Genomic DNA, 56,706 nt, shown 5'->3' on the forward strand with positions numbered 1-56,706 from the left:
ATTCTCTGCATCAGCCCCAACACCATGTCAATCTTCAGGGGAGCGTGCCGCTCTCACCCAATGCACAGCCCAGCTCATACTGGCGCAAAGAGTTTAAAATTTCTGGTCAGATAGGTGAACCGGGCCAGAAAGAAAAACTGATTTTTTTCCAGCCTTGCCCATCAGATTGAAAATGGACTTAACAGAGGCTATCCTGAGGTAGAAATACTAGACACAGTAGTCAGGGCTATTTCTCCAGACTCACAGCTACGCAGCTACTTGGAAGGTAAACCCCAGCTAACTCTTCCCACACTTAGATGTATCCTGCGTTCCCACTTCCAAGAGAAGAGTGCAACAGAGCTTTACAAACAGCTAGCTTCAGAAGCAGCAAGGAGACCCCTCAAAGCCTCCTGATACGCGTTTTAGATTTGAGGCAGAAAGTACTGTTTGCATCCCAGGAGTCAGAATCAGGGCTTAAGTATGACCCTGCTCTAGTCCAGAGCATGTGTTTTCACACAGTCCTTACGGGTCTCCAGAGTGACAGTATCAGGATAGACATGCAGCCTCTCCTACTAGAGAGCAAAACATCAGATGAGGTTTTGCTAGAGAAGCTTAACATTGCTTGTGCTAATGAGATAGAAAGACGAAACAAAAAGCGGTTTAATGCCCCACAGCTACAACTGTAAGTGTAGTCCAGTTAGAAGAGGCGCCATCTGCAAAGTGTCCTGTGAAGGAAGCCAAAGCTAAGATACCTGCAGGACTGTTAACAGAGTTAGCTGAACTTAAGACAGGTGTAGCTTCTCTAAAAGGTCTCAGTGCAGAGATTGCTCAGATTAAGGAGACATTACAGCAGCCTATGTTTCAGTCACCGCCTTGTGCCTATGCCCCACCCCCAGTTAGGAGGCCAGATAGGGACCCCCAGCCACCTGTTTCCCAGCAGCAGTATTACAGCAACTACAGTCGGTCCCAAGCACCTGACCCTGTGCAGCATCAATATGCATCTAACCGGTATACCAACCACCCTGCTCAAGCTCCAAGGAGGTGTTTTGTCTGCCAGCAGGCCAGAACAGATGCACGCTGCACACACTGCTTCCGATGTGGGAGTGGAGAACATTTTCAAGCTGGATGTAAAATCCGGGGAGCCAGACCATCAAGGGAGGCCCCTTTAAACGGAAACGGGTTACCGCTGAGGGACGAGTGTTAACCGTAGCTACCAAAAAGTCCCAGAAATGTGCAAATTGTGCCAGAGAAGAGTCATGTGAGAACCTGAAACAATGTTCATCATGTAAAGAGACACTGTACTGTTCCAAAGTATGTCAACACCAACATTGGACTAAACATAAAGAAAAATGCACTCACCTGAAAATTGACTCTAATAGTGAAAGGTTTTCCTGCACAGAGGAAAATGCCCACTCCTTACCATCCCTAGCTCCATGTTGCCACCCCCGTAAGGTCACCTCGCTAGTCAGCAGACAGTGCCTTATTGAGTGTCACCTGAATCGCCACCACCTCCAAGCTCTATGGGACACAGGCTCTCAGGTATCGGTCATTGATGAACGATGGAAAGAGGAATCTCTCCCAAACGCAAGGCTGAGAGATGTTTCAGAAATCCTGGACTCACCTGATGATCTAAGGTTGACTGCAGCAAATGGGACTGAAATGCCGTACCTGGGATGGATTGAAACAACTTTTCGGCTAGCCTCTGAAACTGACCAAACAAAGGAACTGATCATCCCGGTGCTGGTAATGAAAGGCTGTCACCTATCTCATCCCATCATAGGTTTCAATGTTATCGAGCACATCCTGACAATGACCGAAAAGACTAAACAATACAGTACAGTAAAAACAGCTTTCCCAAGCCTCAAAAGAAACAAGGTGAGAGCTTTTATACAGGCTGTTAGCGCAGAACAGACAGATGAATACGCAGTGAAAACCAAGAAAGAGAAGGTTGCTGTACCAAAACACAGTAGCATTCAGATTGAGTGCCGTGTAGCTTCCCAGCCTTTCAAAGATGACAAGACAATGCTTTTCCAGCCAGATCTGAACCCGCAGCGGCCAGACGACCTTGAGTTCTTTGACACGCTAGTCAGAGTCAGGAAAGGTGTTTTTCCAGTTATCCTGCTTGATGTCTCTAACCCCACTGACCACGACATTGCCCTGCTAGGACGCACAATAATCGGTACAGTACAAACCATTATGACTGTGTTACCTGCCCAAGTCTTTGAAAAAACTGTCACCCCAGCCACAGTGAATCAAACCAGCGTTCGAACCCCATGTACTGCTACTGATCAGTGGGATCCACCAGTAGGTTTAACTCACCTAACCGAAGAGCAGAGAGAGGTTGTTCGGCAAATGCTTAGAGAAGAGTGTCACTCCTTCTCCAGATCAGACAATGACATTGGCTGCATTGAACGATTGAAAATGACTATTTCTCTAAAGGACTCTGAACCAGTCAAGCGCACATACATGTCAGTGCCCAGGCCACTGTATCAGGAGATGAAGGGTTACATTTATGACCTCATAGTCCAGGGCTGGGTTAGGAAGTCAAACTCTTCATATTCTTCACCTGTCGTGTGCGTTCGTAAGAAGGACGGGACCCTCCGGTTGTGTATAGATTACAGAGACCTGAACAGAAAGACACATCCCGACCGCCAGCCCATCCCTCGGGTCCAAGACATCATGGACAGTTTAGGTGGTAATTCCTGGTTCTCCCTCTTAGATCAGGGGAAAGCGTATCACCAGGGGTTCATCTCTGAAGAAAGCAGACCACTGACAGCATTTGTGACACCGTGGGGACTCTATGAGTGGATACGGATGCCATTCGGCCTCATGAACGCCCCTGCAACTTTTCAGCGGTGTATGGAGGAGTGTTTGGAAGGGCTCCGGGATAACATCTGCATTCCTTACCTGGACGACACGCTAGTTTTCAGTAAAACATTCGACAGCCATGTGAATGATGTGCGAAAAGTTTTGCAGCGTCTCAGAGAGTATGGCATTAAACTCAAACCAAGTAAGTGTGATCTCTTTAAACCCCAGGTCCGTTATTTGGGCAGGATAGTGTCTGCAGAGGGCAGCCGAGTTGACCCAGACGATTTTGAAGCAGTAAGAGCATTGAAAGAAATCAGACCAGAGACTGTGGGCCAGCTCAGAAAAATGCTTGGTTTACTCACTACAGACAGTACATCAAAGACTTTTCTAGGAGTGCCAGCTGCCTGTATGACCTCCTGAAAGCAGATTCAGAGAAATTACCTGACCACCCACGGAAAACAAAAACAAAGAAAGTAAGTCATGTGGTGCCCTCAAACAAGCCAATCCTGTGGACTGACCAGCATCAACAGGCACTTGAACATCTGATTGAGTGTTTGCTTCACCCACCAGTTTTAGGTTTCCCTGATTTCACTCAGCCATTTGTTGTACACACTGATGCGTCACACCAAGGCTTGGGAGCAGTTCTTTATCAAAAGCAAGAGGGGAAGCTTAGGGTCATTGCTTATGGCTCTCAAACCTTAACAGCAGCTGAGAAGAACTATCACTACCACTCGAGCAAGCTAGAATTTCTAGCTCTAAAATGGGCAATCACTGATAAGTTCCATGACTATTTGTACTATGCTCCGACCTTCACTGTATACAGCGATAACAACCCGCTCTGCTACATTCTGTCTACTGCAAAACTGAACGCAACCACTTCCAGGTGGGTTGCAGACCTGGCTGATTTCCACTTTACAATAAAGTACAGGCCAGGCAGAGAGAACGGTGATGCAGACGCTTTGTCAAGGATGCCACTGGATGTAGAGTCACTGATGAGAGAATGTTCTGAGGAGCTTCCACCAGACACCATCGCCGCCACGATACAAGCAGTTGAGGTACAGAAAGAGGCTGTTGTACCTTGGTCATTTTCAGCTGAAGGTGAGACAACCACTGCAACAACCAGCTCCATCCCAAAAGATGGGATAAGAGAAGCACAAGAATCTGATCCGGTCATCCGTCCTGTGCTCAATTTCAAACTGTCTGGTTCCAAACCGCCAGTTAAAGAGCAAAAGAAATTCAGTCCAAAGACAAAATGCCTATTCAGAGAATGGGACAAATTGACAATAGACAGTGATGGCATTCTGTACAGAATCACTACAGCCCGCAAGCAGTTAGTTCTACCAGAGCAGTACAAAGGTAAAGTGATGGAAGAGTTGCACAATAACATGGGACACCAAGGTACTGACCGCACTGTATCACTAGTATGTGACCGCTTCTTCTGGCCATATATGCAATCTGACATCGAGCACTATGTGACTAAAACTTGAAGCTGTGTCAAGCAGAAAAAGCCAGCCCATGCAACAAGAGCTCCTCTGACAAACATTGTGACAACACAGCCATTTGAACTGGTATGTATTGACTTCCTTCATCTCGACAGATGCAAAGGGGGATATGAGTACATCCTCGTGATTGTTGATCATTTTACACGTTTCACTCAAGCCTACGCCACCACATCAAAGTCAGGTAAAACTGCAGCAAATCTCATCTTCAATGACTTTGCCCTGAAGTTTGGGTTCCCGTCCCGCATCCACCATGACCAAGGGGGAGAATTTGAAAATCAGTTGTTCCATCAGTTAAAGAAACTCAGTGGCATGGCTGGGTCCAGGACAACACCCTATCACCCGATGGGAAACGGTCAAGCGGAACGCATGAACAGAACATTGTTGCAAATGTTAAAGACACTGAGACACAAAAGTCAAATTGGAAGGAGTCTCTGAACAAACTGGTTTATGCCTATAACTGCACCCATTGCGAAGTGACTGGCTATTCACCATTTTATCTTCTGTTTGGGAGATCACCCAGGCTTCCAGTTGATATGCTCTTTGGATTGTGCAAAGAGGCAGGTTCTAGTAACCACCGAGACTACGTGGAGAACTGGAAACGAGGGATGAAAGAAGCACACGCCATTGCAAATGAAAATGCTCAGAAAGCCACTGAAAGAAGTAAGAAGTACTATGACACTAACGTTAGGAGTTCAGTGCTACAGCCTGGCGAGCGAGTTCTGATTAAAAATCTGACACCAAGAGGAGGACCAGGAAAACTCCGGAACTATTGGGAAGATACAATTCACACAGTGGTGAGACAAATGGGTTCAGACCTGCCGATTTATGAATTGAGACCAGAAAAGGGTAGGGGACGCTCCAGGGTCCTGCACATAAATCTGCTCATGTCCTGTGACCACTTACCTTTTGAGACACAACCAGAAATGACCAAAGTGGACAAAAGTCAGAAAGCGAGGAGACACCAGCCTGCATCACAGACTCTAGATTCTGATGAATATGACCATCATGAGCCGCTACAGGTTCCCACATCTACAGTACCTGAGAGGAATGCTGAACCAGCGAGAGAGTGGGAACACAGGCCCCCAACAGTGAAACAGACAGTTGCAGTGCCAGTCCCTGATACGCTACCAGCACAGCCTCTTGTTGAAAAGCGGCTGGAGGAGAGTTAAAGACTTGCCTGCTGGAAATTTGCCTGATGATCATCCACCAAGTGCCTTTCCTTCATATACTGATGCTGCTGAACCTGAGGAACCAGCCTACCAGCGGCCACAAAGAGAGACACCCTCCAAGATGAGGCTACAGAGTTGACATGGTTGACCATGGACTACTGTCTGATTTCACACTGTCAAAAGAGAATTTGCAGACTATGCATATATATCATTAAAATTGGACTGTTGATCAATAGTATGAGAAAATACTGCTTATGTTATATAGCTGGTCAACAGATATGGACTGTGAATATAACTTGTTAGTTATATTTTAACTGTGACCCTTGACCTCTGCTCAAGTACTACCTTACAGAAGAGGATTTTAGGTCCAGTGCATATGGACTGTTGAAGAAGACAATGTTGGGACATTTATTTTGTCGGGGAGAGTGACAGGTTAAAGGAAATATTCATAGCTTGTTATACCTTAAAGTATTAGTAAATTCATAGTATGTGAGGATCTCAGGTTAAAAAGATGCATTCAGTATTAGTTGATAGATTGATAATTCATATAATTGTGTTAAAGTTCAAATGTCAAAGGGTACGAATTGTGAGAGTAATGTGTAAACGTTATATTACTTTATTTTGTGGTGCCTAAAAGTGTTAATCTGTGATCTAATAAATGCTCTTAATCTATGAGCCGGAGATCGATTGCTCTGGTCTCCACCCATATTCCTGGGGAAAATCGCGGTCTTTTCTCGTTGAATTTAAAGTTGAATTGAGAATACAACACCGTATCACTCGTGATTATTTCTCCCCTGTTTTCAGGGGCGTAACCACCACAGAAAGCACTCAAATAGGCTGAAACATCTGCATCTTGCAGCTGCCTTGCCCAAGAAAGCAATAGGGAGACAATGTTTGTATGTAGCTTTATTAAAACGAAAATATTTTTTATACTCAAAACAGAATTTTTCAGCAAACTGTGGGTAAATGGTTGGGTAAACAAAAAAGGTGGGTAAACTGTTTTCCCTGCACTACTGACAACATCCATCTGATTATTAACTACAAGACTTTAAAAAATGAGCTTTTATTGACTGTTGTATCTCTGATCCAATTGATTAAAAATTAATAATATAAAATAACCACTAATACAAGGGCATGTCTAAAAACGACAATGTACAGACACCACATTAATTTCTCTCCACAGGATGCACATTTACTTCCGGTTAGCGGATGCTGTGCCAATAACACAATCATTCACCTGCAACAGAATAAATGAACAGTAAAAACAAAACATTGTTATTCATATATTTAAACAATATGCACAGCATTAATATGAGCATGTTCCAGAGTGAATTGTATGTTGTTTAAAAAAATAAAATAATGTGCCAGGTCACAGACCTTGCTGGCAAACCGCAGAGAGTTCAGGGTCTCTGGGAAGCTGTCTGCCTCTGGGGAAATGTTGACAAACATCAAGCTAGAAGAGCAGAGACAAAAGGTTACATACTTTGATCTGCTCATAATCACAACCGTACAACCAACAGTCAATTAAAAAGACTAATCCGAGCACAAATCCCATTCAAACTTCGCTCATAACCCAACTTACGTCTTGCTGTTTCCTCCGAGGCAGCTTTGGAGAAGGTACGTCAGCTTTGAGTTTCTGTACGGGATATAGCTCTCCTGGAATACAGACAAAAAGTGGGAGGGTAAGTGAACGCAACCAAGCTATAACTTACAAAGCACCCGTGGCTCCATAAGCAAGCCACCAGCCTCGAGGCATTGGGCTGCAAACATATACCTTATTAGCCAAGGCAGCGATAACAATCCCAAGGTTGGTCAAGGAGCCATTGATGGCCGTCATCTCCTTGAAGCGGTCCCCTTGGGATTGGCTCTTCTGCACCCGCTCGCTGCCAGCCAGGTCCACCAAACACAGAGAGGCTGCAGACAGACACAGGAACACCAGTCAGGATTTTCATACTAGAACGCAATCAGACAACAGGATCATCATTTGTTCTAATTTAACATCTCAGTCTGTGTTGGTTACAGATGTACAAAACGATTACATTTGCACTTGACATCTCTCCCAGAGTTCTCGCCCTCAATGTCAAGCTGGAACACCGAGTGCGAGCGGGAGGAATGGTCGTTCATGTTGGTCCGGGCTGTGGATCGGTTCTGGTTGGCCAGTGCAATCAGGTTACAGACCTGGATGAACAGTTGGTCAAAATGGACACATTAGATTAGTTTATAGGCTAGGGGGATACTTTATTGCAGAGGGATTTGAACCGCCCATACAGGTTTATCAGACAACTGCTCTACCTCCGTGTTTGACATGTAGGACAATTCAATGGGCAACAATTATTATTATTTACTTTTTTAAACAAGAGGCTACTTAACATCATTCCTTTACTGTAGCACTATTGAGGTAATTATTATGCACTTACTGGTATGCATTTGTACATACCTATACCTTAATTCTACACAAGTTGCTGTCTCTATGGATAAGTGCCATCCAAATTACTTAAAAGGTCGACATAGCGAAATGATGTTGCCTCAAGACCAAAACAGCGCTTCGCCCCTCTTAGTTGCAGAAATTTACCCACTGGGCGGTTTACTTTCTGCATAGGTCATAATGCTGAGTCTACCTTTAAATCTAAAACATACAAATAAAATGAAAATCAAACATTAGTTAAATTTAAGATAATATGAGTGTTGCAATGCCCACCTCATCCTCAGAGTTGACCTTCTGGTAGGTCAGATTGGTGACAGTGACCTCGTTGTTGGCGCTTTTGCGAATCTCATGCTCCGGTCTCTTGTTGGCCTTGCCAGTGTAGAGGAGATCACGCAGAGTTTCGTTGTAGATCTCAACGAAACTGGCAGTAAATGTAAACTGGGGGGAAAAAATGAACCGGAATCCAGTCAAAAAAAAAGGTTGACATTGCAAGTACCATGCATTTACACAAGCTTTAACTCATTCCACTTAAATATCAAAATGGGAAATATACAGTATCATCTGATCTGAAAATTAGAAACGCATCAATATAGCAAAAGTCAAATCAACATGTTCAAATTCCCTGTTCACTATAATAGAAATGTCCAGCTGTAGGAACAGCTACCACTCAGATGAAAACCAATGGCATCATCGGTACCTTCCATCCCTGCTCCCGCAGTTTCTTGGAGGCCTGGAAGATCTGCTGCACGGCCCGGGGGATGACCCCACGCATGTCCTCCATCTCACCACCCTCCATGGTGTAGGTTTTGCCACTGCCAGTCTGGCCGTAAGCGAAGCAGCAGACGTTGTAGCCGTCCAGGGCTGACTGCACCAGGAGGGAGATCTCCTCAAACACATCCTTCTGCGGGATGGAGGGCCCAAACACCCGGTCAAAGCTGAAGTTGTAGCTCTTTTGAGTGTCTCCAGAGCGCCCTATGTGAGACTACGTGGGAATGGGGAAGTGATGATTTGTTTGCAATCTTTGACATTTAAGAATGGATAAGATTAGAGGTCCACACCGAAAAACATACAATTACCTAAACAATGATTATAGTGACCCATTTCATGATTGTTACCTCTTCAGTCTTGGCCAGTGTGAGAGCCTTGTTGTCGTGGGCCGGGAGCTGAATATGGTCACTCTGCCCACCGGCCTGCAGGGGGCGCACTCTGCAGAAAACTCTGATGTTTCCCTATAGAAATAAGAGAGCGGTCAGTCTTGTTAGTGAGAGAAGATCAATGCAACTTCATGCTCCTCCATCATGAGCTACAAATGGACAGGGGCCTAGCTAACTAGAGCATACAGTTTGTTTGAAGCAGAAATATAAAAAAAAATAATTCAATAGGCCCCAGAGAATTGAATTTTATGCAATACAATCATATCTCAAGGAATTGAGCATTCCCCATACTGAAACACCCCCTTGCCTTGAGCTCTTGGATTGTGTTGTGAAGCTCCCTGCGCTCCATCTCTCCACAGTGAATCTCATCTGTCTGGCGGGCCACAGTCTCCTCCAAGTTGTGGACAGTGTCCTGGGTCTCCCTCAGGGTGGTCTGGCAACGGGAGAGAGTGGAGGCCTGCACAGAGAGCTGAGTCTGGTAGAAAGAGAGAAGTCAGACACCTATGCACTAAAAAAAAATATAAAAAAATCTTGGGCTGCAACAGGGGCCGGTGACAAGCCGTAATGGCAGTGAGTTTGAATGAGGCTGGGCCAAAAAGGGCTATGCCAGACCTCCTTAGATACTACTGACCAAGGAGCAGAGACATTAGAACACCAGCAATACTCCATGCATCTCATGTCACAGCAGTCAAGGTGATCCGTTGTCACAATGAGTAGGCCTGCCTGCCATTTCACTTCTTGTGTGGGAGAACATGTCCTACCTGCACACTGTGAAGCTCAGCCTCCAGACTCTCCCTCAAGCCCAGAAGAACTTTGTGCTCATCGGTGAGGTTGCATAAGTTCTTCGCCAGGGAGGCCTTCTCACTGGACACAATGGCCAGCTGCTCTTTGACACCAGACAGGGCAGCCATCTCCAGTTCATACTGGCTGCAACACAGTAAAAATGGCTAAGATTGAAAAACACCAGAAGGACAAAAAGAGTAACATGTAGTGATACCATCAAGTTACTATTACAACACTACTGGCTAAATGTACGCATAAAGTTATGACTAGTACTCGACTGAAGGCAAGAGATCATGTCAGCTATAGGCCCACTTGTTTTGCTAAATTAACACTCCTTTGATATTCCTTATGCAAAATAAGTCACTCTTTCCTATGTGGTTACAATGCCCATTCCCATGCCACTACACCCATTTTCACATAATAGTCAACCCTCTGCATGTTCCCTGGTACTCTGTACCTGAGCTGTGTGTGGAGTTCTTGTAGGTCTGAAGTCATCTGTGCTTCCTTCTGCCTGCTTTTAGCTACAGACTCCTTCAGGCTCTCGTTCTCCTGGGCCACCGTTTTGACTTTTCTCTGGTAATTGGAAATCTTGCCCTCCATGTCCGTAACTTTTCCCTTCAGGTCCCATGCAGGCCGCCGTGAACCCCCAACAGCTGCTATTGGTGCTAGGGAAACACATTCAACACCCTCATGTTTTAAGATATGGAAGAGAATGTTTGTGGATGCAATATACAGAAAATGTGATTAAGGAAGGACCATGTGATTGAAAAGGGACTTGGGTACCTACCTGCTTTAGCAACAGAGGCAATGGACGGCTTCTGAAACCCTATTTGGGGTTAAATATATAAATATTTAAAAAAAGACAATGTGAAGAAATATTACCAAACAAGAAACTTACAACGCTAGCTATTAATATCACATGTATACATATTTCTCAATACACAGCATCTCACCTCTAGAGGGACCAGCAGCTATAGTGGCTGCTCCTGTATGCCGAATCAATTTGGCTGCTAAGAGAGAGGGTTATAAAATACAAATAAATACTGCTAATACAGAAAAACAATGCTAAAACTATGAAAAACAAGAATGACATTGGCCAAACCAGTCGTTGATGTTTGAGGACACTCACCAACAGCGCGCTTTGGTGGAAGGGGCCTCTTTGCTCCCGTCGCACTTGCTGTCTGCCTCATCTTTGGGTCTGAATCAACCCTTCTCATCTTTTTCTAAAGGAGGAGAAAGAAAAAAACATTTACTACTGGCAATTAAGTATAATTTGGAAACAAAAGGGCACGTCTAACTCGTGTTTGTGGTTTTATTTCTAAAGGACTTGAACATGTCCGTCATCACTGTCTGTATTAGTTTTGCAAAAGGTTTTTACATACCTGAGCAGGTTGTTGGTCTGAGCAGGAGTTTATACTCTCACTGCTGCTAGCGGAGAGGACCCTTTTACCAGACATGACTGGTAGTCGGGAGTGGTTCTGCAGAGGTTAGTGAAGGAAAAATCACCTAACTTTACAGAGTGACAACAGATTGTAGCAGGCAGTCCATTTAGCTGTATATTATTTCTCTGTACCTGCCAATAGAGAGACTAAACTAACTAGTTCCTGGCTTAAGCGTGTTTATATCCAAAACCACCCTATTCGGATTGGTAGCTTACGTTAGGTTGATAGTTAGCTGGCTAGTTATAGTCCCACTCACCTCTTTATTCATATGGCTTGAATGTGTACCTGAAACAGAGGGAGCAACATGTAACGCTGACCATAAATACATCAATGGCATGACATAGGCTAGCTAAAAAGAAAACAACATTGGCCAGTTAGTTTAATTCCACCCACCATTCCACTTGCTAACTTTGTAAAGGTTGTAGCTAGAAATCCGTGCTTTAGTTGTGTGAATAAACCGATAGCATGTTAGCAGGAGTGTAGCTAAAATTACGTTACCATTGGGGTAACGGAAAAGCCATAGCAGGAAAAACAAAATTCAAACAGCCGTTCATTTGAACCACTCTTCGTAATTATAAACATATAAACAAAACATTTCACACATTTTAGTTTATTTTTATTTACTTACCAATACAGGCATTCACACTTGTTTCGCTGCAAACACAATAGCCGTTTGAATTTCAAATTTAATTGTTTTGGTGGCGCTTTACACCGTCCAACGTAATTGGCTGACCTTAGCCCAATCGCGTTATAGGAAACACAATCCCGCCTTCTCTTTTGCCTTACTACCCAATCAAATTTAAATTCTAGTAATTTAGGGGATGTACAATTTTCCGCAATTCCATTCGTGGAACCCTGATACAGAACATCCATTGATCAGTCGTGTGGGATCATTGATATTAAATATCGAATATAAAATATAAATATAGCTCTGATTCATCAGCGTGGCTCTATAAAATAACTATACTTTGTTAAATATGAGCAGATTTAATATGAATCTTGAGTCAGATACTGTCAAGATGGAATACCTGGAATTGAAAGATAAGAAAAACAAACACATTTAAATATTATGTAAACCAGTTTTTTTATTCTCTGTTTGAATTCATTAAAATCTAGCTTTTCCCCGAAAAATATTTCCACAACACATTGGCAAATTATATATTTTCTATGAATTATGATGATTATCAGATCAAATTATATTTTTCAAATGCGCTGAATACAAGTGTGAAATGCTTACTTACAAGCCCTTAACCAACAATGCTTTAAGAAGTTAAAAAAACGTGTTAAGTAAAAAATAGATAAGTAAAAAAATAAAATAAAAGTAACAAATAATTAAAAAGCAGCAGTAAAATAACAATAGTAATAACAGAGGCTATATGCAGGGGTTACCAGTACAGAGTCAATCTGCAGGGGCACCCGGTTAGTCGAGGGATTATGATGATGATGATGATTACTTTTATTATTATGTTATAGATTAAATACATAAATTCTAAACATTTTCACATTCATCAAAACCTACTGTTCCTAAAATACATTGTTCTCTCATCATATACTGTTACCCCATCAGATACTATGGGTTGAGGTCTTTTGGCGAAGGTGGTTTTGCATTTAGATGGGTTTAGTGGTATTTTGCTGGCTTGGACCCATGTATCCCAGGCTATTCAGGGTTGTCTGGTGCATGGTAACGTCTGAGCAGGAATGAAGTAGGTTTAAGGCCATCATGTCCAGCTGTTGTTCACGTCACTGGTATCAATGTCAATGATGGCCATGATGGGGGAAAAACAGTAGGCCTATGTGATGGGAAAGCCATATCTGATGGGGAACAGTATATTGTTGCGATGGCCATTTAAAGTGGTTTAACCCATAGCACGATGAGTATGGTGTTTTCCTTTCACACCAGAGACCATGGTTTGCTTCCTGATTTTACCGTTAACTACACTGGTGTCAGAAGGAACACACAGCTCGGGATGTAATGGGGCTGAAGTTAGGGAAAGCAAGGGGATGTAGCTTCCCGTTTGGAGAGGGCAGTGTAGCGATCTGTGCTACATTACAATTCCTACCAAATGGAAGACCAGGGTATTCATGCCAGAGACCAGGGTGCACCTCCTGCTCCCTCCGTTCGCTGCAATATAACGAGGGAACAATATGTCAATCAAATGTATTTATAAAGCAATTTTTACATCATCCGATGTCACAAAGTGCTGTACAGAAACCCAGCCTAAAACCCCAAACAGCAAGCAATGCAGATGTAGAATATTTATTATTATTATATTATATAATATAATTATTATATTATTATTATTATTATGTAGAAGCACAGTGGCTAAGAAAAACTCACAAGAAAGGCCAGAACCCAGAAAGAAACCTATAGAAGAACCAGGCTCTGAGGGGTGGTAGTCCTCTTCTGGCTGTGCCGGGCGGAGATTATAACAGAACATGGCCAAGATGTTCAAATGTTCATAGATGACCAGCAGGGTCAGATAATAATAATCACAGTGGTTGTAGAGGGTGCAACAGGTCAGCACCTCAGGAATAAATGTCAGTTGGCTTTCATAGCCGATCATTCAGAGATAGAGACAGCAGGTGCGGTAGAGAGAGAGTCCAAAACATATATGATGGGGGAGCATAATTTATTTAAAAAAAATATTGCACCTTTCTGGAATAAGACCAGGGAAACCAGTTTGGGAACCCCTTTCTTTGCCTAGTCTGTGGTATACCTTTATCAGCCATCATTAATAGTGGAAGGCTACCAGCAATAACAAGTACATTCCATATCATCATAAATTCATATTAATAATCATACAATATATTATCATATTAATTTTAATAGTTATATACGTCCCTAAAGACCGGAAATCAATTTCTAGGCACCGGAAGTGTAGAGCGGAGCAGACCCACAAGAGGGAAAAAGAAAAAAATCGAGGAAAAAAAATTCGGAGAATCTGAGGGTTTGGGCGGATTTGGACTGAGTTTCCGAACTGTCCCAACCCGAGGGAGCCCCAGGGTTGAGAGGGAATCGCCAACACCGGTAATTAACATCGAGTTATTACTCAATCGTTAATTATTTCTGTTTGACAGAGCAACTCATATGAGCTGCTACTCCCCTCTGTCTGGATAGCCGGAAGTCTACATGAAACTGCGTCTCGCACAGGGGCATTGGCGTCGACGTTTTTTTTTCTCGTTTTTTTTTTTTATTCTCACAGTGTGACGAACAGGGAGAGGGATGGAGGCGTAGGGGTTGTGACATTGTTGTTTTCAAGCGGAAGTTTATTTGTTTATTGTCGACTTAACAATAGGCCGCATAGTAGCCAGCTAGCTAACAATACTGAAATTAATGGAGGCAAGTTAGCTACAGTTAGCTAGCTAACCTCAAGGAGCTAGGTAGCTTCTACGTTAGCTAACTAGCTCAGATTTCACTCCTCTGTTGTTGCTAGCGAACATCAATAGTAGTCTATCAAGCTTGCCACCAGCCAGTTAGCTAAAATAAAGGTTAGAGAGTGTTTTATTGTAGGTAGTGTTGGCTATCCCGTTGGCTGGCAAGCTGTCTTATGTGTGGGATGGGATAGGAAATACTATAACTTAACTTAACTCAATATTCCCATTCAGAATTGTTAGCAGACACGTCTCTGTTTCTGGTGCATTGTTACAAAGCTCCAATAAATAACTTCCCCCTTATACACCTAGCGGGATGGTTTTCCATGACAGACTTGCCATTGTTCCTTGCTATTTATAGTGCCATGTAGCTCAGTGAGAGAAGCTAGCCAATAGGTTTCAGGGAGTTGCATGGCATTTAAAAATATTTCAGCTAAATATTCTATTGTGCATTCAATACAATGTATGCATATTTTTTTGTTATGATCTATGTAGACAGCTGGAGGTTATACGTAGCCATTGAGGAAACATGCTTTCTGTACACCCCCACTACTGCGCTCTGCATGCATTTATTTGTATGTAAACAGTAACATGCCATTTACAATCCAACAACTGACACTCTCTGTCCGGGGGCCATGGAGACTTGCAATCAATATGGCTCACACTTTTCTATCTTTAGTTAAATCTATTGGCAGTGGACAAAATGCATGCCAGTGAAGAAAACAGGGTTCGCTCAGCATTTGTATCGTTCAACGTCCCCCATTCCCTTGAGCAAAACTCTTAAATTTCTTTTACTCAACTTCTTGGATATACTTAGCAGTTGCGAGAGACCAAGGACTTTGGCCAGACATCTGTTGAGATGGGCGTGGTCTCGTTTCAACTGACGATGCAGAGCGAGCAAGTGTTTATAAGTTATGTTGCTTTTCAATTACAGACATAATGGAAGAATCCCATTTCAACTCCTCATACTTTTGGTCTCCCGTTCCTACAGTACAAGGACAGGTAGAAACCTTATTACTGGATCTTATCTTGAAATGTACATGGTGGTGTCGCAAATAAAGAAATAATACATGTTAGTTAACGCTTACAAATAATGAGTTTACACCTTAGGTGAGGATGGCAAAACATCAAATCCACTGTAATACATATGTAAGTAACAAAACAACGGGCCTCCCCAAATGATCACTTCTGCCCCTCTCTCCCACTTCCCTTATCAACCTCTACCACCGCTACTCATTTCCTTTTGGCATCTCACCCCATTCTCTCTATTGCCTGTCTTTCTCTTTTCTACCCCTTCTTTACGATCCACGACCCCCTCCACTATAGATTGAAAACGCCATGTTCCTGAACAAGATGAAGGAGCAGTTGGGTCCGGACAATAAGGGTTCTCCGTCGTTCCCTCACTCCTCACACTATCCCGCTGCCGTGCTCACCATGGACACGGGAGGCCGGGTGGTGCCAAAACAGGAAGGTGGAGGCGGTGGTGTCCAATTGAACGCCGTAGGCAGTCACCTGCACCAGCCGCACACCTCACAGAATATCACGGTGGTGCCCGTCCAGTCCACTGGCATCATGACGGCAGGTGAGTAAACGAGACACGCTGCCAGTGTCAGTTTGTCTGGCTATCCTCTGTGGTTGTTCTATGCGTGTCTCCTCCCTGTTTCTGTCTGGTCTAATCATGTTATATATTGAAAGATACAGAAAGAACCAACTTAAACATTCTCAGTATTTCATTGTGTGTGTAATGTGTGCCTCGGCTCTCCCTGGGAGGGGTGTGGTGCAGTCAGGTCACCGTCTCTCTCTCCCTCTCAGCGGGGCTTGTGATAACCACTCCCCAAGGCACCCTGGTCTCTCAACCCACCTCCACACAATCTTTTGTGCCCGGACCCCCTGCCAACACCATGATAGTGTCCGCACTACACCCCACAAACACAGGTAAAACCTCCACCGCGTTCCCCAAAACCCGCACTGTGATAGGTTGTGTGTCCGAGTGGCTTGCAAACCTTTCCTGGCTTATCAACAAGCAAAGCAGACTCACTGGCACACACTCACATACAGACATACATTAATTTGAGCATTTATTTGTATTTTATTTCATCCCGTTGTTGATATAGGCTGACCCAGCAAAGGTGGAACCACCTTCTAGTCTTTTTTTTTTAAATCACAAACTTCAATCCTCAACACTCACAGACATGCATTACACGCACACAAACAAACACACAGTAACACACACATTGCTGCTTGAGCTAACCCCGGCAACACGCTGCCAGCAGCCAGCCACTAACCCTTGACCTGATCCAGCCCCCCTACCCTCTGCGGTGAGAGAGAGAGAGGGAGCGAGCCGGGTAGTGAGCTCCGTATGTTGAGTGTGTTCTCCTCTTCTCTCGGTTTCTGTCAGAGAGCAGCCAGCACTCCTCTCTCTACTTCTACAGCCACAGTGAGTACCCAGCTCCATCTCCCCTCCACCCTGCCTCACCTAGCCTACTACTTCCTCCCCGTATGCCATCATCCATCCCTATTGCTTTGCAGTAAAGCATCTGCAGCCTTAGCCTATGGCCAGTCCTGTGGTTGTGTTTACCTGCACTCTGGACTGTTTGATGCCTGGTTTGGATGTGCAGTTGAGTTGCTTTTTAAATGACTTGTCTGTGCTGAGATAATGTAAGGCAGAGGTTCCCAAACTGTTTTGGCCCGCGACCCCATTTTGATATCTTTTTTTTTGATGTATAATATTTTAATTGGGGCTATGACAGTCTATAACAAATCAGTCTAGTAAGGAAGTATGGTTTGAAGTGACTGACATGTATCAGAAAGGTATTGGGAAGTTCAGAAGACCATCAGGCAATAATTGTATATATATTGTATATATATATATATATGTGTGTGTCTTAACCTTTATTTAACGAGGCAAGTCAGTTAAGAACAAATTCTTATTTTCAATGATGGCCTAGGAACAGTGGGTTAACTGCCTTGTTCAGGGGCAGAACGACAGATTTTTACCTTGTCAGCTCGGGGATCCGATCTTGCAACTTTTCGGTTACTAGTCCAACGCTCTAACCACTAGGCTACCTGCCGCCCACTATGATCTTCTGTGTAGAAAGGATTTAGTGTCTGGTCCCGTCCTCTCTATTCTAATGACAACCCCATTTTCAAATCAGGCGACCCCTAGTTTGGGAAACGCTGCAGTAAGCCCTATCATAAGCTACGAAGAAAATGTATAAAATGTCTTCATATATGCAGGATGCTTGGATGTAGTGTTTTACTGAAGACTGTATTTAAGCTCACACTATAAATTGCACAACATATGAAGATGGTCCAATAGTTATATGAGTTATATTGACTCCAAAATCCCAATCTGAATGTCGAAGAATATGATCTAATGCCCTTCCACTAATGGTCCAAGGAAGTTATCTGGAGGACCAAAGAAGTGTTCTGGAGTATGCCGCTATTCCATCCATGAATGTGATCATCCAAAAGTTGATGAAAATCTTTGTCTTGGAATAACATCCAAAACATACAAACTGCAGTATCTGGCCCATTCAAAAAAGCTAAATAAATTTTGTTTAGTTATGTAGCTGTGCAACACTGTCCAAATAGGCAGTTGGGTGTAACCGATTCTTTTTTTTGCAGCGATGAAGTCTTCCAGTATATGAAGAGATTACAATGCCTCTGTGTTGTGGGGTGATTTACCACTCACGTGTTGTTGCTTTCTCCATTGCATACCAGGAGAGACCACTTTGGATGTTACTCACCAAGCAGAGAGGCCCATGGGATATGTTGTGTGGTTTTTGGTCTCTTTTAATCAGAGCTGTACTCCTCTTCCCCTTTCTCCCCCCTTCCCTCCATCCCTCCTTTCCCCATCCCGTTTTTATGTCCCTGTTTCAGACAAGAAAGAGGATTTGGTCATCCCTCCTGTTGTCATGCCAACTCCCGGGAAGCGGGGCAGGAAGAAGAAGTCGATGATGCAGAGGGCTGGCGCCAACCTCCCCCCAGGAAGTGATGCGTTGATTCTGGCTCACCTGGCTGCTGGGGGGCAGGTGATTTGAGTTTTTAAGTGACGTCACAAAAGAACTTACATGCTGACTACCCGGGCACGTGCCATCGCGTGCATGTTGATAATGTCCATCCACACCAGACGCGGTCAGGACACGCAGGTTGAAATATCAAAACGAACAAAACTAATTTTGAGGACAGGTCAAAACACATAAACATTCATGGACATTTAGCTAGCTAGCTTGCTGTTGCTGCTATTTTGTCCTGGGATATAAACACTGGGTTGTTATTCTACATTAGATGTACGTGGTCCTTTTTTTTCTGCTGGATTTTGTATAATTTTTACCCATTTTGATTCACACAAAATCGTGTGTTCTCTACTCCAACAATTAATCCACAGATAAATGGAGAAACCTAGTTCGTTTTTAGTAATTTCTGTGGGTTTTATATGGCGGTTGGCAACCAACTTTAAGGTGCCTTACTGCAACCAACACTGGAGTGTGGACCTCGTTCATCTTTCAATCACCCATGTGGGTATATGCTCCTAAGAACCAATGAGGAGAGGGGAGAGGCGGGACTTGCTGTCTCTATGGAGGTTATCTTCAGTATTACGTGGGGGTTAGATCACTGCATCTCCCCAGTCAATCCATAGTGATAAAATGTGTTAAGGCTACTTATCGTAGTGTCATTACTTCAGGATTAGTGAAGCAAAGCGTTGTTTATTAAACAAACAACATTGTTTTGTGTTTGTTTATAGCACCACACTGCAGACCATTATGACTTATCAAATGATGAGGATGAGCATGGGAACAAAGACGGGACCAAATCATACAGGTAGATTGCAGGCCTTGTGTTTACATACTTTTTTACTCCTTAACACTCATCATTTGTTACCCAAGTTGACCCTAGATTTTTCTTCCCGATTCAACATATCCTCATCTCTAAACAGTATATCTCTGTTTCGCTCATTTTCCATCCCTTACCGTTCTCTCTTACCCATCCTCCAGGTGCCGGATGTGTGCGGTGACGTTCTTCAGCAAGTCGGACATGCAGATCCACGCCAAGTCTCACACGGAGGCCAAGCCGCACAAGTGCCCCCACTGCTCCAAGTCGTTCGCCAACTCCAGCTACCTGTCCCAGCACATCCGCATCCACAGCGGGGCCAAGCCCTACACCTGCTCCTTCTGCCAGAAAACATTCAGGCAGCTCAGTCACTTACAGCAGCACACACGGTACTGCTGCCTCCCTGGCGTGTATGTGTGTGAGTGTGTGTGTGTGTGTGGTGGTTGATTTCAGGGAATAGGTGACTGCAGAATATTGACTGTCATACAAGATTGAAGGATTGTTAGTAAAGACAATCACTATCACTACAAATTCAGTGCTAGTGATACCAATGTACTTATCTATATTTGGCTTTGAATTTGACCATTACAATATGAATAACCACTCTGCATTAGATACATAGGGTTTTATTGCGACAAATCAAATGAGACAGTATTGCTCCCAATAATACTGATTACAAAACCTCTTATTGTACTACATCTATGACCGCAGGTTTAGAATAAACAAGCCCAATAACTTCATCTATGACCGCATGTTTAGAATAAACACGCCCAACAAAACTACATCTATGACCGCAGGTTTAGAATAAACACGCCCATTAACTATATCTATGACCACAGGTTTAGAATAAACAAACCTAATATTTATATTTCTGGTGATGTTTGACAAAGCAGCACCACCTTTTTTTCTCTGTCGAAATGTCACAGTTAGTGACCCTTTTATAAGTAGAGTGTGTGCTGTTTTTCTGTTGCCAAGTGTTGTATCGGCGTTGTTTGCTGTCTTGGAGGCTATGTTTTTTTTATGTGTGGTTTGCAGATCTCTTTGGGAATTCAAGTCACTAATGTTATTGGCAAACAGAATCTGAGAAAGTTGTTTTGATACATTTGGTAAACTAGAAATAGTACAGGTCCAAGAATCGATCCTTGTGGAACACCACATTTGATCTGAAGGGGGTGAGTTAACTCCCTTTAAAGTGACAGATTGCATTCTAACCTTTTAGATACCCGGACAACCACAGCAAAGACTAATAAGTTACGTCCATCCTTGGGGAAAGGATGCAATTTTGGGTAAACTATACCAGAAACAGCTTCATAATGTAAAACAATTCTGTCAGACACGTGACCTGTACATTTAGCTATCCTACGACCACGTCTTTCCATACTGATTTCTTCATTTTCTTTCGCTGACACTTTCAGTTCTATCTGTTCTGTCATCTCTTCAACCAGTCTTTGGTTTCTTGAACATTTATGAGGAATTAAATGAATGGCTTTTCCCTTCCTCCCCGCCTCTCCATTCTGTTAGAGTGAAGTGCACCCTTTGCTTTCTCTATGAGGCTACATATCCTCCTTCACAAGCCCCTCTCAATGTTTCGCCCTAGGTGTCAAGATAGACACAAGAGCTTGCCTTCACTCAAATTCCTTAGCAGTAGGCCTCTGTAGAATGACCACAGAACATCAGTAGCACACCATAGGTGGAGAGACCCGAGAAAGAGAGAGAAAGGAAAGGGGGACTGTGCCTGCTGTCTGTTTTCCTACAACCAAAAAGTGCACACTGTCAATCAAACTGCGCTAAAACTTGATTTGGGGGGGATTTGATTATGATTTGATCTCTGGATCATTCGTCGCTGATTTGATACATTATCAATCTCTCTCTTTTTCTCTCTCTCCATCTCCCCATCCCCTTGTTAGAAACCACACTGAGGGCAAACCGCACAAGTGTCCCCACTGCTCCAAATCGTTCGCCAACTCCAGCTACCTGGCCCAGCACATCCGCATCCACAGCGGGGCCAAGCCCTACACCTGCTCCTTCTGCCAGAAAACATTCAGGCAGCTCAGTCACTTACAGCAGCACCACAGGTAAACACTACTAAACAGGGGCAGTCACGTCAGGGCACAACCTCTGTAGTTCCATCTACTCCTCTTTTCTTCTAATTGGTTCCCTCTCACTCATTGTCTCTCACATCCTCTTATCTTCTCGTTCAAGTTCAACACTCCCTCCTAATCCCCACAGACCTCTTTAATAAAAGCGCTCAGCCTATATATGTGTAATTGAACGTCTCAATACATGTTCTGTGGCCTCCCTCATGTCAGCATGGGTTTGTACATGAGGCTGTAGACAATGTGCATATCACCTACACTTTGACCTGTAGGCTTTTTATTTATGAAAAATAGATATGAATATTATTCCAATGTTGACCTCATCCATCCAATTCTGATCAGAGTAATTGTTTGATTTTGAGATTTAAAAAAAGAATATATATTTTTTAATACTTTGTTTTTATTGAGGAACACAAAGAGAGTACAAGTAAAGTAAAAGAACAACAACAAAAAATCTGTCAGTTACAGTGCTGTCATCATATTAGTTACATTGACATCTTTGAAGTACGAAACCCATTTTTCCCAGTGTTCCTGACCTCTCTCCTCTTGAGTTCTTAAAGCAAAGGTCATACGCTCCATGTGGTGTATTTCTTCTTCGATGTCTATCCATTGTGTCACTGTGGGAGGGTCTTTTTGTAGACATTTCCTGGTGACAGCCTTTTTACTGGATCTTTTATTTTTTTACACCTTTATTTAACTAGGCAAGTCAGTTAAGAACAAATTCTTATTTTCATTGACGGCCTAGGAACAGTGGGTTAAACTGCCTTGTTCAAAGGCAGAACGACAAATTTGTACCATGTCAGCTCGGGGATTTGATCTTGTAACCTTTCGGTTGCTAGTCCAACACTCTGACCTCTAGGCTACGCTGCCGCCCCCTTCATGAGATATTCAAGAGATATTTTTGTTTGAATTTTCGATTTATTTGTTCCTGTCAGTTCCTTGGAGTGAGTGACGCTGTAACGGAAATAGTCAGGCTACTGGGGTTTGTGGGAGCTGTAGTTCATTACAGACTGTGTTTCACTTCTGTAGGATTCACACTGGGGACCGACCTTACAAGTGCATCCATCCTGGCTGCGAGAAAGCGTTCACTCAGCTGTCCAACTTGCAGGTAGGCCTACTACATCTCAACATCCAATTCACAAGTCCAATAGATCTTACATTTGGACAATAATCACCTCAATTTCCATTTATTTGGTTGTACGTTTCTCATAGCAAAAAGTCGCTTAGCTAAAATCAAAACGTACAGTTAATAACGGAAGCGTAATGATGTGATGACATCATAGTCAAAATAATCCTAATGTATTAACTCTTTCATGGCTTCCCCCAGTCTCACCGCCGGCAGCACAACAAAGACAAGCCGTACAAGTGCCACAACTGCAACCGCGGTTACACAGACGCGGCCAGTCTGGAGGTGCACCTGTCTACTCACACGGTCAAACACGCCAAGCTCTACTCCTGTGGCCTGTGCAACCGCGCCTACACCTCGGTACGCCTGCCAATCACCCTAAAACTCCTCCCTCTACCCTCCTCCTCAAACGACATATAGTCCCGCCCCTTAAAGTGTGACACCCACTTTTTGCTTTCTATGTGCAAGGCCTCCACTTGCGAGAGGGGCCTGTTGCATGGAAGGGATGCTCAGCAATGTCATCATTTAGTGGAGGGGCTAGGGAATTGTGAGGGTGGAGACTAATTCATTGTATGTACTTCTTTCAGTAACTGCAGTATTAGATTACTCAATTGACTACTTCAGGTAACTGTAAGTTGGTTGGTAGTGAAAACAGTTGAACAACAAGTACAAGCAGTAGCCTGGCTTGATTGTAACCCATGGTGTTGTATAGGACAGGTAGGCTTTGGCTATGTAGTTAAAAACAGTTTCCCCCCTCCACTGTAGTTTATATACACTCGGCCCATATTTCCTCCGAGTCATTTGCATAGACTACATATTACTGAGTTTGTTTGTACACTACCGTTCAAAAGTTTGGGGTCACTTAGAAACATCCTTGTTTTTGAAAGAAAAGCCCATTTTTTGTCCATTAAAATAACATCAAATTGATCAGAAATACAGTGTAGACATCGTTAATGTTGTAAATGACTATTGTAGCTGGAAACGGCTGATATTTAATGGAATATCTACATAGGCGTACAGAGGCCCATTATCAGCAACCATCACTCTGGGATGCTGGCCCTTTTCTTTCAAAAACAAGGACATTTCTAAGTGACCCCAAACGTTTGAACAGTAGTGTATGTGCTGCCGAGCCCTTGCATTTTGTTCCCAAGACCCACTGCATGGTAATTGTTCACTACACTGTCTATCTCGCTCACCCTCTTCCTCTCCTCTTCTCCAGGAGACCTACCTGATGAAACACATGCGGAAGCACAACCCGGACCCCCTCACAGTGGCGGCTGCCGTCGCCGCTCAGCAGGCCCAGGGTCACACTCCTGGAGGAGCGGGCAGGGGGAGGGGTCGTGGCAGAGGAAGCGGGGCAAACATAGGAGGCGGTGGTCCCGGAGGGGCAGGTCAGAACCCAGGGCAGAACCAGCCCCAGAACCCCAACAACCCTCAGCAAGGCAGCTACCCGCAGACGGAGGGCGTGCCGTGCCCCTTTGACCTGCACCAGTACAAGACGGTCAGCGTCACCGACCTGTCGGCCCATAAGGACCTCTGCCTGACCGTGTCCACCTCAGCCATTCAGGTGGAGCACATGAACTCATAGAGCGAGAGGATGGACAGAATGAAGAGGGAGGGAGTGGAGCCTGGTGTCACTTTTTAAATGGGAGGATGGGCTCATTGTAATGGCTGGAATGGAACGTGTGTCAAACACATTAAATGTGTTTGAAACCAGCTATTTCAATGAGGCAGTCCACTGATTTCTCCTCCCACCAGCCTCCACTGGGAGGGAGAAAGTACTAAGTAAAAACTACACTGCCTTGGGGTTGGCGAAGGAATGAATGGAAGAATGAGGTTTGGCGATGCAAGAGCCAATCAGAGAATAAGGAACGGAGGGCGTGAAGGGACTACCTGAGACGAAGAGGAAGCATGGGATATGTAGTCCAGTATTGAATGAAGAGATGCTATATGAATGGTTCAAAGAATGCACTTAAAGGAGAAGACATCGAAAAGGGAGAGAGAGAGAACAAAAAGGGGGGGGGGTCTGATATAAAGAAGGCACTTGATCAATCTCGTATTTTTTCGGTTTCTCATTGTTTCATTTAGTTGTTGTATGTATATTATCATATATGTATGTATTTTTCTACCAACAGTGGAATGTGTTAGCGAACGGCGTGGGAAAGCAAAAAGATTGTGCAAGGAATGTGAGTGAGAAGAAACATCTAGAAACAGCAGATTTTGTATTTAAGAAGGATAATTTTCTATATTCCCCAACACATTTTTGCAAAGCAAGGGGTGAGGGGGAGAAAGGAGCATTGTGTTGAAACATTGAAATGGCTGTCAGGTACTGTTAACAAGTTTTTTTAAGTTTCGTTTTTTAAACCTTTCATACTGAATATTACATTATTGTTATTGTGTCAATGTTATCCTCATTATTATCAATTGGAAGATACTGTAATCTATGTAGATATATATAGAAATGATTTTTTTCATTCAAAAAAAGGGAATGATGTACTTCCTAATCTCTGCCTCTGTAAAGTAAACCAGAAAACAAGAACTCCAAAAGTAACGAATCGTTGACATGTATTTCTAACCCATCCAATCACAGAGCTCTATTCTGTTCTCTCTATTTATAGAGCAGGCTCGTGATTGGCCGGTTATCTTATGTATACTCCTTGTACTTTATGTGTCCTTTGAAATAACACAGTTCTCAATATTCTTATTAGTGTCGTTATTATTGCTCCTAATACTGTTATTAACTACCCTTATGCTACACTTGCTGTATATGCATAGTACACATTCATCTGAAGAGACTGTTTCTCTTTGTAAGGACAATAAAGTGAGACAGTCGGAGATGACAAGCTTGCTGTCAGATTCTCCTTTTACTGCATGCAGACATGCTGTGGAAAGTCAGTTTGGAGGTATTGTATCAATGTACAGTACATAGGTCAATTATACATTAAAATAATATAAATATTATGTTGTATGTTGGAATGGTTCGCTAGGTGATTGTGTTTGGGACATTAATTTGCCATAACCTGTGCCATGCCCATTTCATGACCTTCACACACACACACCAAAGAAGACGAGGGTAGTGGTTTTGGGATCAAAGGATTGCTGTATTTGATATAATTTAAGGGTATACGTTTCCTACAAACTATAGGGTTCTTCATGACACCAGTGCACAGCAATTTGAAAACAATAGAGGCACATTTACATTTTGGCAAGTCGTAAAAAACACACTATTCTGATATAACTCTGGATACAATCTACTCACCATGGAATTCATCCCATTCTGTTCATTAAATGTACATTAAGTAACTTTTTCCCAAGCTTTCTTTGGTTTTCACAAATAAGCTCAACATAGAATAAGAAGAATATATAATAAGCAACTATTGGTATTATTTCTTGGTAAAACAAGGGACAACCATGAAAATAGATGATATCCTGATTAAAGTAAGATACAACACAGAAACAAGGTAACACTTAGTAAGGATAAGGATGTTTGATTACTCTGGTCTTCTGATACAACTGAATGGGACACCAGGCCAACACGCTGAGCTCAGAAGGCCCTTCATAAAAGATACATGTGACAACTTGACATAACAAAATCATATGTTTGAAATCAGTTTTTTATTTTTTATCTTTGTGTACAGTATAAAATGTTTCAAACTAAATTGAACAAAAAAAAAATTGGATAATACTTAACTAAAATGGGTACAGTAGTAGCATTTCAACAATAATTACAACATCTAAAATATTCCCATACTGGAACCTATGGTACAGTTCCTGGTTTGGTTGCTGACCTGTAATAGTACCTGTTCGGACACATGCATTCAGGCTCCTGACAAATCATATTGAAAAAAAAACACTTAAATATAACAAATGTCTCGTGTTTCGCATAAATAAATAAAATGAAGGAGAAAAAAAATCTGTTCACAAGAGGGAGTTTATGTGGCGATGGTGAGGCAGAGGGTGACAGTGTGTGGACATAAGGCAAGTTAGTTGTCAACCTCACTTCCTATACCGAGTCAGTCGTCTCATTCGACCCTATAATGCCATGAGACACACAGGTCTAGCAAGCTATGCTATCTGACTTATTTCCCTTGAACATACTGATCTGAGGCATTGATTGAATGGTAAGATAGTACTTTATTCAACACCCAGAGGGGACATTCGATTGAACCAGTCATACATACAGTATACATAAGGAAGGACCGCTTGCCTTTCCTCTGATGAAATGCAATGTCACCACATATGTGCCATGTACTCAATACTTGTATATCATACTATTATGTACTAGTAGTTATGTCTATTAGTAGTACAATACAACACAGCTAACTTCAGTTAAGGCTATGAAAGGTTCTCAAATAGAGACAGCAACCTGATTTCAGAAGTGCTTCTTTTTACATATGACACCTCTCTTTTTACTTCTGATGTCAATCACTTTTTTTTGTAACTGAAAATTCCTCCCTTTATCATTCATTTCCACAGCTACTATTTCTGTTGATCTGAGGACCACCTTAATAACAGCTTAGCTTCCATGCTAACAGTACATCTCAATGAACATCGATAGAATAACATCACATTATGTAGCGTTGGCCAGAAGTGCAATAGTTCCATGATTATAACGTCAAATGACCGATTTGACAGCTATAACAGAGCAGTAAACCAGTCGCCTAGCACTCTGGACAAAATGAATACAAGTCACATCTGTGAGAGCTGCTACATAATCCGCTTGACCTTTCTAAAGACTAGCGATTAAACCACAGTACAACGAAAACATCAAAAACACGTAAATAACGTGTTGTAACAGTGAATGTAGACACATAAATGGGAAAGCACACATTTCGCAGATAGAAATCCATAGAAAATAATAATACATAGAAAAACAACAGCTAAATTGACTGGTTTATTTCACACTGCCTTTGCAGGTATAGATTAGCACGATGAATACTTTGAATGGTTCATATTTTGCACATTCATTGTTACTCAAATGTAGTACGAACAAAGCCATGCCATTTCTCTCTTAACCAATGACATTTCGTCAGAATAAAACAACCACCAGTAACATTAAAAACAGTGAAAGAAAAATACAGATTTGGTCAGGTCACCTTTGCTTCTGATAAGACTGAGCGCTGAGAAAAAAAAGAATACTGGGTGGAGTATTTGACTGTGCGTTTACATTGAACTCGCCAGTTAAGATGCACTTAGGGTTTGGCAGCAAGGCAGTGGACACAGCCAGTTATGAAGGAGGGAATCAAGTGACAAATACACACGCAAAGAGGTGAAAGGTGAGCGAGGCAGAGAAAGGGATATTAAGGCACATGGAAAGAAGAGGGGCTTGATAGAAGGGTAGATACTAGACACAGCACAGTGCCCTCCGTAACTATTGGGACAGTGAAGAATTGTTTCTTATTTTGACTCTATACTTCAAAAGTAGTAAAACGTTTAGTATTGGTTTCCATATTCATAGCACGCAATGACCACATCAAGCTTGTGACCCTACGAATCTGTTGGATGAATTTGTTGTTTGTTTTGGGTTTCAGATTATTTTGTTCCCAATAGAAATGAATGGTAAATAATGTATTGTGTCATTTTGGAGTCACTTTTATTGTAGATAAGAATATAATATGTTTCTAAACACGTCTACATTAATGTGGATGCTACCATGATTAGGGACAATCCTGAATGAGTCGTGAATAACGATGAGTGAGAAAGTAACAGAGGTATAAATATCATACAACCCAGAAATGCTAACCTCCCCTGTTATTGTTATGGTGAGAGGTTAGCATGTCTTTGGGATATGATATTTGTGCATCTGTAACTTTCTCTCTTTCTCAGGATTGTCCCTAAACATGGCAGAATCCACATCAATGTAGAAGTGTTTAGAAACACATTATATTCTGAGCTACAATAAAAGTGACTCCAAAATGCAATTTCTAAACGGTTCACCCGATATGGATGAAAATCTGACCGTCTGCAGTTAACCTCAGTCATTGTTTGATTTCAAATCCAAACTTTTGGAGAATAGAGCCAAAAGAAGATAAAATGCTTCACTGTCCCAATAATTACGTAGGGCACCATATGTTTTTTTGGCATAACATACTTGAGGAGAGAGTTAAAGGCTGTGGTAGTAGGCAGGGTTGTGAAATAGGTTTGCCTGAGCACCGGAGTCCTCAGCCCATATGAGTTGTCACCTAGAGAATGGAAGGACAGGTTGAGCGAGAGGGAGATGGAGAGAAATACAGAGAGCGAGAGGGTGTGTGTGTGTGTGTGTGTGTGTGGGAGGGGGGTGGAGAAAGAGAGAAAATGAAGCCTTAGCATAGAACACCAACAGGAGCAGGGATTCACAAAGTCGGATCAGCGAATTAGCCAACTAGGTTGACTAACATTATGAACAATAGTAACCGGAAATGTGCATGATGTACTATCCTGTACTTGATGCTTACGGTGACCATATTAACCTTTAGCATTCTTTATCAACCGTAGAATGAAGAGTTATACATATAGATCTGTGTTTGTCACAGTTATCTAGCAAGTCATTTTGTACATCCTAATCTGTGAAATATAACTCTGGATCAGGGGTGGCAGGTAGCATAGTGGTTAGAGCGCTGGTTCAAATACCTGAGATGACAAAGTGAAAAATCTGCCCATGTGCCCGTGAGTAAGGCATTTAGCCCCAATTTGCTTCACGGGCACCGTACTACTACAGCGGACTCTGTAAAACACATTTCACTGCACCTATCTGGTGTATGTGACAATAAAACTATATTGTGTGGGGGTAACCACTGGTTCATTAATTGGAGACCTACTGAGAAAACTGTTGTTCGGACAAATAACAGTCCTCTTGTTATATAATACGTCACACATCATTGGTTAGGCTGTCTCACCTGTGAGATGTTGACTCCCGTCAGTTTCTCCACCGTCGCCGGAAGGAGGGTCATGATGTCAAGCACCTCTCCTGTGAGCTTGGCCGCGCCCACCTCGGTACCCCCACTGGAAATCATGGTGATCTTCTGAGCCTGCGCCAGAGGCCTGCTGATCTCTTCCGCCATCTAGAGGAGGTCAGAGTCATTCGCCCAGTTCCTCTGCCCAAAAGCTCGCCCCAGGGCTCAGATGTTGGACTCTATAACGACGTGCAATTCTGCATTCAAACTAACTTCACTTGAGTTGTATGACTTTTTCACGCAAATCTTCAATTCAATGCATGACTTGCGCAATATTTGAATGTGCACACCTCAAATGATGATTCCCCCCTAAGTGTGTATTTGAGCTCTATGTCTTGAAAAGGTTTTCTCACTAGTGGTAGTTGCTCCAGCAGCATGTCCACCATGGCTCCCTCCTTGTACTGCTGGAAGGCTTCGGCCTTTTTGGCCATCTGCTCCGCCTCGGCTCTCCCCTTCGCCTCCACAGCAAAGGCCTCCGCATCTCCCTTAATCTGAGATAGATAGAGAGAGAGGAGAACATTTTTGACGGTTTGATTTTATTATTGTGACATACTATGTTGTTACGGCTTCTTTAGGTGTAACTTATCATAAGTTAACGGCAGGATTTAGTAGTATTGATGAAACAAGCTAGAAGACTTGAGTGTGGTAAACATGGCCTTCTATTACTGTGAAAGTGCTCTCTGCTTATACGAGTCCCAGACACAAGAATGAACTGCTTTTAGGGTTAAAACAAACTTGGAGCAGTAACAATCCTATAGTAAGAATGTGATACTTATAGACACACTCACCCTAATGGACTCTGCCTCAGCCTCAGCCTCCATAATGAGCTGTGCACTGTGGGGAAAAAAACATTTATTTTCACCTCGTTTGGCCTGTTAGGTGTACAGTATAAAGTACATAGTACATATTCAGTATAGTTTGTATATTTGTTTGTCTGTCTCGTACTCCATGGAACGCATTAATATCTAGTATATTTTCAAGGTCTATGCAGTAAATTGTTCACAAAATGCTATATATAATTTGTGAAAGGTCATTTTGAGACCTGTGGCTGGTACGAGGGTTGGGGCGATATTTGGGGAAAGCGCTTCTACGTTATGCTACTCCAAATATTGCGATATATCCAATATAATCATTTTGTGCCATTAATGACTAGATATTTCCAGACGAGGCCATTTTTTAATTAGTCACATTCTAATTAAATAACCTTAGTAACGCAAAACAATAAGGTTTAGTTAATTCATTGAGACTTCATTTTCAACATATTGATACAGCCTAACTGATAAAACTGCACTGTTTTGATTAGAAAAGTTCAAATAGAGTATAGGAGGGGAGGGGTGCGTCACTTGGAGGGGTGCGTCACTTGGAGGGGTGCGTCACTAGGAGGGGTGCGTCACTTGGAGGGGTGCATCACTTGGAGGGGTGCGTCACTAGGAGGGGTATGTCACTACTAGGGGTGCGTCACTAGGAGGGGTACGTCACTACTAGGGGTGTGTCACTTGGAGGGGTACATCACTAGGAGCGGTGCGTCACTAGGAGAGGTGCTTCATTAAGAGGGGTGCTTCACTAGGAGGGGTGTGTCACTTGGAGGGGTGCGTCACTTGGAGGGGTGCTTCACTAGGAGGGTTGCGTCTCTAGGAGGGGTGCGTCACTTGGAGGGGTGCTTCACTAGGAGGGGTGCGTCACATGGAGGTGTGCGTCACTTGGAGGGGTGCGTCACTTGGAGGGGTGCGTCACTTGGAGGGGTGCGTCACTAGGAGGGGTGCTTCACTTGGAGGGTTGCGTCACTGGGAGGGGTGCGTCACTTGGAGGGGTGTGTCACTTGGAGGGGTGCGTCACTTGGAGGGGTGCGTCACTTGGAGGGGTGGGTCACTTGAAGGGGTGCGTCACTTGGAGCGGTGGGTCACTTGAAGGGGTGCGTCACTTGGAGGGGTGGGTCACTTGAAGGGGTGCGTCACTTGAGTGCGTTGAGTCACAGACGTGATCTTCCTGTCTGGTATTGCGCTCCCTCTGGCTTGAGGAGGAGATCTATGTGGGCTATACTCAGCCTTGTCTCAGACTAGTAAATTGGTGGTCTGTTGATATCCCTCTAGTGGTGTGGGGGCTGTGATTTGGCAAAGTGGGTGGGGTTATATCCTGCCTGGTTGGTCCTGTCCGGGGGTATCGTCTGACGGGGCCACAGTGTTCCCCGACCCCCTCTAATTCAGAATCCAGTATCTATGCTGCAATAGTCTATGTGCCGGGTGGCTAGGGTCAGTCTGTTTGTTATATCTGGTGTAATTCTCCTGTCTTATTTGGTGTCCTGCGTGAATTTAAATATGCTCCCTCTAATTCTCTCTCTCTCCCTCCCCTCCCGGAGGACCTGAGCCCTAGGACCTCAGGACTACCTGGTCTGATGACTACTGTCTGTCCCTCATGCTGCTGCTCCAGTTTCAACTGTTCTGCCTGCGGCTATGGAACCCTGACCTGCTCATGGGACGTGCTACCTTGTCCCAGACCTGCTGTCTCTCTCAATTGCTCAATCACTCTCTCTCAAACCTGCTGTCTCGATCTCTGAATGCTCGGCTATGAAAAGCCAACTGACATTTACTCCTGAGGTACAGACCTGTTGCACCCTCTACAACCACTGTGATTATTATTTGACCCTGCTGGTCATCTATGAACGTTTAAATATCTTGACGAACAATCTGGCCTTAACACTTCTTAGGGCTGAAATCCCGTTAATGGGATCGATATGACAACAGGCAGTGAAAGTGCAGGGCGCCAAATTCAAAACAACAGAAATCTCATAATAAAATTCCTCAAACATACATGTATTTTATGCCATTTTAAAGGTAATCTTGTTGTTAATCCCACCACAGTTTACGATTTCAAATACGCTTTACAGCAAAAGCACCACAAACGATTATGTTAGGTCACCACCAAGCCACAGAATAAGCACAGCCATTTTCCCAGCCAAAAGATAGCAGTCACAAAAAGCACAAATAGAGATAAAATTAATCATTAATCACCTTTGATGATCTTCATCAGATGACACTCATAGGACTTCATGTTACACAATACAAACAAGTTCATATTTATATCAAAATCTGAGTTTACATTGGCGCGTTACGTTCACTAGTTCCAAAAACATCCAGTGATTTTGCATAGCCACATCTATTCAACAGAAATACTCATCATAAATGTAGATGATAATACAAGTTGTACACATGGAATTATAGATATACCTCTCCTTAATGCAACCGCTGTGTCAGATTTCAAAAAGACTTTACGGAAAAAGCAAACCATGCAATAATCTGACATGGCGCTCAGAAAAATAATAAATTTATTCGCCATGTTGGAGTCAACAGAAACCAGAAATTACATGATAAATATTCCCTTACCTTTGATGATCTTCATCAGAATGCAATCCCAGGAATCCCAGGTCCACAATAAATGTTTGTTTTGTTCGATAATGTCTGTTATTTATGTCCAAATACCTCCTTTTGTTAGCGCGTTTGGTATACATATCCAAACGCTCATTCTGGTCGAGTGTTACTTCAGACAAAAACTTAAAAAATGTATATTACGGGTCGAAGAAACATTTCAAACTAAGTACAGAATCAATCATTAGGATGTATTTATCATAAATCTTCAATAAAGTTCCAACCGGAGAATTCCTTTGTGTCTTGAGGAGCAACGGAATGCAAGTGGATATCATGTGGAATGCGCGTGACCAGGAAATGGCTCTACGCCAGACACCTGGCTCATTCTGCTCTTATTCAGTCCCACAACACAGTAGAAGCCTCATTCAAATTTCTATAGACGGTTGGCATCTAGTGGAAGCCCTAGAAAGTGCAACTTTATTCATATCTCAATGGGATTTCAATAGGAACTGTGTTGAAAATCAACCAACCTCAGATTTCTCACTTCCTGTTTGGATTTCTTCTCAGGTTTTTGCCTGCCATTCTGTTATACTCACAGACATCATTCAAAAAGTTTTAGAAACTTCAGAGTGTTTTCTATCCAATACTAATAATAATGTGCATATATTAGCAACTGAGTCTGAGGAGCAGGCCGTTTGCTCTGGGCACCTTTCATCCAAGCTACTCAATACTGCCCCCCAGCCATAAGAAGTTTTAATGTCCATAAATTGTTATAATCTCCCCCGGCATTGCCAGAAGAGGACTGGCCAGACCCTCAGAGCCTTGTTTCCTCTCCAGGTTTCTTCCTAGGCTCCTGACTTTCTAGGGAGTTTTTCATAGCCGCCGTGCTTCTACATCTGCATTGCTTGCCGTTTGGGGTTTTAGGCTGTTTTTCTATATAAGCACTTTGTGACATCTGCAGGTGTAAAAAGGGCTTTATAAATACATTTGATTTGATATAGTCTTGCACATCATGATATATCGTCTTGCATACCACGACATTCTATTTAATCATATATCGGCCCAACCCTATCTGGTACTCACCGCTGGGCCTCGGCCAGCTTCTCGATTTGGTATCTTGTGGCCTCAGCAGGCTTCTTCACCTTGGCCTCCAGCTCCTTCTCCTTGCGGGTGATCTCCTGCTGCTGGAGCATGATCTGCTGAGAGCGCTCCACCACCTGGACCTGCATCTTCTCCTCCTCGATGAGCTGCTTGGTCTTGGCCACCTGACGGGGAGGGTTCAAATGGTAAGCCCAAGATCTCAGTAGTACTCTCTATGACCATTTCTATGTGTTTTACAATACATCCAAGTATCAGTGCAATATTATGGACATACCTGTAGCTGGTAGGCCATCTCAGACTCTGCCTTCTTGGTGTTGACCTCGATGTCGTAGGATGCTTTCTTCAGCTCATAGTCCCTCTGAGCCATGGCCATCTGGATCTCATTTACGTGCTGGGCTGAGATCTTCTCCTGCTTGGCATGGGCCTCCTACAGAGAGAGAGAGAGAGAGAGAACCCCAGGAAGTATAAAAAAGGAACACAGAGAGATTGGAGAAGGAAAGGTTCAGATGGAGTACGAGAAAAGAGAAAAGCAAGATCGGATAGGGGAAAACCAAGCGAAGGAACGTGATGGAGATCTCAGAAATGAACAAGAGAAAGGGACAGGATAAAGGGCGCAAGAAGAGAAGAAGGTAGAAAGGAGGAGAGAGCAGAGAGAAGGGACAGGTGGCTCACCCTGATCACAGCATCCCTCTTGAACTGGGCCTCTCCGATGCGGGCGTCTTTCTGCACCTGGGCGGTCCTGGACTTCCCCAGGGAGTGGAGGTAGTCCTGAACCACAGAGAGGAAGAGAACAACATTACGTTACTTTTGAGTTTAGGCTTCATTATTTATCCAGCATTGGAGTAGTTGAATCAATGGAGTCTCCATTAAAAGAAGAGCGCGAGAAAGCACACCTGGTCGTCGTGAACGTCTTTGAGCGTGTAGCTGACCACGCTGATGCCCATGTTGAACAGGTCGGACGAGGCCACCTTGAACACCTCCTCTGAGAACTTCTTACGGTCCCTGTAGATCTCCTGGAGGGGGTGAAATAACTGGGTTCATACCGATGTTGATATGCTTGTGTTTAGTTCAATTGTCATGACAGTAAAAAGTTGCCGTGTTCCCGTTCCATGGTGTTACTATGTACAATTTGTTACTATGTACACAGCCAGACAGAGATATCCATATGACTATGGTTCTGATGTATATACAACTGTTGCATGTGTTGTTTGTCATCGCCTGTTTGTTATGGTTATGTAACAAGACAGTTCCCGCTGTGCAATGTGCTGACTACGGTACATACAAAAGTACCCTCAAATTACGACATTCTGTACTGTCGCCTCGTATGAATTATTTGATCTCAATTCCAAAATGCTGGAGTATAGAGCCAAATCAAACGTTTTAGCTTCACTGTCCATATAAATACGTAGGAGAGTGTGTCTCTGGTCATAGCTCTTGGCTTTGGTCATGGCTTCACTGCATTGAAATGAGTGAGCAGCTATAATGTGATGTTTATTTATCTGCAAATGTAACTGTGGATGTGGCCAGTGAGGGTGCTGTCCAGTTTACCTCATGTAACGATGAAGAAGGCAAAATAGTGCCGAAATGTTTCTATGTTGCACTAAAATGAGTGTACTGCTTTAATGTAGCCTGGTCCCAGATCTGTTTGTGACATCTTGCAAAACAGTTGTTTTACAACGGGTTGGTCAAAACAAGCATTGTGATTGGGTACCCGGCGGTACTCAGCTTCATCTTGTACCTACGACCGCGGCACAGCTGTGCTAAAAAGGTCAAAACCCACTCCCCCCTCGTGTTGTCAAGTTTACCTCCACAGTCAGGTGGGCGATGATGGCCCTCTGGTGGCCCTCCAGCGTCTCCAGGGCGATTTGGGCGATCTCGCCCTCCGACTTCCCCATGAACATCTGACAGGCTGCGGCCAGCATCTCCTTGTTCTGCCCCTGGATCTTCATCTGGACGGAGGAGGGAACACATAATAGCAAATGAACATTTAAAAATGTTGTTTTTTTAAGCAGAAAACGAAAATGGGCATTTCTGAGCAAGTTCGTGTAGTTTTAGTCCTTTTTGGGGTAATTAATGAACACAACTCAGGTGTGCACAGTGCTAAACAAACAGAGCATCTGCTGTACACTACCCAACTACACAGCAGCAGTAGCTGTATCAACACTGCAACAGACAAGGTTACTCTGTCCTGTCCATAGCACAAGAGAGTGAGGTATTTCAGAATTTAATGCCAGTGCATAAATGAATGACACAAGCCAGTTTTAATGATCTACTTGTTACCTACCTAATCAAAGAGAGCCCTTACACTTGTGTTCAAAACTAGGGTGTCTAAACAGGTCTAAATGACTGGTGATTTGACAGAATGGTGTACTTACATTGGCTCAGGAAGAAATGGAGACCGAGAAAGACGGAGAGACTAACCTGGGCAATACCAGTGACCGAGATGGGAACCCCACGTCGGGTGTAGACTTTCTCACTCTTCACGCTCAGCGTCAGAATGTTCAGGGAGATCCTGGGCGAGAGGAAACGAGGGAGAGATATGGTCATTCCACAATGTCGTGGTATGATATCCCAAAACAAGGGCAGATGGCAATACATGGCCAGATCATTACCGTGTGTGTTTGCAGACATGACCAGGGGAAGAAACTTTACCTCTGGATCTTCTGAAAACAGGGAAGCACAAACACTCTGCCTCCAGCTATCATTACTGGAGGAGAACGGAGGCACCCTGGGAAACAGAGAGAGGGGGGGGGGGTGATTGTGAGATACACATGAGAGTATTATTACCATCCTACCGCGCTTTAGTTGTACATGTTTACACTGTTTCACAACCCTGGTCCTCGAATAACCCTGGACAAGCACACTTCATTCAACTTGTCAACTAATCATCAAGCCCTCAATGAGTTGAACAAGGTGTGTTTGTCAAGGGCTACAAGTAAAATGTGCACTAGGGGAACTGGAGGACCAGGGTTGGGAAACACTGGGTTAGAGAATGGACCTGACACCACCATAGCCTCATTTGGACCACACGTGTAGAACATGTCTTCCTCAGATGCTGTAAAGACAAAAAAACACACCATTTAATTAAACCATTTCATATACCAAGCAGTGGGCCAGGCAGTGGGCCTGACAGTGGATTACTTCAGAGCCTTACATTGGCCTATTGCTGAAGCATTTGTAATTCATCAGTCATGCTTGACAGCATGAAATCTATACAGTTGGTTTAATAATAACAATTTGGTACAGCTGCTGTAAGTAACTAAATGTTACTATATTTTTCATATATTCTATTAAGACTCCATCTGAATCTGAGCAGATAGTCAGTATTACAACTATTGTAACATTCCCCATGAAAATCCAAGGGGTCAGCAGACATCACTTGCAGTTAATTGAATCTGCGTAAATGTTGCGCAGCATCTGTATCACGAGCACACCCAGAACATTTTGCTGATTAAGCGCATAGAAGACACGCCCATGGTACTGTATCAACAAATGTATCAACACACATGCAAATAGGATTTTCATAAAACATGCAGGGGTGTGTTAGCAATGATACAAATGTATAATTTCTGCCAGACTCCACAGATGTTTGTTTATGTTGCAAACCGAGATGCATCAAATCAGTCTAAAGATTAGTCAAAATATATCCGATCACTTACCAATTTGATGCAGAATGCAACTAATGCAGAATGCAAATGTATAGATGCGTTGCAACAATACTGTTTTTGGCTCTCAAAATACAGCAGCGTTATTCTTGCTGTCGTCTGTCCAATGCCAGTATGTATATATGAAGCTTCTGTCCCGTTATAGCTCTTCCCGTCAAAAGCGTCTATCCATCGTCTCACGCCCATTGCAAAATGTGCTGTCGCCATCTTGTGGTGGGGTGGTGAATTGGATTTCATTCAATGATCAGTGTGAAATACTTTTGCATTTAGGATACACAATCGAATTACTTAGCTATATCAACAAAGTTATTGACTTTATGCAATTTAGTTGCCTTTTGTTCTTTGTTGTGTCAGTATCTCATTAGATGGATGTGGAGGCATCATGCCTATTTAAAAGAGAGGATGTGTGTGTGTGTGTGTGTGTGTGTGTGTGTGTGTGTGTGTGTGTGTGTGTGTGTGTGTGTGTGTGTGTGTGTGTGTGTGTGTGTGTGTGTGTGTGTGTGTGTGTGTGTCCTCAAATTGTCTACCCCATAGCCTCTCATTCTGATGGCAACCCAACTGCTTTCAAGTGAGGCCAATCTGCTGTGATCTGGGACACGGCACCAATGTGACAGGTTGTACTTGAATGTTTTGCTTCATGCAACCACCGCATTGAATGATTGTCTTAAGAATCGGACCCTTTTTTAAAAATTTTCGCCTAAAATGACACAGCTTAGGACCTGAAGCCAGGATATACATATTCTTGATACCATTTGAAAGAAAGTACTTTGAAGTTTGTGGAATGTGAAATTAATGTAGGAGAATATAACACATTAGATCTGGTAAAAACAATAATACAAATGTTCCATCTTTGAAATGCAGTACAAAGGCCATAATATAATATTGCAGTTTAGGCGCAATTTAGATTTTGGCCACTAGATGGAAGCAGGGTATGTGCAAAGTTTCCTATTTATCCAGTGGAGCATTGTAATACTGCACAATGTGCCCGAATTGGTCAATTAATACATTTTCAAGAACACTTTAGAGAACATAAAGAAATGATATGGTACTACAAAATGTAAGTTTACACACTCCCAGGGATGTCATATATGATGGATCATTAGCTTATACACTAACTTTCACACATCTAGATGGCCGGAGGGGGGGGGGGGTGGAGCCAGAGACAGCAGGGGTTCAAACTGTAGAACCCAATTACTACATTTTAATATAAAAATTGATTTTTATCAAACTATCCTACATTTAATCTCTGGGACTCTCGGGATGGCAAATCAGAGTAAGATTACTGAATGTAAGTACATTGCACGTTGCCGTGATAATTTTTTTGTTGTTGTTGTGCACTCTCCTCAAACAATAGCATGGTATTTTTACTGTTTTAGCTACTGTAAAGTGGACAGCGCAGTTAGATTAACAAGAATTTAAGCTTTCTGCACATATAAGACATGTCTATGTCCTGGAAAGTTTTATGTTACTTACAGCGTCATTAAAGCATATTTGTTTTAAACTCATATTTTGGATGAAGAACATATTTGCATTTATTGTAATAAGGTTATCAATATGTCAATGATTTGTCTTGGCTGATCTGATTTCAGGTAATCAATAACTGTACATAATATCCCTTTTTAGTTTGTTATTATAGGGACTGTTTTCACATCTAATAGGGGGGAAAATATTATCCAACAAAATATTTTTACATTAATAGCCAATTCTATAGGAGTCTTACAGGATGCATGGTAGGAAAGTCATACATTAGAAAATCTTTGACAGCAATTGTGCTGATTCCATGGCCTGCTCCAACAGGACAGTGATGACAGGACGGGACGCGGCACTCCCTCTCTACTTCCGGCCCCTTTCATTACGGCAGAGAAACCCCTTAGATTTTCTTTCCTCAGCCAATCAAGATTGGGTTTCCGAAGACCGCGACCAATCATTAGCGCAAGCCTCGGTTTGGGCACGATCCAGACTTATAAATTCTTTGTCCCGCCTTGCTCAAAGGTGGCATCCACATACTTCAAACTGGTCAGTGGGTCAACTGTGGCAATAACAGCACTCCACATCTTCGCTTGTATTTTCTATTATAACTAGCATACAGAATGAGGGAAATCGTGCACATTCAGGCTGGCCAGTGCGGTAACCAGATTGGGGCCAAGGTAAGAATCTTGAAAACTGAAATGAACAAGGCTTGCATTTGGGAATTAATCAATAATGCATTGTACCATTTGTTGCTTCTCGAGACAAAAAGTTGTATTCTAGGCTATGTGCATTTTAAGTTGAAATGTTCCACTTAGCAGAAATGATTAACATTCAATGCAGAATGTTCCGTTATGGTATTTTCTAACATGAGGTGGCCATTTAAAGTTATCTCAATGGATGAAGAGTTCCGGAAAGAATATCCCTTTTGTTGTCCCCTTTTCAGTCCTGTTGTAAAACTTCTATTTAGTTTGGTTCTTTATGGGATATAAATGTATAATTTGTTAATGTGAACTTGTCGTAGAAGAAAGCGAAACTGGAAGAACGCTGACAGTTATTTTCTTATAGTGAGATAACGGGTCTATCGAGACAGGAATTCGCTGGGCGTGTGGTTGTGTCCCTCTGTCTGGCCTCTCTCTGCCACGCTCATTGTTTTGTGTCTGGAATAGCCTTCCCTTCGACAGACTACGAAAAACAAATGTCTTAAATGAAGACTTTAAAACACAAATGATAAGTCAACTAAAAAGACACTTAGTCCTACCGTTATGACACTGGCAAGAAACAATAGCTTCATATAGTTCACCCCGCGTTTACAGATGTTGACGCACAAATATAGCATTTTCGAGACAATTTATTTCCTTTTATTGTGGTTTGCCAAGTCAAGGATTCCTATAATTTTAGTCTCAGTATTCCCTTGCATTACACATTTACATAAGTAACGTTACTTACGTTAAAGTCAAACTTTAAAAGAGTAACGGGCATTTTACGACAGAAACGCATGCCCTGTTGCGCATTTACACGCCGGCTCATGGCTGAGTGCGCATAATAGACCAGTAAAATAAGCCATTATTAACGCTATAATATTCATGTCACAATGGCGAATTATGTAAAACAGCGGAGAAACTATAGCCGTTGTATTGTTGGAGTTGAATAAACGTCATTTAAGAAGAAAAAAAGGGAAAGTTGCTGAGGTAGGCAGGAGCGAGGAACGAATGCCAAAAACTCTGAGACGGGGGCATCTGGGCGAGGGGGAGGGATATGAACAAGTGGTAGACTAGCAGATCAGATGACGTCATTTAAATGACTCAACGCTTTGTGACATACAGAGCCGAGCGGACGCTTTAGTGTAGCCTATATATTTCTATCCTCAACTTAGTTATTTTACACAACACCATTTGGGAACACCACCATGGAGGGTCCAGTGAAATGTAATCAACATAATTTAATATCCACACAAGACATCAATTACTCTCTTTAAATATGCTGTCTATACCGGTTCGCTAGATAAGTCTATTCAGCCCTACCCTTTGTGGTGGATGGGAACGGAGTGTGTCACTAGCCTAATTTGGTAGCCCTAACTTGTTGTTGATGTGTTAAATGAGAATTTTGTATTGGCATGGTGAACAAGAATTGGCCTTGTCGCTAATCTTTCTTGTTATTGTGAGGGGTTAAAGTTTGGATTTCAAAGTGGAGTGAAACATCAATAGGTGTATGATATAACACAGTGTCCTCTCTCTCCATTTCATAATAGGGTCAGTGGAGTTCGTGTGACAGTCTGTGCCACTTCCTTAACGAAGTTTCGCCTTAACGTCTCACCCCATCAATCTGTCCCAGTAGTCTAATTCCTCTGGGATGGTTATACTTTTCCTGCTTATGTGGTAGCCTACAGAGTGCTGCTTCTCTCTTAGCCACTTATAATGAATCTTCATGGATGGTCCTTATTCTAGTATAATGTCTTGTGACTGCGAAGGTAATTATTTATTGGATTTGCCTCAGGAGGGATGGAACTGAGGGTTGTTTCTGAGCCAATGCCAACATCTGCTTTCTACACTCCCTGAGAGAATTCGACAGCAATTTTTCACCCGTGTGATACCAGGGAAGTCAAGAGCACACATCTGTGCCAGGATAGACAATGCCACTGGGAGACATTTTGAATAGTTTTGGAATTATGTAACATATTGAATATCCATATGGTATATGGTTCAACTTAACATAATAGTTTGTCTTGCATGATATTTTGTAAGTGACCTTATATGGTATATGGCCATGTTCATCTTTACAGTAATAGTCCTTTTTTCATTACATTTCTAATGTAATAATATAGTAACAACAACCAAATATACATTAATAGCTCAGCTTCCCAACCACTTGACCTCACACCACCCCTCAAGTGAATGGGCTATTACATTACGTTGGTAGTTCAGCCACTTAGCGCAACCTGCACTTTAGGAGTGCTGGCCTGTGTCAATTCAAGCCTCTTGTTGACTTTATTCGATCTGACCACTTTAGTTCTGGGAGGTGATCAGCGATGAACATGGCATCGACCCAACAGGCACCTACCACGGAGACAGCGACCTGCAGCTGGACAGGATCAGTGTCTACTACAACGAGGCTTCAGGTAGCACATCTCCACCCTCTACAGTTACAAATAACATTTCAACAGAAGAATGTCTTTGGTGCTTACACAGCCATGTACATACAGTACCAGTCAAAAGTTTGGAGATACCTACTCATTCAAGGGTTATTCTTTATTTTTACTGTTTTCGAAATTGTGGAATAATAGTGAAGACATCAAAAGTATGAAATTACACATATGGAATCATGTAGTAACCAAAAAAGTGTGAAACTAATCTAAATATATTTTATATTTGAGATTCTTCAAAGTAGCCACCCTTAGCCTTGATGACAGCTTTGCACAATCTTGGCATTCTCTCAACCAGCTTCATGAGGTAGCCACCTGGAATGCATTTCAATTAACAGGTGTGCCTTGTTAAAAGTTAATTTGTGGAATTTCTATCCCTCTTAATGTGTTTGAGCCAATCAGTTGTGTTGTGACAAGGGATGGGTGATATACAGATAGCCCTATTTGGTAAAAGACCAAGTCCATATTATTGCAATAACAGCTCAAATAAGCAAAGAGAAACGACAGTCCATCATTACTTTAAGACATGAAAGTCAGTCAATCCGGAAAATGTCAAGAACTTTTCAAGTTTCTTCAAGTGCAGTCACAAAAACCATCAATCGCTATGATGAAACTGGCTCTCACGAGGACAGCCACAGGAAAGGAAGACCCAGAGTTACCTCTGCTGCAGAGGACAAGTTCATTAGAGTTAACTGCACCTAAGATTGCAGCCCAAATAAATGCTTCACAGAGTTCAAGTAATAGACACATCTCAACATCAACTGTTCAGAGGAGACTGCATGAATCAGGCCTTTTCCTTTGGTCTGATGAGTCCAAATTTGAGATTTTTGGTTTCAACCGCCATGTCTTTGTGAGACACAAAGTAGGTGAATGGATGATCTCCGCATGTGTGGTTCCAACTGTGAAGCATGGAGGAGGAGGTGTGGGGGTGCTTTGCTGGTGGCACTGTCAGTTATTTACAGTGCCTTGCGAAAGTATTCGGCCCCCTTGAACTTTGCGACCATTTGCCACATTTCAGGCTCCAAACATAAAGATATAAAACTGTATTTTTTTGTGAAGAATCAACAACAAGTGGGACACAATCATGAAGTGGAACGACATTTATTGGATATTTCAAACTTTTTTAACAAATCAAAAACTGAAAAATTGGGCGTGCAAAATTATTCAGCCCCCTTAAGTTAATACTTTGTAGCGCCACCTTTTGCTGCGATTACAGCTGTAAGTCGCTTGGGGTATGTCTCTATCAGTTTTGCACATCGAGAGACTGAAATTGTTTCCCATTCCTCCTTGCAAAACAGCTCGAGCTCAGTGAGGTTGGATGGAGAGCATTTGTGAACAGCAGTTTTCAGTTCTTTCCACAGATTCTCGATTGGATTCAGGTCTGGACTTTGACTTGGCCATTATAACACCTGGATATGTTTATTTTTGAACCATTCCATTGTAGATTTTGCTTTATGTTTTGGATCTTTGTCTTGTTGGAAGACAAATCTCCGTCCCAGTCTCAGGTCTTTTGCAGAATCCATCAGGTTTTCTTCCAGAATGGTCCTGTATTTGGCTCCATCCATCTTCCCATCAATTTTAACCATCTTCCCTGTCCCTGCTGAAGAAAAGCAGGCCCAAACCATGATGCTGCCACCACCATGTTTGACAGTGGGGATGGTGTGTTCAGGGTTATGAGCTGTGTTGCTTTTACGCCAAACATAACGTTTTGCATTGTTGCCAAAAAGTTCAATTTTGGTTTCATCTGACCAGAGCACCTTCTTCCACATGTTTGGTGTGTCTCCCAGGTGGCTTGTGGCAAACTTTAAACGACACTTTTTATGGATATCTTTAAGAAATGGCTTTCTTCTTGCCACTCTTCTATAAAGGCCAGATTTGTGCAATATACGACTGATTGTTGTCCTATGGACACAGTCTCCCACCTCAGCTGTAGATCTCTGCAGTTCATCCAGAGTGATCATGGGCCTCTTGGCTGCATCTCTGATCAGTCTTCTCCTTGTATGAGCTGAAAGTTTAGAGGGACGGCCAGGTCTTGGTAGATTTGCAGTGGTCTGATACTCCTTCCATTTCAATATTATCGCTTGCACAGTGCTCCTTGGGATGTTTAAAGCTTGGGAAATCTTTTTGTATCCAAATCCGGCTTTAAACTTCTTCACAACAGTATCTCGGACCTGCCTGGTGTGTTCCTTGTTCTTCATGATGCTCTCTGCGCTTTTAACGGACCTCTGAGACTATCACAGTGCAGGTGCATTTATACGGAGACTTGATTACACACAGGTGGATTGTATTTATCATCATTAGTCATTTAGGTCAACATTGGATCATTCAGAGATCCTCACTGAACTTCTGGAGAGAGTTTGCTGCACTGAAAGTAAAGGGGCTGAATAATTTTGCACGCCCAATTTTTCAGTTTTTGATTTGTTAAAAAAGTTTGAAATATCCAATAAATGTCGTTCCACTTCATGATTGTGTCCCACTTGTTGTTGATTCTTCACAAAAAAATACAGTTTTATATCTTTATGTTTGAAGCCTGAAATGTGGCAAAAGGTCGCAAAGTTCAAGGGGGCCGAATACTTTCGCAAGGCACTGTATTTAGAATTCAAGGCACACTTGACCAGCATGGCTACCACAGCTTTCTGCAGCGATTCTGCATCCCATCTGGTTTGCCTTTAGTAGGACTATCATTTGTTTTTCAAAAGAACAATGACCAAACACACTTCTAGACTGTGTAAGGGCTTTGGTAAGGGCCTCCACACTCACCCGACTTCAACCCAATTGAGATGGTTTGGGATGAGTTGGACTGCAGAGTGAAAGAAAAACAGCCAACATGTGCTCAGCGTATGTAGGAACTGCTTCAAGACTGTTGGAAAAGCATTCCAGGTGAAACTGGTTGAGAGAATGCCAAGAGTGTGCAAACCTGTCATCAAGGCAAAGGGCGACTACTTTGAAGAATGTAACATATAAAGTATATTTTGATTTGTTTAACACTTTTGGTTACGACATGATCCATATGTGTTATTTCATAGTTTTGAAGTCTTCACTATGATGCTACAATGTAGAAAGTAGTAAAAATAAAGAAAAAACCCTTGAATGAGTAGATGTGTCAAACCTTTTGACTGGTACTGTGTATGCAAACATACATACATACATTTATTTTATTGAAATTGAGATTCATTTAAATTATCTCCATAATGTAACGTAATGGGTGAAAATATCAACGTGGCAAGGGATACTGAATAGGATCACTCAATTCGAAGACTAATGGAGGTGTACAGGACGTGATATATTTTGTCCTCCCCCTGGTGGACAGACAGGAGCTCCTCTCCCCTTGACATCATATAGCCCATTGTTCCCTGCAGTATTGAGCTGGTGTGTGTCTATCTTTGTCTCTCTTGGAGGTGGCAAGTATGTACCCAGAGCGGTCCTAGTGGACCTGGAGCCCGGCACCATGGATTCTGTCAGATCCGGACCCTTCGGACAGATCTTCAGACCAGACAACTTTGTGTTTGGTAAGGAATGAGAGGGGTATGAGTTTAGCACTGCTTGGAAATGTATGGGACATATCACTTTTAGTTAGCACATAGGGAAATTCAACTGTGTGATTAAAAAAATACATATTATGTAACCGTCCTGTCATTTTTGAAGTAAAATAGGGTTTCCCCTTTTCTCCTTCAAATGACTCCCCTTTCCTCCTATGTTTCTAGGTCAAAGTGGCGCAGGAAACAACTGGGCAAAGGGCCACTACACTGAGGGAGCAGAGCTGGTGGACTCAGTCCTGGATGTGGTGAGGAAAGAAGCTGAGAGCTGCGACTGCCTCCAGGGATTCCAGCTCACCCACTCCCTGGGTGGGGGCACTGGCTCGGGCATGGGCACCCTGCTCATCAGCAAGATCCGTGAAGAGTACCCCGACCGCATCATGAACACCTTCAGTGTGGTGCCCTCCCCTAAAGTGTCAGACACGGTGGTGGAGCCCTACAATGCCACCCTCTCGGTGCACCAACTTGTAGAGAACACGGACGAGACCTTCTGCATTGACAACGAGGCTCTCTACGACATCTGCTTCCGGACCCTCAAACTCACCACACCGACTTACGGAGACCTCAACCACCTGGTGTCGGCCACCATGAGCGGAGTGACCACCTGCCTGCGTTTCCCCGGCCAGCTCAACGCCGACCTCCGTAAATTGGCCGTGAACATGGTGCCTTTCCCCCGTCTCCACTTCTTCATCCCCGGCTTTGCCCCCCTCACCAGCAGGGGGAGCCAGCAGTACCGTGCCCTCACCGTGCCGGAACTCACCCAGCAAGTGTTCGACGCCAAGAACATGATGGCCGCATGTGACCCGCGCCACGGTCGCTACCTCACTGTCGCCGCTGTCTTCCGTGGCCGCATGTCCATGAAGGAGGTGGACGAGCAGATGCTCAACGTCCAGAACAAGAACAGCAGCTACTTTGTTGAATGGATCCCCAACAACGTCAAGACCGCCGTCTGCGACATTCCTCCAAGAGGCCTCAAAATGGCCGTCACCTTCATCGGCAACAGCACGGCCATCCAGGAGCTGTTCAAGCGTATCTCTGAGCAGTTCACCGCCATGTTCCGCCGCAAGGCCTTCCTCCATTGGTACACCGGAGAGGGCATGGACGAGATGGAGTTCACTGAGGCAGAGAGCAACATGAACGACCTGGTGTCTGAGTACCAGCAGTACCAGGACGCCACCGCCGAGGAGGAAGGTGAGTTTGAGGAGGAGGCTGAGGAGGACGCTTAAAGACGGAGTGAAGCAACATGAGCGAGGTGGAAGAATGAAGAAAAGTCCTACAGAAAGCTGGAAAATAACAAAATACCACAAAAAGAGGAAAACAAGAAAAGTGCCAAAAGAAAACCGGAGAAATACTATAGAACGTAGCTGAGAAGAGGAGGGGCCCAATTGCACATCCAGAAATGGAGGATCAAATCTGAAAATGGTTGAAATGGCTCAACGAGAACAGAATGACTGAAGAATGTGACTGGACAAGGGAGAATGAATGTAAGTAAGAGAGGAGGAGAGGAGTGACAAGCAGCATTATGAACAAATAAACCGGACACAGTCTGCATTCCATTTACTGTGACACCATTTAATAAATAAGTACGTTAAGAAACAAAATTGTTGAAAGAAAAGCCTGTGCCTATGACAAAATTGTTCCTGTTATTTTCAGTGTTATTTTTTGTTGTTGCCATGATTTTGCATTTAATCATGTCACAAATAAATGTGAATGTGACCACATAAGCACTACAGGACCTCTCACCCCACAATTCTGATTTTGAGACTATGGTTATTAACTTATGGCCTGGTCCCAGATCTGTTTGTGCTGTCTTGCCACCAACTTCTATGGTCATTGCCACGTCATTGGCAAACAGATCTGGGATCAAACTAATTAACTTCTGAACGGTGGCTCGATTCTGGCCTGACTTTAATGAAGGTGTCTGTGCCACCTGGAGCCGCCCTCCCCCGGACGCCAACCAACGTCTGTGAATACAGGATGACATAGACAAAGATGGGATGAAAATGGATTTAGTTTGATAGTGCCAATGGAGTTTTATAACAGACAACAATATCATGGCAATGACCAGTGAACATGTGTTGGGTTCTACCAGTATTATCAATCTCAGTGATAAGTGGAACTGGAACATAATGGGGAGAGGTCCAGGAATTGTATTCCATTTGACCATAGCAAGTTTTTGAAACAAGATTATCTGAAGGAACCTCTGCAAATGTGTGTGTACAGAACATTTTAGTAAATGTTTACATTTTTAACCACTATTCACATAGATTGTCATTGTTATTTTAGGTCCAAGCCAGGTTATCTACATGTCCAAACCCGGCTATAGTGTCAGGTATTGTTGACATCTGTACTGCACTATGAAGGGATGAAACTGCAACTCTCTTGTATGTGTTTTCTTTGTTTTTTTCTATTCTGATTATTAAAAAAATGATCTCTGAGAAAGTGAAAAGCAAGGTGCCCCTGGGGAGAAATAAAAAGTCCTTTTTAGAAAACCTCTCTAGTGTTTTTATTGGAAAATAATATTGTGGTATAATGAAGCAATAATACATTCACAATGAAACCATTGCAAACATTTGCTGTAACACCCTCGCATTGAACATTTAGAAAATCAGTTAAATAGAAACAAATATTATATCAATAAACTGTTTGGAAAAGGCAAAACATCCTTTGGGTGTTTAGGCTATTTGTAAAACGAGATTATAAAAGAATATGAATAAGCACTTGAAAACAGCAGATAAACCCAAATGATCTTCCAAAATATTGCTATCTTGTTTTGCCTTTGTCTAATACACTAGATTAGCATATGTAGATTCCTCTGCCTGGGTCTGTGATTAATTCCAGAAGGGCACAAGCAGTGGCAGACGAATCAAATTGTATCTGTCAGATCATGCTTCGTAAAAAACAGGTTTGGAATTGGAGAATACCTTGGCTCTTCTTATGTTAGTACAAACTCAGAGAAGGGGAGGGGGAAAAAAAGAGTCAAAACAGATAAATGAAAAACGAATGAGGTCATGAATGTAGGGCCATTTTGAATTTGTTTAAATCATCAGCCACCACTGTAACTAACCTGGCCATAAGTGTGATATTGTAGCCTAAAGGATATCTAAAGCTGTAAAACTATATATTTTTAAACATTTGTTGGTATAAAACAGTTATATTTGTTCTTTTTTTAATCAAACATCAAGGCAAACAAGATGTGAAGTCATAATAAGCGAGGGACAACCAACGACGGGCTATGCGTTCTCTGGGAAATAATGTGTGGAACACATACTATGGCGATTTTTTTAACAAATGTAATCTAGAAGTCTGTTATTTTGCAAGTAGAAATGTGTTCAACATTCACTGAAGTAGCTAGCAAGTTTACTAGATAGAAACAGTAGTAGTTCCCTTGGTAACCAAACAAATAGACTTGCTAGTTTAGCTAACCAAACCATCAGTCCTAGCTTGCTATTTATGAAAATCGAATTCAACAAAGCCAATAATGTTTTCAATTCAACTTTTGCTTTCAAAAGCAGCTCATAGAACATGTTAGAACTATAGCCATTGAATTCTACCTTGTTAAGATAGGCCTACTGTGCATTATTTAAGCAAAAAGTCCCGAGTGGGTGTGGTAAATATTACCACGGATAATAAGGACTGTTCTTAAGCGACACGCAACCCTGAGGGCCTGGATACAGCCGTGGTATATTGGCCAATTACCACAACCCCCCATGTAATACTCATATGTTTAAACATACTGAATTGTAATTGGATGCATTTTACAGCCATATCATACTGTGCTATGATTTGTTAAGACCACCCAAATGGTTAGGTCATGGTCAGTTTGTTCCTGGTTGGCGATACGTGAACATGCCAGTTATAGCTAGCTAATAAAGAGCTACGTTAAGACATATCCTGTAGTACTGCATTTTATTATTTTGTACAAAGTGTGCCAAACAAGACATGGTGTCTGAAGTGGGATTATTATTTTGTTCAAAGTGCATGGCGAACAAGGAAATTGCCCAGCTAAAGGCAAACAGTGTAATAAATGTGGAAAATGGAACCACTTTGCAAAAGTGTGCAGAGCTTACCGTGGAAAAACAGTACACACAGTGAGTGAAGATGAAATGTCAATCAAAGAGTCAAACACTGATGAACTGTTTATTGATTCAGTGACATAGAAAAGTCAAATATCAGAGACAGAGCAAGCCTTTGCTGACATTGAGATAGGAGCACAAGGCACAGAGCTAAAGTTCAAACTAGACACTGGTGCACAAGTAAACATTATTCCTCTGAATAAGTACCACAGCTTGACATCTGAGTGTGAGCTACAACCCCCAGACTGACTAGTTATGGTGGTGAACAGCTCCCAGTAAAAGGCACATGCACTTTCAAATGCAAATACAAGGAAAGTGACATGAAGTTGGACTTTTATGTTGTTGACACTAGAGCACCTGCAGTGCTAGGTCTTAAAGCATGTTTAGACATGGACCTCATCAAGCTAGTTTTATCAGTGACAGCACCAGTAGAGACAGACAATGTACTGGAGGGGTTTGCTGATGTTTTTACAGGAATAGAATTATTCCCAGGAGAATGTACCATTCACCTTGACCCAGACGCAACCTCTGTGGTCTACCCACCGAGAAAGATTCCCCTTGCTCTCAGTGCCAGTCTGAAGAAAGAGTTGGAGAGCATGGAGCAATCTGACATAGTCACCAAGGTTACAGAACCGACTGACTGGGTGAACGCGTTAGTGTTGGTGGAGAAACCACGCACAGGCAAGCTCCGAGTATGCCTCGACCCAATAGACTTGAACAAGGCTATCAAACGCCCCTATTACCCTTTACCGACGCTAGACGGCATCACACACAAGCTAGAGGGAGCACACTACTTCAGTGGCATGGACGCTAGATCAGGCTACTGGGCTATCAAGCTCACAGAAGAGTCATCTAAGCTCACAACATTCAACACACCGTTTGGACGCTATAGGTTCCGTCGCCTGCCTTTTGAAATTATCTCAGCCCAAGACGAGTTTCAGCGAAAGATCGACAAAGTGTACAAAGGCCTCAACGGAGTTGTGGCAATTGTGGACGACATCCTTGTCTATGGTCGAACCAAAGAGGAGCACAACCGAAACCTCCGCGCGATGCTGCAAAGGTCCCGCGAGAGAGGAGTCCGGCTCAACCCCGAGAAGAGCACAGTCGGCGCTACAGAGGTCAGCTACATCTTCTCACAGCGAATGGAATCAAGCCAGATCCACAGAAGATCTCAGCAATAAAAGAAATGGAGTCACCAAAGAACCGTGCACAGCTGGAAACAGTGCTTGGCATGGTCAACTACTTAGCCAAGTTCGCACCCAGCCTCTCCAATGCTAATGCACCCCTGAGTCAACTGCTAAAGCAGTCCAGTGAGTTTCTCTGGGACAAGCTACACAACATTGCTTTCCAGAATATGAAAGACTTGATCACGAGAGAACCAGGACCAATCCTTGCCTACTACGACCCCGACAAAGAGCTCAGACTCCAAGTGGACGCGTCAAAGTATGGACTAGGTGCAGTGCTACTGCAAGAAGGAAAGCCCATCGGCTACGCTTCCAAATCTCTCACAGACTGTGAAATCAACTACGCTCAAATCAAAAAGGAGCTCTACGCCATTCTGTTCGGATGTAAATGTTTCCATCAGTACATATATGGACGTCAATTATGAGGAAACCACTAGCCGCAGCCCCACCAAGGCTACAGAGAATGATCCTTCAACTACAAAAATACGACTTCACAATCACTCACCGTCCAGGCAAAGACATCCCTGTCGCAGACACACTCTCCAGGAAGTTTCTTACCTATAAGGACAGCAGCCTCACTAAAGGCATGGACATGCAAGTGCACACTGTGTACAGCAACTTACCAGTTAGTGACACAAAACTGAAGGAGATCCAAGCAGAAACAGAAAAGGACTCACTACTCACACAGCTGAGGAAAGTCATACAGGATGGATGGCCTGAGGAGAGGAGAAAATGCCCTCACAGCATCTCAAAATTCTGGAACCATCGTGATGAACTATCACAGATCAACTGAATAATTTTCAAAGGAGAGAAAATCATTATTCCTTACAGTCTCAGAGAAGATATTTTGACAAAGATCCATGCTGGACACATGGGCATGGAAAAGTTCAAACAGAGCGCACGGGACATTTTGTTTTGGCCCGGAATGTGCAAACAAATCGAGGACATTGTTGGTAAATGCGCCATATGTCTTGAACGATGCCCCTCAAACACCAAAGAGCCAATGTTACCTCACTGTATCCCAGACCGACCCTGGCAGGTCGTGGCAACCGATCTGTTCACCTGGAACAATAAGGACTACATCGTAACAGTGGACTCCTACAGCAGATACTTTGAACCCGACAAGCTTTACAGCACCACATTTGCAGCTGCAGCTGTGATACACAAGCTGAAAGCAGCCTTTGCCAGGCATGGCATTGTAGAGCCTTTAATATCTGACAATGGGCCCTGTTACAAATCTAATTAGTTTGAATCCTTCACAAAAGCATGGGAGTTCACACGTCACCACAAGCCCACATTACCCTCAAAGTAATGGCCTTGCTGAAAAATATCTGCAGATTGCTAAATCATTCATGGTCAAGCAGACAAGAGAGACCCCTTGAATCAGTCTCCTTGAATACCGCAACATTCCAGTTGACAACTTCAAATCACCAGCCCAGCTGTTGATGAGCCGCAGACTTCGCTCAATCCTTCCCAGCACCAACCAGCAGCTGCAACCTGAGGTCGTCAACTACAAGGAAATGCATGAAAAACGTGCACAGAGACAACAACAACAAAAACGATACTACGACAGGTCAGCTAGACCACTGCCACCACTGATCGACGGAGAGTCAGTTAGAATCCAGGAGCATGGCCTCTGGAAGCCAGCAGTCGTCATCCATCCAGCTGACACTGAATGTTCATATCACATCCGCACCACAGAAGGAGCAGAAGCCCAGAGCTGTCCTAGACCTGTGAAATGTCAAAGGGTGTAGGCAGATCGCTGCCCTAAAAGAGTTCCAGACTGTAAACTTGTTATTGAAAGTTCACTTGAAATGCTTTGGTATTGTATTTGTTAAGATGTTATTTCTACAGTGAAAGCTGAGTTGCTGAGAATCCCTTGTTTGAAAAGTAACAGTATTCGATTATTGTTTCAGAGTCTATGTTGATTCAGTTGGTGTAGTAGGCAATATAAATGGTTACTTACCGTGAGTTCAAACTACAGAGCATGTATTCAAAAGAAACCCTTAGAATATGTAAACATGTTTATTTTGTTTTAAAAGAAGGGGGATGTAATATTCATATGTGTAAACATACTGAATTGTAATTGGATGCATTTTACCGCCATATCATACTGTGCTATGATTGGTTAAGACCACCAAAATTGTTAGGTCATGGTCAGTTTGATCCTGGTTGGCGATACGTGAACATGCCAGGTATAGCTAGCTAATAAAGAGCTACGTTAAGAAATATCCTGTAGTACTGCATTTTATTATTTTGTACAAAGTGTGCAAAACAAGACACCCCCGAGTTGCCTTATTGCTATTATAAACTGGTTACCAATGTAATTAGAGCAGTTAAAATAAATGTTTTGTCACACCCCTGGTATATTTTTATTTTATTTATTTAACCTTTATTTAACTAGCCAAGTCAATTAAGAACAAATTCTTATTTACAATGACGGCCTACAAAAAGGAAAAAGGCCTCCTGCGGCAAGAGAGACAACACAAACTACATAAGACAACAACATAACAAGGCAGCAACACATGACGACACTTAACATCCTTCAAGATGGCGTAGCAGTCGGACGTGTGTTTTGTCTTGTCCCGTCCCGTGTAAATATCATTTTCCTCGTTTTTTTTCCATATATATTTTAATCTCACTTTCCATCTACAGACTGAATATAGTCTCCTGCAACCCGCCTCACCCAATGTGGTACGGATCTGCTATTTTTATACTTTAGAACCGGAACCCCCATCAGCAGCTAGACAGCTGTCATGTCTTTACTATCATTAAATTGAAGACTTATAGTTTTTATCAAAGATTCTCTGTAATTAGTATTACGCGATCAACTGATTAATCATGATTAAATGATTTAGATGCACTATTGTAAAGTGGCTGTTCCACTGATGTCAGAAGGTGAATTCACCAATTTGTAAGTCGCTCTGGATAAGAGCGTCTGCTAAATGACTTAAATGTAAATGTAAATATGTAACTAATTAACTAGGAAGTCGGGGCACCAAGGAAAAATATTCAGATTATAAAGTTATCATTTCCTAAAATAACATTTAGATATTTTATCTGATCAATTAGTCTTCAAATTAATGAATGATTTACTTAACCTCACGTTAGTCTCATTCCAAAATTCGTAAATTGTTGGTTATCTGCACGAACCCAGTCTTCACTATGAGTCATCCATACATCAATTGTCTTAAATCATTTATTTATTACTAACCAAGTAATTCACAGAAATGCATAAACAAACAGTAAATATGGTTACATGAAATGATAGGAGAATTTGCCCTAGTGGGCTAAACCGGCATGGCGGCTTGTTAGACAAAAGGGGACTGAGGGTCAGATGAGAAGTCACTACAGAGTGATAATTCTAACAATTTAAATGCTAATCCTTTACACATGAATGCTCACTCATTCGGGAACAATTGCAATCAATCAATATATTTACACTCAGTGTGTCGTCTTGATCGCTGGTGAAAAGTTTGTTTCTTTTGTAGAATTGTCCGTGTCTCTCCCTCTCTCTCTCTGTCGTGGTTATAGTGGACAGTTCAGAGTGACATTCATTCATTTCGTTATAGAATGGATGTTTTGCCGGTTGTTGTTCTTCGCGTTCAATGATACCGAATTCCTAGCTGCAGGCTAGTAATTACTATCAAAGACTTGTTCTTATTCTGTCGGTATCGATAGTCTAAGAGTTTAACCACGTGGTATGGTTAAAAGATTCAGCAATGGTCTACAACCTTTGTCCCCTCCTAATGGAGAAAAACATGATCTGATGATAATTTCTCAAAGTTGGATTTTATTCGGAATTGGCAGAAAAGGGCTGTCCCAGGACGTCTGACCCAAACTGGGCTCAGGGGCGGTCCTCTGATTTAGTTAACTCCAATTCCCTTTTTGAGGTTTCCTTCATTAAACAGTCCAAAATCACATTGTAAAATTGTGTAAACAGTATCATACTCACTCATTCATATTATATATCAATTAGATGTAAACCTCATATCTGAGGCTATTATATAAACAGCGTTATGGTAATGTGGCCACACCGTCTCCCATGAGCTTCCCCAAGTTGTAACAAATGGACCAGTTCGTAGGTGGATTCTTCACCGTTCTTTTATACTTTTTCCGGAACATGAAATTTGTTCGTACCTCAAGTTCTGTGAGGTGGAAGAAATGTCTTTGTGCTCTATGAAAATTGACTCTGCCTCTTATACTATGTGGCCATGTGGCAGGGTCTTCTCAGGAATTTACGACCTCTCTCTGACCACAGCAGCCTAGTTGAAGGAGGAAAGGGGGAGGCAGGGAGAGGGAGATGGGGCTTGCTATCCCCAAAGAGGGCAACGTCATGACACAGCTAACTAGCTTCCAGCTAGTAGTCAGTTAGCCATTGCTAGCGGTCTTCACCGTTAACTTGGACACCAGCCAGCCAGCCTCAGCTCGGTCAATACCTGCCAGTCTGCACAGCGCGATATCAACCCAGAGCATATCGGACTGCTTTTTCTCTACCACATTTCCGGATTCCCACCGCAAGCTCTGAACCTTTACACTGGATCATCGCAGCTAGCTAGCTGCAATCCAAGTGGCTACTCCTGGCTAACGTCTCAGTCCCGAAGCAAGCACTAGTTAGCCTTGAGCTACCCTCGAGCTAGGCCCATCTCCCGGGTAGCCAAAGAGGTCCACCAGGTAATTCTTAGGCTACAATACCTCTTTTGCCAATTGGCCTGGACCTTTTACTGCTGACACGGAGCCCCGCCAATCCATCACTACTGGTCTGCCGACGTAATCAACCAAGGTGGTTTCAACAGGCTCGTCCATTCGCCGAAGGCCCATCTGCTAGCCCCATGTCTGTTAGCTGTCTGAATCGCAGTGTCTCCAGCTCGACTAGCATGGTAGTGACTACTGAACGGCTCCCTGACTCACCTATTGCTACTCATTGGACCCTATGATCACTCGCTTACACATGCCTCTCCCTAATGTCAATATGCCTTGTCTATTGCTGTTTTGGTTAGTTATTATTGTCCTATTTCACTGCAGAGCCCCCAGCCCTGCCCAATATGCCTTAGATATCCCTTTTGTCCCACCCCCCACACATGCGGTGACCTCACCTGGCTAAACTGGTGCCTCTCGAGACAAAACCTCTCTCATCGTCACTCAATGCCTAGGTTTACCTCCACTGTACTCACATCCTACCATACCCTTGTCTGTACATTATGCCTTGAATCTATTCTTCTACGCCCAGAAATCTGCTCCTTTTACTCTCTGTTCCGAACGCACTAGAAGACCAGTTCTTATTCCTATTCCTATTCCCCAGGCACTCTCATTCCTCAGGCACTCTCATTTGTTGACTTCTGAAAACTTAAAAGTCTTGGTTTCATGCATGTTAACATCAGAAGCCTCCTACCTAGGTTTGTTATATTCACTGCTTTAGCACACTCCGCCAACTCTGATGTCCTAGCCATGTCTGAATCCTGGCTTAGAAAGGCCACCAAAAATCCTGAAATGTCCATCCCAACTACAACATTTTCCACCAAGATAGAACTGCCAAAGGGAGCAGAGTTGCA

The 56,706-nt window shown here is 42.9% G+C and overlaps 4 protein-coding genes across 7 annotated transcripts; 2 read left to right on the forward strand and 2 right to left on the reverse strand.

Moving 5' to 3' along the window:
- Positions 1-6,351: 6,351 nt before the first annotated feature.
- Positions 6,352-11,976, reverse strand: kifc1 (kinesin family member C1). 2 transcript variants are annotated; one of them, XM_064983734.1, is made up of 17 exons: positions 11,891-11,976; positions 11,519-11,547; positions 11,203-11,298; positions 10,950-11,043; positions 10,774-10,827; positions 10,608-10,646; positions 10,278-10,485; positions 9,799-9,964; positions 9,345-9,512; positions 8,999-9,112; positions 8,581-8,865; positions 8,157-8,321; positions 7,498-7,636; positions 7,233-7,372; positions 7,041-7,114; positions 6,836-6,911; positions 6,352-6,695 (listed from the first exon to the last, which is right to left on the reverse strand). In XM_064983734.1, exons 2-17 carry the CDS (start codon positions 11,528-11,530, stop codon positions 6,651-6,653), a joined length of 1,875 nt encoding a protein of 624 aa, XP_064839806.1. In that variant the 5' UTR covers positions 11,531-11,547; positions 11,891-11,976; the 3' UTR covers positions 6,352-6,650. The 2 variants fall into 2 exon arrangements, with proteins under 2 accessions (XP_064839806.1, XP_064839805.1); XM_064983733.1 differs by having other exon boundaries at positions 10,774-10,830.
- A 2,169-nt stretch (positions 11,977-14,145) lies between these two features.
- Positions 14,146-25,532, forward strand: LOC135552234 (zinc finger protein 384-like). 3 transcript variants are annotated; one of them, XM_064983735.1, is made up of 12 exons: positions 14,146-14,290; positions 15,569-15,636; positions 15,961-16,216; positions 16,447-16,569; positions 17,033-17,071; positions 18,517-18,668; positions 19,382-19,458; positions 19,632-19,856; positions 21,375-21,542; positions 22,593-22,671; positions 22,891-23,049; positions 23,909-25,532. In XM_064983735.1, the coding sequence occupies exons 2-12, from the start codon at positions 15,574-15,576 to the stop codon at positions 24,275-24,277; spliced, it is 1,710 nt and encodes a 569-aa protein (XP_064839807.1). In that variant the 5' UTR covers positions 14,146-14,290; positions 15,569-15,573; the 3' UTR covers positions 24,278-25,532. The 3 variants fall into 3 exon arrangements, with proteins under 3 accessions (XP_064839807.1, XP_064839809.1, XP_064839808.1); XM_064983737.1 differs by lacking the exon at positions 21,375-21,542; XM_064983736.1 differs by lacking the exon at positions 17,033-17,071.
- A 3,055-nt stretch (positions 25,533-28,587) lies between these two features.
- LOC135551420 (flotillin-1-like) lies at positions 28,588-37,883 on the reverse strand. The gene is made up of 12 exons (XM_064982634.1): positions 37,744-37,883; positions 36,737-37,139; positions 36,506-36,596; positions 35,890-36,033; positions 34,978-35,097; positions 34,757-34,852; positions 34,359-34,511; positions 34,067-34,248; positions 30,410-30,455; positions 29,975-30,112; positions 29,565-29,729; positions 28,588-28,871 (listed from the first exon to the last, which is right to left on the reverse strand). Exons 2-12 carry the CDS (start codon positions 36,787-36,789, stop codon positions 28,851-28,853), a joined length of 1,209 nt encoding a protein of 402 aa, XP_064838706.1. The 5' UTR covers positions 36,790-37,139; positions 37,744-37,883; the 3' UTR covers positions 28,588-28,850.
- A 1,835-nt stretch (positions 37,884-39,718) lies between these two features.
- Positions 39,719-48,386, forward strand: LOC135552235 (tubulin beta chain). Its single transcript, XM_064983738.1, has 4 exons — positions 39,719-39,896; positions 42,226-42,334; positions 45,757-45,867; positions 46,063-48,386. Exons 1-4 carry the CDS (start codon positions 39,840-39,842, stop codon positions 47,118-47,120), a joined length of 1,335 nt encoding a protein of 444 aa, XP_064839810.1. The 5' UTR covers positions 39,719-39,839; the 3' UTR covers positions 47,121-48,386.
- The last annotated feature ends 8,320 nt before the right edge of the window (positions 48,387-56,706 follow it).

The sequence above is a fragment of the Oncorhynchus masou genome, chromosome 13 (assembly GCF_036934945.1).
Source record: "Oncorhynchus masou masou isolate Uvic2021 chromosome 13, UVic_Omas_1.1, whole genome shotgun sequence".
NCBI lineage: Eukaryota > Metazoa > Chordata > Actinopteri > Salmoniformes > Salmonidae > Oncorhynchus > Oncorhynchus masou.

Coding starts and splice junctions, on each gene's coding strand:
- kifc1 (XM_064983733.1), bottom strand. Junction 9,513..9,798: donor CTGAGCTTCACAGTGTGCAG/GTAGGACATGTT, acceptor TCTTTCTACCAG/ACTCAGCTCTCTGTGCAGGC. Junction 7,115..7,232: donor TCGCTGCCTTGGCTAATAAG/GTATATGTTTGC, acceptor TCTGTATTCCAG/GAGAGCTATATCCCGTACAG.
- LOC135552234 (XM_064983735.1), top strand. CDS start 15,574: ATGGAAGAATCCCATTTCAACTCCTCATACTTTTGGTCTCCCGTTCCT. Junction 21,543..22,592: donor CACTTACAGCAGCACCACAG/GTAAACACTACT, acceptor TCACTTCTGTAG/GATTCACACTGGGGACCGAC. Junction 22,672..22,890: donor CTCAGCTGTCCAACTTGCAG/GTAGGCCTACTA, acceptor GGCTTCCCCCAG/TCTCACCGCCGGCAGCACAA.
- LOC135551420 (XM_064982634.1), bottom strand. CDS start 36,789: ATGATAGCTGGAGGCAGAGTGTTTGTGCTTCCCTGTTTTCAGAAGATC. Junction 34,249..34,358: donor AGATGGCCTACCAGCTACAG/GTATGTCCATAA, acceptor CCTCCCCGTCAG/GTGGCCAAGACCAAGCAGCT. Junction 30,113..30,409: donor CTGAGGCAGAGTCCATTAGG/GTGAGTGTGTCT, acceptor TATCTATCTCAG/ATTAAGGGAGATGCGGAGGC.
- LOC135552235 (XM_064983738.1), top strand. CDS start 39,840: ATGAGGGAAATCGTGCACATTCAGGCTGGCCAGTGCGGTAACCAGATT. Junction 39,897..42,225: donor GTAACCAGATTGGGGCCAAG/GTAAGAATCTTG, acceptor TGACCACTTTAG/TTCTGGGAGGTGATCAGCGA. Junction 45,868..46,062: donor ACCAGACAACTTTGTGTTTG/GTAAGGAATGAG, acceptor CTATGTTTCTAG/GTCAAAGTGGCGCAGGAAAC.